The sequence below is a fragment of the Oncorhynchus clarkii genome, chromosome 19 (genome assembly GCF_045791955.1).
Source record: "Oncorhynchus clarkii lewisi isolate Uvic-CL-2024 chromosome 19, UVic_Ocla_1.0, whole genome shotgun sequence".
In the NCBI taxonomy this organism is placed as follows: domain Eukaryota; kingdom Metazoa; phylum Chordata; class Actinopteri; order Salmoniformes; family Salmonidae; genus Oncorhynchus; species Oncorhynchus clarkii.
The window spans coordinates 43,863,315-43,935,403 of NC_092165.1; the positions used below are offsets into that span (position 1 = coordinate 43,863,315).

Genomic DNA, 72,089 nt, shown 5'->3' on the forward strand with positions numbered 1-72,089 from the left:
ACTGGGCAGCTCGCAGCTGTGAGCACAATTGGTTAGGCAATGGCAGCCATCTCCTCCTCCTCATTCTTATGCTATGATGTCTAAATAAGTCCATTGCACAGACGTTGAAGATGGGTTCTGTTCCCAGCTGCTGGACACATCAGGCCTGCTGGGGTTTAGCAGTGCAGAGAGAGGCAAAGAGCCAATCTACTACCTTGTTGTCATCAGAACTTGGCTCTGCTGGCCCTGCAACTCGTGCAATTTTTTAGATGAGATGGCAGCCATCCAAGCCTGGAGTAAATCAGCACTGTCCGTCAGTCAACAACAGCCAGCACAGAGAGGAGGGGAAGGAGGAAGTGTGCATATGAGAGAGAGGATGAGGGAAGGGAGGGGGACCATGAAAAAATTTGTGGAAAAGTATGAGTGGGGGAGGGAAGGCAAGCGAGATCGAGGGCTTGGTCTGTTTTTGTGAAACCTGAGCTGGGAAAAATGTCTCTGAGTTTAACACTTTCCCAAAATGTTTTGCAGTTGTTACTGTTAGGAGGGATCCATTGCGTGAGCCAACACACGCAGGCACAGAACCGTACACACGTACATGCAGAGCCTCATACACACCCCTGGTGTGCTTGTTTTTCTCTGTCCCTGCCCCATCCCTCACCACACTTATGTTATCAAGGTGAGGCACACACACACTAACAAGGCAGCCTGACGTCTCTGGCCTGCCGTCCAGCCAACTGTCTCCAGAAAAACTGTCTCCACCCACTGAACCGGACCGGCTTCTGCCAGGAGACTCTATCAGCTCTTTATCTGCAGCCTCCCTGCCTCGCTGTCTCTCAGCAAGGGGCTGTCTGGAAACTGGGCATGAGCAAATGCTGCTCTCATTACTGAACACCTCATGCAGAGTGAACACAGAGGGTTGAGACTGGTGTGTCCTCAGGAAACCACAGTGACTGCCTTATTTTATTCTGAAAGGAGCCTTTTCCTGCCAATTAATTCTCAACAATACCCCGCCTTGTTTATGTCCTGTATATTGTATATTGCTTGAGCCTCCTCGAGTGATGTTCCAAAGCATGGATTATCAGACACATGAAACAACAGCTGCCTGCAGTGGGAAGGTTTACAGTTTGAATCCTTTAATTAGGGTTTAAATGTAATAAGATAAGCATAAAAAGATAACATGTAAAAAGTAGCCCACAGAACAATGGGCAGCAGGAGACAAAAATGGCAAGTTCACTAGGTTTATGTGCTTTACTTGGAGGATTTTAAATCCCTCCCCTTGACCGCAGGATACTGCTAGTGTTTGTGAGTCAGAGATTGTGTGTGTGTGTGTTTTGGGTGTAACTATCCTTGTTGGGGCTAGAACAAGGACAATTCTGACAAGTGGTAACTGAAGGAAATAGGCTATTTTAGGCTTAGGGGTTAGGTTTAGGGTTAGGGTTAGGGTTACAACTAGAGTTTAAGGGATCATTTGGGATTTTGGCAATAGCCCTTTATCTACTTCCCCAGAGTCAGATTAACTTGTGGATACCATTTCTAATGTCTCTGTGTCCAGTATGAAGGAAGTTAGAGACATTTTCTTGCGTTAATGCTAACTAGCATTAGCGCAATGACTCGAAGTCTATGTTACAGTATCTGCTAGCATGCTATCAGATACCATAGACTTCCAGTCATTGCGTTAACGCTAGTTAGCAATTGCACTAGAGCTAGTAAGCAACTTCCTTTAAAGTGTACACAGAGATATAAAATTGGTATCTACAAGTTAATCTTACTCTGGGGAAGTAAAGGGCCTCATTGCCAAAATCCTGAAATATCTCTTGGTATATAATCTCTATGGTTAGAATTACGGTTGGAGTTAGGGGTTAGGGTTAGGACATAGGGTTTTGGGGATAAGGTCAGGGTTAAGGTTAGGGTTTAGCGAAAATAGAATTCTGAATGGGAATCAATTGTTTGGTCCCCACAAGGATAGTTAAACAAACATGTGTGCATGTGCATGTGTGCTTTTATCTGTGTGTGTATGTGTGCCAAGAGTGTGTGAGTGTGCGTGCATATGTATGTGTGTGCTTGTCCTTCTGCTTGCGTGTGCTTCACAGCTGTGCGGCTTTTAGTGACTGGCGCTCAGCAAAGGACTGGGCTCTGCCGGGTTTCTCTTGGTTAACAGAAGAGAACTTACAGTGCTGCACAGTGATTGCACAACTTATTTTCTAAAGAAAATGTACAGAGACGGCTGCAGAATAAAATAAAAACCAATGGAGAAACACAATACAGAATATGGACAGAGTCAAAGAGATTAACTCTCACTGTCCCAAATCACATGAATTTAACAACACTTGCAGCCCCCTTCTCATTGACTTATGCATGCCAGTGTCTTAAGTCTCAGTCTCTATGCATGAATTAAATGCATCTTTGCCTTACTTATACCACAATAGTACATCACTTTCATAACCTTGTATACTAATTGGGAAGGGGTTGAACTGAAGTGAATTCATGTTTCATGCACAGATATAAAAATCCCACACTGTATTAAAATCCCACAAACACATTGTCTTCAATTGCAGAAAATAAAATAAGAAATAATTGTCCTTTCAGTATTGACCTAGAGTCAACAGATCCATCTGCTGATAGTTGTGATTTGCTGTGATTTGATAGCAGAGCAGGGCTGAGGGCTAGAAGGCTGGGAGGCTTGAGTTGAGGCTTGGGATGGCGGCAGGTAGCTTAGCGGTTAAGCGGTTAAGCGTGTTGGGCCAGTAAGCGAAAGATCGCTGGTTCTAATTCCCGAACTGACTAGGTAAAAAATCAGTTGATGTGCTTTTGAGCAAAGAACTTAACCCTCATTGCTCTGGATAAGAGCATGTGCTAAATGACTAAAACATACAACTGGATGGGAATGGGGACTGGATGCTGGAGGGCTTGGGGACTAGAGGGCTGGTGAGTCTGTGCTAGAGCTGGACGATAAACTGAAAATGATCTATTCTCCCTCGGGAAACTGAAAAGTTTTGACATGGATCCTCAGATCCTCAAAAAAGTTCTAGAGCTGGACCATCGAGAGCATCCTGACTGGTTGCATCACTGCCTGGTATGGCAACTGCTCGGCCTCCGACCGCAAGGCACTACAGAAGGTAGTGCAAATGGCCCAGTACATCACTGGGGCCAACCTTCCTGCCATCCAGGTCCTCTATACCAGGCGGTGTCAGAGGAAGGCCCTAAAAATTGTCAACGACTCCAGCCACCCTAGTCAAAGACTGTTCTCTCTGCTACCACATGGCAAGCGGTACCTGAGCGCCAAGTCTAGGTCCAAAAGGCTTCTAAACAGCTTCTACCCCCAAGCCATAAGACTCCAGAACAGCTAATCAAATGGCTTCCCAGACTTTTTGCGTTGCCCCTCCTCCCCCTCTCTTACACCGCTGATACTCTCTGTTGTTATCATCTATGCATAGTCTCTTTAATAACTCTACCTTCATATAAACTCAGCAAAAACAGTAACGTCCCTTTTCAGGACCCTGTCTTTCAAAGAGAGTTTGTAAAAATACAAATAACTTCACAGATCTTCATTGTAAAGGGTTTAAACAGTGGTTCAATGAACCATAAACAATTAATGAACAAATACCTGTGGAACGGTCGTTAAGACACTAACAGCTTACAGACGGTAGGCAATTAAGGTCACAGTGATGAAAACTTAGGACACTAAAGAGGCCTTTCTACTGACTCTGAAAAACACCAAAAGAAAGATGCCCAGGGTCCCTGCTCATTTGCGTGAACGTGCCTTAGGCATGCTGCAAGGAGGAATGAAACCTGCAGATGTGGCTAGGGCTACAGGGAGACAGGACGGACAGCTTATCATCCTCGCAGTGGCACACCACGTCTAACAACACCTGAACAGGATTGGTACATCCAAACACCACACCTGCAGGACAGGTACAGGATGGCAACAACAACTGCCCGAGTTACACCAGGAACGCACAATGCCTCCATCAGTGCTCAGACTGTCCGCAATCGGCTGAGAGAGGCTGGACTGAAGGCTTGTAGGCCTGTTGTAAGGCAGCTCCTCACCAGACATCACCGGCAACAACGTCACCTATGCGGACAAACCCACATCTCTGGACCAGACAGGACTGGCAAAAAGTGCTCTTCACTGACGAGCCGCGGTTTTGTCTCAACAGGGGTGATGGTCGGATGCGCGTCTGTCATCTAAGGAATGAGCGTTACACCAAGGCCTGTACTCTGGAGTGGGATCGATTTGGAGGTGGAGGGTACGTCATGGTCTGGGGTGGTGTGTCACAGCATCATCGGACTAAGCTTGTTGTTATTGCATGCAATCTCAACGTTATGCGTTACAGGGAAGAAATTCTCCTCCGTCATGTGGTACCCTTCCTGCAGGCTCATCCTGACATGACCCTCCAGCATGACAATGCCACCAGCCATACTGCTCATTCTGTGCGTGATTTCCTGCAAGACAGGAACGTCAGTGTTGCCAGCGAAGATGCCAGCGACGAGGCCAGTGAAGAGCCCTGGATCGGAGGGTGAGGGCTAGGGCCATTCCCTCAGAAATGTCCAGGAACTTGCAGGTACCTTGGTGGAAGAGTGGGGTAACATCTCACAGCAAGAACTGGCAAATCTGGTGCAGTCCATGAGGAGGAGATGCACTGCAGTACTTAATGCAGCTGGTGGCCACTCCAGATACTGACTGTTACTTTTGATTTTGACCCCCCCTTTTGTTCAGGGATACATTATTCAATTTCTGTTAGTCACATGTCTGTGGAACTTGTTCAGTTTATGTCTCAGTTGTTGAATCTTGTTATGTTCATACAAATATTTACACATGTTAAGTTTGCTGAAAATAAAAGCAGTTGACAGTGAGAGGACGTTTATTTTTTTTTGTCACGTTATTATTTTACTGCTGCTCTTTAATTACTTGTTACTTTTATTTACTTATTCTTATCCATATTTTTTTTCAACTGCATTGTTGTTTAGGGGCTCGTAAGTAAGCATTTCACTATAAGGTGAAATGTGACTAATAAAATTTGATTTGATTAGTTTAAACCATATTCCAGCCAGTTTCTATTCCACAAGTTACCACCGGCTAAATCTTTGACGTTAAAATGCCCATTTACTCTGTTCCATCTGATTGCGCAATCCACTGTCTCATCAGCCCAGCCAGGCAATTTTTCTATTAGACTAACATTTAATTTTCAAAAGCGGAGATTTGTATAAACCTTGCTGTCTGTCTCCGACATTTGCAATATTGTTTCAATATTCAAATTCGATCTCCAGCTGTCCCATGGTAATGAACGTGTTGGGAGTCTGGATGAGACAGATAGGCACGCAGCCTTTCTCAGCCAGTTGAAATCATAATTCAGCATAATGTTTTATGATGTATACAAAGAACTATCAATAGAACTATCAACAGGTCAAATTAAATGAAGTGCAGCTATTTTGCTGTCTTTTCATCTTCATTTTGAAGTGATTGTGTTAGCTGTGTTGTGGGCTAGCTCCTCTGAATAATAGTGTCCTGATGAGAAAGCACATTTCTACGCCAGGCGAAATTGAGCATTATTAGGTCATTGTTATGGATGTATCCAAATGGTCACTACAAAACAGCAAAAGCAAACCTAAATGCAGCTACTTTGCTGTTATTCTGGCTGCACTGTTTGACGTTACTGTAATTTAGCCATAGTTGGCTAGATAGCAAGCAAGGGGCAAGAAAATTGCCATCCAGTATGGCAATCGAACATTTAGAAAGAACCACTGGGTCCATAGATACAGAACCAAAGGACTGAACTGGGTCGTGTCTCTGGCAACCGAACCGATAGAACGAATGACCAGCCGGCTTGGGTAGCAACCCTTGGTCTGTGTCAGGACTATTTATTGTGGAAGGAGGAAATAGTATGAATAAATTAATACAAGTAAAGTTTCAATGAAAATACAGTGGCTTGCAAAAGTATTCACCCCCTTGGCATGTTTCCTATTTTGTTGCATTACAACCTGGAATTAAAATAGGTTTTTGGGGGGGTTGTATCATTTGACTAACACAACATGCCTACCACTTTAAAGATGCAAAATATTTTTTATTGTGAGACAAACAAGAAATAACACAAAAAAAACTGAAAACTTGAGCGTGGATAACTATTCATAACTATTCCACCTTTGGCAGCAATTTCAGCTGCAAGTATCTTAGGGTATGTCTCTATAAGCTTGGCACATCTAGCCACTGGGAGTTTTGCCCATTCTTCAAGGAAAAACTGCTCCAGCTCCTTCAAGTCAGATGGGTTCCACTGGTGTACAGCAATCTTTAAGTCATACCACAGATTCTCAATTGAATTGAGGTCTGGGCTCTGATTAGGCCATTCCAAGACATTTAACTGTTTCCCATTAAACCACTCAAGTGTTGCTTTAGCAGTATGCTTAGGGTCATTATCCTGCTGGAAGGTGAACCTCCGTCCCAGTCTCAAATCTCTGGAAGACTTAAACAGGTTTCCCTAAAAAATATCCCTTTATTTAGTGCCATCCATCATTCCTTCAATTCTGACCAGTTTCCCAGTCCCTGAAAAACATACTCACAGCATGATGCTGATGGTTTTCTCGGGGTGATGAGAGGTGTTCGGTTTGTGCCAGACAGCGTTTAACTTGATGGCCAAAAAGCTACATTTTAGTCTCATCTGCCCATTTTCTTCCATTTTTTTCCTTCGTTCATATGTTTGGGGAGTCTCCCACATGCCTTTTGGCGAACACCAAACGTGTTTGCTTATTTTTGTCTTTATTAAGCAATGGCTTTTTTTCTGGCCACTCTTCCGTAAAGCCCAGCTCTGTGGAATATATGGCTTAAAGTGGTCCTATGGACAGATACTCCAATCTTCGCTGTGGAACTTTGCAGCTCCTTCAGGGTTATCTTTGGTCTCTTTGTTGCCTCTCTGATTAATGCCCTCCTTGCCTGGTCCGTGAGTTTTGGTGGGCGGCCCTTTCTTGGCAGGTTTGTTGTTGAGCCAAATTCTTTAAAAAAAATTAGAATGGTGCTCAGTGGGATGTTCAAAGTTTCTGATATTTTTTTTTTAACCCAACCCTGATCTGTACTTCTCCACAACTTTGTCCCTGACCTGTTTGGAGAGCACCTTGGTCTTCATGGTACCACTTGCTTGGTGGTGCCCCTTGCTTAGTGGTGTTGCAGACTCTGGGGCCTATATATACTGGGATCATGAGACAGATCATGTGACAATTAGATTGCACAGAGGTGGACTTTATTTAACAAATTATGTGATTTATGAAGGTAATTTGTTGCACCAGATCTTATTTAGGGGCTTCATAGCAAAGGGGGTGAAAACATATACACACACCACTTTTACGTTTTTACCTTTTTTTTTAAACAAGTTATTTTTTTTTCATTTCACTTCACCAATTTGGACTATTTTTGTGTATGTCCATCACATGAAATCCAAATAAAAATATATTTAAATTACAGATTGTAATGCAACAAAATAGGAAATATGCCAAGGGAGTGTAACGCTCGTCTGAAGAAGTAGACCAAGGTGCAGCATGGTAAGTGTTCATGATCTTTAATAAGTAGACAACGATAGTAGACAACGATAGACAGCTGCCTCTGATTGGGAACCACACTCAGCCAAAACCAAAGAAATACAACTCATAGAATGCCCACCCCACATCACACTCTGACCTCACCAAATAGAGAAATAAAACTACTCTCTAAGGTCAGGGCGTGACAGGGGGATGAATACTTTTGCAAGGCACTGTATGTAAATCATTATTTGAATATGTTCGTAACCTGTTGTGTAAAAGTGATAATTCCCTCGAAGCCGGTGTTTTGAGGATATATTGGTATGGATTTTCAGGCATTATCACTGAAATAAACATATTGTTCTATTTATAGTTTTGTGATAATTCATTACATTTATCGTGATATGGATTTTTGTTCATATCGCCCAGCAATGAGTCTGTGCCGACTGGGAGGTTAGCTGTGTTGGAGGGGGCTCTGTTGCCCCCAGCGTACCCAGTACAACTTAGCTCAGCCTATGCACTCTGGCTTTGTTGACTTAGCTGGTGTTCCCATGACAACTGTAGACTTTCCTGGAGCCAGATGTGTACAGAGAAGAGTAGAGAATGTGAGAATACTTCAGTGTTTGTGTTCGCTATGACATGGCTGAGGTTGTTCTTTGATATGTAGACTATTGCCTTTCTGCAGAAGTAGCATGGAAATAACTCTGGCATAACGTGTCAAGCAACAGGATGGTGTTACTATTCACTGTCAATGGACTATTATAAACTCTTAGTAATAATGTTCATTTGGTGGATCACTGCCTCTTACTCAAACAACAACACAACAGTACTTCAGGTAGTGAGTCAGAGGCCATGGGCACCTCCAGTATTATTTTAGCCAAAGCACAGACAAGACAATTAAAGGCAAAAACAAACAATGCCAAAATACACAATGCTATCTAAAGAACCATCTTAAACAAAATAGAAAAGTGCTGTAATCATGAGGTTGGTTTATCTCCATTTTAATATGTCTTCTCAGACAGCACTAGTCCCCTGCCATCAACTTCATCTGGCATGCAATCAGGAGAGCCACAGAGTTGTTTTGGTGCTGTCACTCAGTCAGGAGGTACCTCCCAACCCCCCCTTGTTCTCGTCCTAGCCCCCCTCTTTACAGCCCACTTTGCAGATCCATTCAGACTAGGAGGGATGTCTTTACAGAAGCACAATATCAACAAACAGAACAAAGAAAAACTGGAAAATGTTACACATAAACTTGGAACATATACATCTACAGAAAACTCTGTCCTTTTTTCACAACAGCCAGACAGGGTGCCTCATTGCCTGGCAGAGAATACAAACAATTGATGTACTAACAAACCGACCTATCCATGTAGCCTATCCAGCTCTATATGGTCTGCTTTGTCCCTGATAATAGGGTAAAATTGCTATTGTCAATGAGTAATTCATGTCATAGTAGACACATTAAAATGAGCTGTAGTCACTAGTTGCTCCCCCAGTAAATGTCTGTCTGAAATTATAGGTTCATGAAATGAGTGTGCTGCTCATAGGTGATAATTTAGTAATTACCTATGTGTTTGGGTGAGATGGTGTGAGATGAGATGGTGTTGGGTGAGAGTACAGTCCTGGGGGGGATTCTGTGGCTGGGTGGGACACAGGGGGTGATGAGGTGCCTGTCAGCGCTAATTTGCTGTTATTCTCCAGCTCATAGCTACTTTATTCACTTAATGATACCGTGCCTATCTGATGCCTTTAGCACAACTGTCAGCCTCTACAGAGAGAAAACCGAACTTAACAGTACTAGGCAGAAGCCAGACCGAATGACATGTAGAGATTGACTCTGTGCTGGTTTTGTTGTGTTCATCAGCTGAGCACAATCAGTCTTCTTTTCTCGGTTCTCTTGTGAGCCGCCCCACTCAGCCAAAGGCTCCAGTCACGGAGGCTGCACTGCATCGATTGGCTTTGCAGACATAAACAAGAGCTGCACTTGCAAGTGACCCATGGGCCTGACCCCAGAGATAGACGCTCCCTGTAATGGGTGTCTCTTTCAGCGGGCGGTCCGTGGAACAGAGAAGCCATTGTTTGTGCCAGGAACAGCCAAGATTCAAGCCCACAAAAGTGCTGAGCCAAGAGGAGCAGGCTAGAGAGCCAGGGAACTATGGGCCCTTCCTCCTCCTCCTGCTGCAAGGCAGAGCCTCAGCCTTCCACTCCCTGAGGGAGAGTTAACCCAGGAGAGGATTGCCACCTCCCCCCTCAGAGCAGAGCCATGCTAACAAAGCAATCATTGCACTGATAACACCTGGTCTGGCTGCTTCACTTGTTTTGGTCACACATCTTTTATCACTTTTATCTTTTCTTAGTCTCTTGTTGCTTTTTGGAGGATTTGAAGAGATTTGAAGAGATACTTTAAATGACAAACCTATAGTAGCTAGAAGTGAGAACCCACCACATCCTCTGATGCACACAGGCCTGGGAGTTCTCCTGCTGGAAGTGGCCAAACAGGTGAGTCGGGTGTCAGTGAGGTGTGAAATCTTACTTGGCAGCCATGACAATACGCTTGCCACACGTCAGACCTGGGGGAGGTAACTTTACACACAGCACGCCACAGGATATACTGGGCCGAGGAGGCGCACTGGAGGTCTGGAGCGTAGAGCTGGCACCACCCCTCCTGTTAACTAGTCTATTCAACTCAGCCTGAGCTGAAGAGCAAAATAACACTGGGTTTTACTGCAATTTGTTGTAATGATGATCCCTTGTAAGATATGGTGCAAAGAAATTGACATAAACCTCACATATTGAATGTGAGGTTTATTTTATGTTGTGGTACTTGTGTATGTCATGTAAAACAACACCTTTATCGCACAAGAATTCACAAGTGATTATATAGTCATTATAAACACCATGTTAGGAACCACACACTGATATTCCACCACTGTTATGCATAAGGGACATTCATGCATATATTTGTCATCAGCAGTATATCAAGCCCCCTGGTCTGACAGTCCCAGTAGTACTGTAAGTCATCTGCAGGTATGGCAGCCGTGGCTCTGACCTTTGTAGAAGTGACAGTAATGCAGAGTGAGGGGACTTCATGGACACATCCTCCTAACCAAGGCTCTGCTGGAGACCAGGGCACAGGTCGTCTGTAGTAGCTACTCATCCTCAGTATTACCAATGCCCTGCTAGACAGGCCTGTGTGTGTGTGTGTGTGTGTGTGTGTGTGTGTGTGTGTGTGTGTGTGTGTGTGTGTGTGTGTGTGTGTGTGTGTGTGTGTGTGTGTGTGTGTGTGTGTGTGTGTGTGTGTGTGTGTGTGTGTGTGTGTGTGTGTGTGTGTGTGTGTGTGTTGTTACAGTACTGCTAGTTAGACAGTCATGAGTGTAGGCTGAAGGCCCCATCGCTCCCAATAAATGAATGAGCACTCAGCAGGAATGGATGTGACGGGCACTCCCACTGACAAACACCTGGCTAACTTCTAATGGCTGGCTGGCAATCCTCAGCTGCTTGGCTAGTTTTAAGTGGCTTCATTTCACAATGATGCTTATAATAAATGGACAACTTGATGTTGGATGTTGGAGGGAAGAGAATAATAACTTCTACCTCAGCACTATAGTACTTGCATCGAAGCAAAGAATTTATCAAGTAACCACACAGTTGAAGTCGGAAGTTTACAAACACTTTAGCCAAATACATTTAAACTCAGTTTTTCACAATTCCTGACATTTAATCCTAGTCAGTATTCCCTGTTTTAGGTCAGTTAGGATCACCACTTTAAAAAATAATTTCTGGGCACCATGGTGTCTTGTTTCTCTTTCAAAGACTATGCAGGTTATTGCATTGTCTATGGTCTGCTATACTACAGACACACAGCTAGTTCAGCACATGACAGATTTGAAAGAACGAACCAGAGTACACTGTACAATATCACAGGGATTGCTCAGGGACGCATCAGATCTACAGACAAAACGTACTTTCCAGTTCATGTTGATTACAAAAGGATGCTAAAGTAGACAAAAAGGATTGAATCCATAACCAATGACCGGTGACAAAAAAAATGTTTGGCAAATTATCTGCAGGGTACTGATCCAGCTCCAAAGCACTGACCAGAAAATGGTCATACTGTAGTTATGTACAGTTCAAGTCAGAAGTTCACATACACCTTAGCCAAATACATATCTCACCTGTCACCCCCAAAACCAATTCTTCCTTTGGCCGCCTTTCCTTCCAGTTCTCTGCTGCCAATGACTGGAACGAACTGCAAAAATCACTGAAGCTGGAGACTCATATCTCCCTCACTAGCTTTAAGCACAGCTGTCAGAGCAGCTCACAGATCACTGCACCTGTATTTAGCCCATCTGTAAATAGCCCATCCAACTACCTCATCCCCCATACTGTATTTATTTATTTATCTTGCTCCTTTGCACCCCAGTATCTTTACTTGCACATTCATCTTCTGCACATCTACGATTCCAGTGTTTAATTGCTATATTGTAATTACTTCTCCACCATGGCCTATTTATTGCCTTACCTCCCTTATCTTACTTCATTTGCACACACTGTATATATACTTTTTTTCGACTGTAATATTGACTTTATGTTTGTTTATTCCATGTGTAACTCTGTGTTGTATGTGTCAAACTGCTTTGCTTTATCTTGGCAAGGTCACAGTTGTAAATGATAACTTATTCTCAACTAGCCTACCTGGTTAAATAAAGGTGAAAAAAAAACAAAAAAACATTTAAACTCAGTTTTCACAATTCCTGACATTTAACCACAGTAAAAATTCTCTGTCTTTGGTCAGTTAGGATCACCACTTTATTTTAAGAATGTGAAATGTCAGAATAATAGTAGAGAGAATTATTTATTTGTCACATTCGTCAAAACGAGGAGACCAAGGCGCAGCATGAGATTAATACATTCTTCCTTATTTAAACGAAGAACACTAAACAAATTAACAAAATAACAAAACGAACATGAAGCTATAAACACGAGTGCTGACATTCAACTACACATAGACAATAACCCACAAAATACCCAAGGAATATGGCTACTTAAATATGGTCCCCAATCAGAGACAACGATAAACAGCTGCCTCTGATTGGGAACCAATCTAGGCAACCAAAGACATATAAACACCTAGACATACAAAAACCCCTGGACATACAAAAATCCCTAGACAATACAAAAACTACACATACCACCCTCGTCACACCCTGACCCAACCAAAATAATAAAGAAAACAAAGATAACTAAGGTCAGGGCGTGACATTATTTCGGCTTGGATTTCTTTCATCACATTCCCAGTGGATCAGAAGTTTACATACACTCAATTAGTATTTGGTAGCATTGCCTTTAAATTGTTTAACTTATGTCAAACGTTTCGGGTAGCCTTCCACAAGCTTCCCACAATAAGTTGGGTGAACATCGGCCCATTCCTCCTGGTCAGAGCTGGTGTAACTGGGTCAGGTTTGTAGGCCTCCTTGCTGGTACATGTTTTTTTGAGTACTGCCAACAGATTTTCTATAGAATTGAGGTCAGGGCTTTGTGATGACCACTCCAATACCTTAACTTTGCTGTCCTTAAGCCATTTTGCCACAACTTTGGAAGTATGATTGGGGTCATTGTCCATTTGGAAGACCCATTTGCGACCAAGCTTTAACTTCCTGACTGATGTCTTGAGATGTTGCTTCAATATATCCACATAATTCTCCTCTTCATGATGCCATCTATTTTGTGAAGTGCACCAATCCCTCCTGCAGCAAATCACCCCCACAACATGATGCTGCAACCCCATGCTTCACGGTTGGGATGGTGTTCTTCGGCTTGCAAGCATCCCCAAGTCGGTTAGGACATCTACTTTGTGCATAACACAAGTCATTTTTCCAACAATTGTTTACAGACAGATTATTTCACTTATAATTCACTCTATCACAATTCCAGTGGGTCAGAAGTTTACATACACTAACTTGATTTTGAAAATAATGTAATGGCTTTGAGTCAATTGGAGGTGTACCTGTGGATGTATTTCAAGGCCTACCTTCAAACTCAGTGCCTCTTTGCTTGACATCATGGGAAAATCTAAAGAAATCCGCCAAGACCTCAGAAAATTTTTTGTAGACCTCCACAAGGCTGGTTCATCCTTCGGAGCAATTTCCAAATGCCTGAAGGTACCACGTTCATCTGTACAAACAATATTGCGCAAGTATAAACACCATGGTACAACGCAGCCGTCATACCGCTCAGGAAGGAGATGCATTCTGTGTTGCAAAAAGCGCAAATCAATCCCAGGACAACAGCAAACAACCCTGTGTAGATGCTGGAGGAAACAGGTACAACAGTATCTATATCCACAGTCAAATGAGTCCATTATAGACATAACATGAAAGGCTGCTCAGCAAGGAAGAAGCCACTGCTCCAAAACCACCATAAAAAGCCATACTACGGTTTGCAACTGCACATGGGGACAAAGATCATACTTTTTGGATAAATGTCCTCTGGTCTGATGAAACAATAATAGAACTGTTTGGCCATAATGACCATCGTTATGTTTAGAGGAAAAAGGGGAGGCTTGCAAGCCGAAGAACACCATCCCAACTGTGAAGCACGGGGGTGGCAGCATCATGTTGTGGGGGTGCTTTGCTGCAGGAGGGATTGGTGCACTTCACAAAATAGATGGCATCTTGAAGAGGAAAATTCTGTGAATATATTGAAGCAACATCTCAAGACATCAGTCAGGAAGTTTAAGCTTGGTCGCAAATGGGTCTTCCAAATGGACAATGACCCCAAGCATACTTCCAAAGTTGTGGCAAAATGGCTTAAGGACAACAAAGTCAAGGTATTGGAGTGGCCATCACAAAGCCCTGACCTCAATCCCATAGAAAATGTGTGGGCAGAACTGAAAAAGCGTGTGCGAGCAAGGAGGCCTACACACCTGACTCAGTTACACCAGCTCTGTCAGGGGGAATGGGCCAAAATTCACACAACTTATTTTGGGAAGCTTGTGGAAAGCTACCTGAAATGTTTGACCCAAGTTAAACAATTTAAAGGCAATGCTACCAAATACTAATTGAGTGTATGTGAACTTCTGACCCACTGGGATTGTGATGAAAGAAATAAAAGCTAAAATACATAATTATTCTGACATTTCACATTCTTAAAACAAAGTGGTGATCCTAACTGACCTAAGACAGATACGTTTTACTGTGAGTAAATGTCAGGAATTGTGAAAAACTGAGTTTAAATGTGTTTGGCTACGGTATACAGTGGGGAGAACAAGTATTTGATACACTGCTGATTTTGCAGGTTTTCCTACTTACAAAGCATGTAGAGGTCTGTAATTTTTTATCATAGGTACACTTCAACTGTGAGAGACAGAATCTAAAACAAAAATCCAGAAAATCACATTGTATGATTTTTAAGTAATTCATTTGCATTTTATTGCATTATATAAGTATTTGATCATCTACCAACCTGTAAGAATTCTGACTCTCACAGACCTGTTACACTTTCTTTAAGAAGCCCTCCTGTTCTCCACTCATTTACCTGTATTAACTGCACCTGTTTGAACTCGTTACCTGTATAAAAGACACCTGTCCACACACTCAATCAAACAGACTCCAACCTCTCCACAATGGCCAAGACCAGAGAGCTGTGTAAGGACATCAGGGGTAAAATTGTAGACCTGCACAAGGCTGGGATGGGCTACAGGACAATAGGCTAGCAGCTTGGTGAGAAGGCAACAACTGTTGGCGCAATTATTAGAAAATGGAAGAAGTTCAAGATGACAGTCAATCATCCTCAGTCTGGGGCTCCATGCAAGATCTCACCTCGTGGGGCATCAATGATCATAAGGAAGGTGAGGGATCCGCCCAGAACTACACGGCAGGACCTGGTCAATGACCTGAAGAGAGCTGGGACCACAGTCTCAAAGAAAACCAGTAGTAACACACTACACCGTCATGGATTAAAATCCTGCAGCGCACGCAAGGTCCCCCTGCTCAAGCCAGCGCATGTCCAGGCCCGTCTGAAGTTTGCCAACAATGACCATCTGGATGATCCAGAGGAGGAATGGGAGAAGGTCATGTGGTCTGATGAGACAAAAATAGAGCTTTTTGGTCTAAACTCCACTCGCCGTGTTTGGAGGAAGAAGGATGAGTACAACCCCAAGAACACCATCCCAACCGTGAAGCATGGAGGTGGAAACATCATTCTTTGGGGATGCTTTTCTGCAAAGGGGACAGGACGACTGCACCGTATTGAGGCGAGGATGGATGGGGTCATGTATCGCGAGATCTGTTAGCAACCTCCTTCCCTCAGTAAGAGCATTGAAGATGGGTCGTGGCTGGGTCTTCCAGCATGACAACGACCCGAAACACACAGCCAGGGAAACTAAGGAGTGGCATCTCAAGGTCCTGGAGTGGCCTCGCCAGTCTCCAGACCTGAACCCAATAGAAAATCTTTGGAGGGAGCTGAAAGTCTGTATTGCCCAGCGCCAGCCCCGAAACCTGAACGATCTGGAGAAGGTCTGCATGGAGGAGTGGGCCAAAATCCCTGCTGCAGTGTGTGCAAACCTGGTCAAGAACTACAGGAAACGTATGATCTCTGTAATTGCAAACAAAGGTTTCTGTACCAAATATTAAGTTCTGCTTTTCTGATGTATCAAATACTTATGTCATGCAATAAAATGCAAATTAATTACTTAAAAATCATACAATGTGATTTTCTGGATTTTTGTTTGTTTTAGATTCTGTCTCTCACAGTTGAAGTGTACCTATGATAAAAATGACAGACCTCTTCATGCTTTGTATGTAGGAAAACCTGCAAAATCGGCAGTGTATCAAATACTTGTTCTCCCCACTGTATGTAAACTTCCGACTTCAACTGTAAGTGTATGTAAACTTCTGAATTCAACTGTAACATGTAGTTTTACCAGGGGACCTTTTTTGGGGAGAAAACAATTGAAGCCATTTACACTTTCAATATAATTTTATTGAAAAAAAAGTACCAATAAAACAGAACAAGTAATTCAGAAAAAGATTTGTTGAGCAAAGCTCTTATATGTACAGCATATTGCACTACATAACAATTTGTCCTTACTTCCATAATGTATCAACAAAAATAAAACACAAAAAAAGAAATGAGTGCACAGTACAGTCTTGAAAACACACAGTCAATGTTCACAAAAATGCTACATTTTCACTGGGTCTCTTTTCTTGGGAGTACAGAGAGTGTGTGATAATCAAGACTTAGTTGAAACTGAGCAGTTAAAGGCATTTTCCAGGTGTCAGTAATACATGTACAGTTCATCGGTTCCTAAAAAATGACAATGTTTCTTGGTTATGATTTAACCTCAGAGATTATATGGAGCACAACACTAAAATAAATTTTTCCGTTTTGACGGTATCGTTGAAAACATGTTGACACCAGAACCAGTCAAAAAAGGAATGTTTCAAGCTCATTTATATACAAAAAAGCCCTTGATCTCACTGGACTTGTTAAAAAGATCGAACAGGTATTAAAACGATTTAAAAGCCTCAAAACTGTCCCTATAAAAGCTGACCCTTTCATATGAAAAGACATTAAAAAAGTTAGGAAAGACAATGAGTAAGAAATGGTCTCATAAAAAAGGTACATTTAAAGAAAGTGGACAAAATAAATCAAGACACTGACGGTTTTTCCATAATATACAAAACTCACTGTATAGAGTTCCTGTAGCTTTGCACAGTGCTGAGATATGGCAAGTATATGTCTATCTCCAGTACACAGCTTCAGAACCCCCTCTGAAAAATCATTTCTGGGCACCATGGCGGCTTTTTTCTCTTTCAAATAAATCAAAGACTGTTCTATGCATCGTCAATGGTCTGCTATACTACAGACACACAGCTAGTTCAGCACATGACAGATTTGAAAGAACGAACCAGAGTACACTGTACTGCTCAGGTACGCATCAGATCTACAGACACAAAGTACTTTCCAGTGCATGTTTATTACAGAAGAATGCTAAAGTAGACAAAAATGATTGAACCCATAACCAATGCCCAGTGACAAAAAAAATGTTTTGGCAAATTATCTGCATGGTACTGATCCAGCTCCAAAGCATTGACCAGACAATGGTCATACTGTAGTTATGTACAGTTGAAGTCGGAAGTTTACAGACACTTTAGCCAAACACATTTAAACTCAGTTTTTCACAATTCCTGACATTTATTCAGAGTAAAAATTCCCTGTTTTAGGTCAGTTAGGATCACCACTTTATTTTTTTTAAATTTGAAAAGTCAGAATAATAGTAGAGAGAATGATGTATTTCAGCTTTTATTTCTTTCATCACATTCCCAGTGGGTCAGAAGTTTACATACACTCAATTAGTATTTGGTAGCATTGCCTTTAAATTGTTTAACTTGGGTCAAACGTTTCGGGTAGCCTTCCACAAGCTTCCCACAATAAGTTGGGTGAATTTTGGCCCATTCCTCCTGACAGAACTGGTGTAACTGAGTCAGGATTGTAAGGCCTCCTTGCTCGCACACGCTTTTTCAGTTCTGCCCACAATTTTTCTAAAGGATTGAGGTCAGGGCTTTGCGATGGCCACTCCAATACCTTGACTTTGTTGTCCTTAAGCCATTTTGCCACAACTTTGGAAGTATGATTGGGGTCATTGTCCATTTGGAAGACCCATTTGCGACCAAGCTTTAACTTCCTGACTGATGTCTCTAGATGTTGCTTCAATATATCCACATAATTTTCCTCTTCATGATGCCATCTACTTTGTGAAGTGCACCAGTCGCTCCTGCAGCAAAGCACCCCACAACATGATGCTGCCACCCCCGTGCTTCACAGTTGGATTGGTGTTTCTTCTGCTTGCCAGCCTCCCCCTTTTTCCTCCAAACATAATAATGGTCACTATGACCAAACAGTTCTATTATTGTTTCATCAGACCAGAGGACATTTCTCCAAAAAGTACGATCTTTGTCCACATGTGCAGTTGCAAACCGTAGTCTTGCTTTTTATTGCGGTTTAGGAGCAGTGGCTTCTTCCTTGCTGAGCGGCCTTTCAGGTTATGTCAATATAGAATACGTTTTACTGTGGATATAGATACTTTTGTACCTGTTTCCTTTGCAAAGGTCCTTTGCTGTTGTTCTGGGATTGATTTGCACTTTTCGCACCAAAGTACATTAATCTCTAGGCGACTGAACACGTATCCTTTCTGAGTGGTATGACAGGTGCGTGGTCCCATGGTGTTCATACTTGCGTAATATTGTTTGTACAGATGAACGTGGTACCTTCAGGCGTTTGGAAATTGCTCCCAAGGATGAACCAGACTTGTGGAGGTCTACAATTTCTTTCTGAGGTCTTGGCTGATTTCTTTAGATTTTCCCATGATGACCAGCAAAGACGCACTGAGTTTGAAGGTAGGCCTTGAATATGTCCACAGGTACACCTCCAATTGACTCAAATGATGTCAATTAGCCTATCAGAAGCTTCTAAAGCCATTAATTTTTTTTTGAATTTTCCAAGCTGTTTAAAGGCATAGTCAACTTAGTGTATGTAAACTTCTGACCCACTGGAATTGTGATACAGTAAATTATAAGTGAAATAATAATAATAACAAGACATTTGTAGAGCGGTTGAAAAATGAGTTTCAATGACTCCAACCTAAGTGTATGTAAACTTCCGACTTCAACTGTAGCTAAACTGATCTGTGATCTTTCCAGAATGAACACTGAGATTCTACTGCTATCTGCTGAATGGCTAACGTGACATGGTTGATTCATATAAATGCCTTAACCGATTGGGCCCATTTCTGGAGATGACTACCCTCAGGGAAAACACAGCGCAGATAACCATCGTTCTATACAGTCAAACAAACAAATTATATACACATTTTAAAAAAACGAAAGGAAGAGAAATTGCACACAAAATCCATACGGTAGCAAAGGGTGAATATACAAAAAATAAATAAAAAATAAAACAACGGAGAACAACGCTAAAAGTCCTAAAGGAAATGGATGAGCAGTACACATAGATGTAGGCTACAGTAGAGCGAGAGAAGCGAGTTTAGGGACGGTTTAAGGGCTACAGTGAGACAGGAGGCTACGGTGACTGGCTCAGCATTCAGGATCTGCAGGAAACAACAACAACAAACAACAACAACAGCGATGTTCAGCTCATCTCTCACTGCCCCACATGGTTCTAAATTAGTCCCTGCCTCAACAGACAAAGCAATCATCTGACCAGTCTGTCTAAAGTATACCTTTATATCTATGGTTATGTATCTAATATATTTCAACTGATGCAGACAACAGAATTGGACCAAACCACTCCATTCCTTTGTCATCCTACTCTACATGGGAAACTGTTATTTGTTTTTCCCTGGCACTGAAACATACAGGTAACTGCCAAAATAATGGAAACACTTGAGTAAATGAGGGATGCAAAGTATATTTAAATCAGGTATTTCCACACAGGTGTGGTTCCTGAGTTAATAAAGGAATTAATATCCCATTACGCTAAAGGGATATGTTTAAAAAGGTTGGGCAGGTCATTATTTTGGCTACCATGGCTATGCCCCCATAGGATGACAATGTCCCCATCCACAGGACACGAGTGGCCACTGAATGGCTTGATGAGCATGAAAATGATGTAAACCATATGAAATGGCCGTCACTGTCACCAGATCTCAACCCAATTGAACACTTATGGGAGATTCTGGAGGGGCGCCTGAGACAGCGTTTTCCACCACCATCAACAAAACACCATATTATTCCAACAACTTGTAGAATCTATGCCAAGGGGCATTGAAGCTGTTCTGGCTCGTGGTGGCCCAACACCACCCTATGAAGACACTTTATATGGGTGTTTCCTTGATTTTGGCAGTTACCTGTTTCTCCAGCATTCTAAATTATGGGTTGAAAGAAAGCACTGATTATACAGACAGAAGATGACACAGAAGATGGCTGTAGGACCAAATTACCAAGAGTTGTGTCTGAAATTACAGCCTCATGTATACTTCTCCTTCAAAATGGGCAAAAAGTAAAGTACTGTAGGACCAAACATAACCGTATTAACAGGAGTTGTGTCTGAAATTACAGCCTCATGATATATACTGCTACTTCAAAATGGACAAAAAGTGAAGTAAAAAGGCAATAAAATGTACAACAAACAGCATCTTCAAGAATACAGCAGTGTCTTCAAAAAGATTTCAATAGTAATTACAGTCTTGCATACTACCAGTTCATTTCTAATCTCAGACACGTTCTCTTGTCAATTGGATTATCAGTGGTGATTTCTATTCAAAAGTTACACCACAGGATCTGAGGACAAAGAACTAATACAAGATCACTCCACAGGTTAAAAAATATATATATAAAAGCCCATGCAAGAATCCTGAGAGGAGGGAAGATGTTTCACATGTTTGTTTTGGTGTCCAGAATACAAGTGCATCTCTGACAGTGGGTTAGAGAGCACATCGATTGGAGGGCTAAAAAAACTTGGAATTTCAATGAGGCATTCATTTAACCAGCATCACTTGTACCTCAGATGTTTTATTCTAATGATAACAGGCCATATTCAGTCACTTCCTGGGAAGATACAGCTTAGTCATGTGAATGAAAACATTGTAATGTTACCATTGCAAATCAGATACAGTTAAAAACCATTAAATGACAGAGGTTGGCTTTGTAACCGAATCTACTCCTGACTGATGTACTATAGTGCAAACAGTGTGGATACATAGCTCCACTTGAAGGGCCTGGTAGTCTTAAAACAAAAAAATGATCAGCACAATCTCTCTTACAATGTCTGGGGTCCAGTTCGGGGATTTATGAAATTAGTAAAAGATAACTATGAAAAACTATGATTGAAAACCTGGTGTTCTCTCTGAGTAACTCGTGGGATCCACTTTTGCTTTGGAAGTTGTATCATGGCTGCGGGTAGATGTTTTGGGAGTGCTGTTGAAGGGGAGTGGGGGTCCTAAAGAGTATTTTTCTCTGCTAATACAGCAGTAATAAAGGCCTAGTTCACAAATGTTATGAGAAAATGTTATATATATATACACTTTTTTATCAGGGTGTGCTGCAGCACCCCTATTTCCCGCGGCTATGTACTGTATCTACCTTCACACCACAAAGTGGCATTTACCACATCGGAAGCCACTGGATGTTTCATTATTTTTGGTGACAATGGGAAAACAATTATTGAAATCAAAACAATAAAAGTGACTGGAAGAGCAAAGAATAATCAACATGTAATATAACAGTATACACAACCCCATTGAGGAGAAGGTTGAGGTGAAAAATGCTTTGTTCTGAGAGACTGCATCTTTGGAAATTAGTAAGTTATCAAGTTTGACCAATTATTTCCTGGCAACTTCAGAAAAGAAAACCCTATGAACCACTCTTCTTTCCCTTCTTCAGATCCCTCCATCTCTTTATTTCTTCTGCTTGGTTCTTGTCAACAGTCATTGGGTTGTGGTAGAAGACATTGACAAGGCATTCCCGGGACCATGGAGGTCATTCAAGATGTACACATACGGAAGTGCAAACAAATTCAACAGGAATAATGTACTGTACAAAATACTACATCAAACAATTACCAAAATAAGGACATCGTCCAGTAGAGGAATCTCGTGAAACAACATGGCATCTTCTTGGAAAAAAACAACCTCGTAAAAAATGGTTGTCTCCGTCCCGCGGGGACCTTTTCTCTTTTGTAATTTTCCCCCAACAGACCCGTGTTAAATTTGACAGTGCCATTTGGAGTCCAGTTCCTGTGGGAGAGGGGTAGTCTGGGCTGGGCTGGTCCTCTCCATCACCTCCACCCTGCTCTCCCCCCTCCAGCGATGGCCTCCTGCTCAAACAGCAGGGTGAGCAGAGCCGAGGCCAGGCGCCACCACAAGGGCCTCATGTTCCTTTGGTTTCGGTGATACTGCAACAAAACAAGGGAGAAAAACAACCGAGTCAGAACAGCATAAGGACAGGGAACTGGCCTAGTCAATTAAAAAATGTCATCATTCCTTTACCAGGGTCTTCAGTTGGAGCTGTGGATGTGTGTTGGTGTGTGATGGGTGGTGATAGTGATTGAGAGAGATCAACATGGTGAATTGAGGAGGGATAGGTCATAACCAGACACCGGAATGGCTATGATATTCTGACAACAGTCTGTGTGTGTGTCCAGCACTACTTATTAATGCAGGTTCTTTGTGTGCAGGATTGAGAACCCTAACCCCAGCCAATGTAACACTAACTTCCACCCCACCCCATGCCACAGACACATTCATTGCACAGCAAGTCTATGGAAACAGAATCAACAGCACATCAGGAGCAGCCTCCCTCTCCCCCTCAGGCTGGAGAGCCAACTGGATGGTGTGTGATTTGGAGGATAACGCTATCTCTGCCATAGAGGAGTAGATAAGATAATTGCACTACATAGGACTAGAGAGCACTTGAGGAGGGGCGTGGATCCACAGGAACATCTCAGTACGAGAGCTGAGCTTAGCTCCACAGACGAAACACAGACACTACCGGACCTGATAACACCACAACTATTTCAGATACACGTCACACATCAACAAAGAGCAACAATAGGCTGGATAAAAAGATTTGACCAAAAAAAAGCTTAGCACATTGCCAGTGTCAGACAACATTCTCCCGTTGTAAACCAATTCCACCAAAGCGTGACTGCCGAGTTGACTTGTTTCTTAACATGACATCTGATGCAGCATCTGTGTGCAAGCCCAGAAATCAACCTGTTTACAACTAGCCTGCACTTTGCAATGTGATAAGACCCAGGTTTCCACTAGCCCCCATACAGTGAGATGAACTTTGCAGAGCGTTGCATAAGCTGGTGCCAGTTTCAAACAGGCTCATGCACTTTCCACACCCGCTTTTGTAAAAGGAAGAAATACATTATTGTGTAGCCATCGGATATTTTAGGTACTACTGGGAATATTGATAGCACTAGTTGTGATATAGCATTTATCAAAAGTTAAGCTGGGGATATTTTGATAATTGCATAATAACGATGAAGTCTGCTTCATAAATATACATTATCCAAAGCACAAATTGAACTATACTGAACAAAAATATAAACGCAACATGTAAAGTGTTGGTCCCATGTTTCATGGGCTGAAGTAAAATATCCCCAAAATGTTCCATACGGACACAAAGCGTATTTCTCTCAAATGTTGTGCACAAATTTGTTTACATCCCTGTTAGTGAGCGTTTCTCTTTTGACAAGATAATCCATCCACCTGACAGGTGTGGCATATCAATAAGCTGATTAAACAGCATGATCATTACACAGGTGCACCTTTTGCTGGGGACAATAAAAGGCCACTCTTAAAATGTGCAGTTTTGTCACACAACACAATACCACAGATGTCTCTAGTTGAGGGAGCGTGCAATAGGCATGCTGACTGCAGGAATGTCCACCAGAACGTTTGCCAGATAATTGAATGTTCCTTTCTCTAATTTGGCAGTACTTCCAACCGGCCTCATAACCACAGACCATGTGTAACCACGCCTACCCAGGACCTCCACATCCGGCTTCTTCACCTGCGGGATCATCTGAGACCAGCCACCCAGACAACTGATTAAACTGTGGTTTTGCACAACCAAAGAATTTCTGGACAAACTGTCAGAAACCTTTTCAGGGAAGCTCATCTGCGTGCTTGTCGTCCTCACCAGGTTCTTGACCTGACTGCAGTTCCGCGTCGTAACCTACTTCAGTGGGTAAATGCTCACCTTCGATGGTCACTGGCACGCTGGAGAAGTGTCCTCTTCACAGATGAATCCCGGTTTCAACTGTACTGGACAGATGGCAGACAGCGTGTATGGCGTCGTGTGGGCGAACGGTTTGCTGATGTCAATGTTGTGAACAGAATGCCCCATGGTGGCGGTACGGTTATGGAATGGGAAGGCAAAAGCTACGAGCAACGAACACAATTGCATTTTATCAATAGCAATTTGAATGCACCGAGATACCGTGATGAGATCCTGAGGTCCATTGTCGTGCCATTCATTCACCACCATCACATCATGTTTCAGCATGATAATTCACGGCACCATGTCGCAAGGATTTGTACACAATTTCTGGAAGCTGAAAATGTCCCATTTCTTCCATGGCCTGCATACACACCAGACATCACCCATTGAGCATGTTTGGGATGCTCTGGATTGACGTGTACGACAACGTGTTCCAGTTCCCGCCAATATTTAGCCACTTCGCGCAGCCATTGAAGTGGAGTAAGACAACATTCCACAGGCCACAACCAACCGCCTGAACTCTAATCAAAGGAGATGTGATGCATGGCATGAGGCAATTTCTGGTCACACCATATACTGACTGGTTTTCTGATCCATGCCCCTACCTTTTTTTTTAAAGGTATCTGTGACCAACAGATGCATATCTGTATTCTCTGTCATTGATTAGGGCCTAATGAATTTACTTCAATTGACTGATTTCCTTATATGAACTTTAACTCAGTAAAATCTTTAAAATTGTAGCATGTTGCGTTTATATTTTTGTTCAGTTTGGTTCACCTAGAGACACAGCGCTAACAACAGCTAGGGTAGCAGCACTTATTAAAGTTGTGCCTTTACATCTAATTACAACTAGAAAGCACATAAACAAGCCCATCAATCTGTCTGTGATTACACCTGAACTGGCCAACTCTGACAGAGGGTGAAGCCTATTATAGGCAATTGTGACAGTCAGTAATGCTGTATGTACGCCTGGTTTGAATCCCCGAGCCGGAAAGGTGGAAAAATCTGCCATTCTGCCCTTGAGCAACGACAACTGCCCCCTGGGCGCTGATGACGTGCATGTCGATTAAGGCAGCCCCCCCACACCTCTTTTATTCAGATGGGTTGGGTTAAATGAGGAAGACACATTTCAGTTGATGCATTCAGTTGTACAACTGACTAGGTTAACACAATATATTTGATCAACAAACACTGCTACGCCACACAATAACATTAATGTGAGGTCGACCGATTATGATTTTTCAACACCAATACCGATTATTGGAGGACCAAAAAAAGCAGATACCGATTAAATCGACCGATTGTTTTTATTTATTTGTAATAATGACAATTACAACAATACTGAATGAACACTTATTTTAACTTAATATAATACATCAATAAAATCAATTTAGCCTCAAATAAATAATGAAACATGTTCAATTTGGTTTAAATAACGCGAAAACAAAGTGTTGGAGAAGAAAGTAAAAGTGCAATATTTGCCATGTAAAAAAGCTAACGTTTAAGTTCCTTGCTCAGAACATGAGAACATATGAAAGCTGGTGGTTCCTTTTAACAGGAGACTTCAATATTCCCAGGTAAGACATTTTAGGTGGTAGTTATTATAGGAATTATAGGACTATTTCTCTCTATACGATTTGTATTTCATATACCTTTGACTATTGGATGTTCTTATAGGCACTTTAGTATTGCCAGTGTAACAGTATACAGTATAACAGCTTCCATCACTCTCCTACCTGGGCTCGAACCAGGAACACATCGGCAACAGCCACCATCAAAGCAGCGTTACCCATGCAGAGCAAGGGGAACAACTACTTCAAGTCTCAGAGAGAGTCACGTTTGAAACGCTATTAGCTAGCCATTTCACATCAGTTACACCAGCCTAATCTCGGGAGTTGATAGGTTTGAAGTCATAAACAGCGCAATGCTTGAGATGCTGGCAAAACGCACAAAAATGCTGTTTGAATGAATGCTTACAAGCCTGCACGTGCCTACCACCGCTCAGTCAGACTGCTCTATCAAATCATAGACTTAATTATAACATAACACACAGAAATAAGAGCCTTGGGTCATTAATATGGTCGAATCCGGAAACTATCATTTCGTAAACAAAACGTTTATTCTTTCAGTGAAATACGGAACTGTTCCGTATTTTATCTAACGGGTGGCATCTCTAAGTCTAAATATTGCTGTTACATTGCACAACTTTCAATGTTATGTCATAATTACGTAAAAATCTGGCAAATTAGTTTGCAATGAGCCAGGCGGCCCAAACTGTTGCACATACGCTGTAACAGACTGCGTGTAATGAACGTAAGAGAAGTGACACAATTTCACCTGGTTAATATTGCCTGCTAACCTGGATTTCTTTTAGCTAAATATGCAGGTTTAAAAATATATACTTCTGTGTATTGATTTTAAGAAAGACATTGATGTTTATGGTTAGGTACACGTTGGAGCAACGACAGTCCTTTTTCGCGAATGCGCACCGATTATATACAACGCAGGACATGCTAGATAAACTAGTAATATCATCAACCATGTGTAGTAGTTATAACTAGTGATTATGATTGATTGATTGTTTTTTATAAGATAAGTTTAATGCTAGCTAGCAACTTACGTTGGCTTCTTACAGCATTCGCGTAACAGGCAGTCTCCTCGTGAGGCAGGTGGTTAGAGCTTAGGACTAGTTAACCGTAAGGTTGCAAGATTGAATCCCTGAGCTGACAAGGTAAAAATCTGTCATTCTGCCCCTGAACAAGGCAGTTAACCCACCGTTCCTAGGCCATCATTGAAAATAAGAATGTGTTCTTAACTGACTTGCCTCGTTAAATAAAGGTGTAAAAAAAAAAAACAAGGCAAAAATCGGCGTCCAAAAATACAGATTTCCGATTGTTGTGAAAACTTGAAATCGGCCCTAATTAATCGGCCATTCTGATTATGAATGTGTACATTCTCACAGCCATAATGTCCTGTAAAAACGGCAGCAGTGACCTTGTCTCCTCCTCTGGTTCCTCCACCCTGCTCAGCACAGAGAGGGTGACAAGGTGTGGGCCCACCCTGTAGCTCCCTCATTGGTCATGAGTCACACTACCAACTGTCTAAAATGACTCAGTCAGGGTCTAAATTTAGCCAGTGATAGAGAACAGACACTTGCCAGACTTTTTTTAACGCATTTTATTTAACCTTTAACTAGGCAAATCAGTTAAGAAAAATTCTTCTTTACAATGACGGCCTACAAGAAGGCAAAAGGCCTCCTGCGGGGACGGGGGCTGGGATTAAAAATAAAATATAAAATAAAATATAAATAACAACTTAGAATGGCAGCAACACATGACAACACAACATGGTAGCAGCACCAAACATGGTACAAACGTTATTGGGGACAGACAACAGCACAAACGGCAAGAAGGTAGAGACAACAATACATCACGCGAAGCAGACACAACTGTCAGTAAGTGTCCATGATTGAGTCTTTGAATGAAGAGATGGAGATAAAACTGTCCAGTTTAAGTGTTTGTTGCAGCTCATTCCAGTCGCTAGCTACAGCGAACTGAAAAGATGAGCGACCCAGGGATGTGTGTGCTTTGGGGACCTTTAACAGAATGTGACTGGCAGAACGGGTGTTGTTTGTGTCAGATAGGGGGGAGTGAGGCCTAAAAGGGTTTTATAAATAAGCATCAAGCAGTGGGTCTTACGACGGGTATACGGAGATGACCAGTTTACAGGGGAGTATTGAGTGCAGTGATGTGTCCTATAAGGATCATTGAAGGCAAATCTGATGGCCGAATGGTAAATGACATTTAGCCTCTGGAGAGCACCCTTACCTGCCAAACTATAAATTACGTCTACGTAATCTACCATGGGTAGGATGGTCATCTGAATCAGGGTTAGTTTGGCAGCTGGGGTGAAAGAGGAGCGATTACGATAGAGGACACCACTAGATTTAACCTTAGCCTGCAGCTTGTGCTGAGAGAAGGACAATGTACCTTCTAGCCATACTCCCAATTACTTGTATAAGGTGACTACTTCAAGCTCTAAACCCTCAGAGGTAGTAATCACACCTGTGGGGAGAGGAGCATTCTTCTTACCAAATCACATGACCTTTGTTTTGGAGGTGTTCAGAACAAGGTTAGGGGCAAAGAAAGCTTGTTGGACACTAATAAAGCTTTGCTGTAGAGTGTTGAACACAAAATCCAGAGAGGGGCCAGCTGAGTATAAGACTGAATCATCTGCATATAAATGGATGAGAGAGCTTCCTATTGCCTGAGCTATGTTGTTGATGTAAATTGAGAAGAGCGTGGGGCCTAGGATCGAGCCTTGGGGTACTCCCTTGGTGACAGGCAGTGGCTGAGACACTGCACTCTTTGAGAGAGGTAGTTAGCAAACCAGGCCAAAGACCCCTCAGCGACACCAATACTCCTTAGCCGGCCCACAATAATGGAATGGTCTGCCGTATCAAAAGCATTGGCCAAGTCAATAAAAATAGCAGCACAACATTGCTTGGCAATGGTAATGGTGACATCATTGAGGACCATTAAGGTTGCAGTGACACATCCATAACCTGAGCGGAAACCACATACCAGAGAGAATACTATAGACATCAAGAAAGCCAGTCAGTGTGTTCAACACTTTTGATAAACAGGGCAACATAGAAATAGGCCTATAACAGTTAGGATCAGCTTGATATCCCCTTTGAAATAAAGGACGCACCGTGGTTACCTTCCAAGTAATGGGAACTTCCCCAGAAAGGAGAGACAGGTTAAAAAGGTCAGAGATAGGCTTGGCGATGATAGGGGCAGCAACCTTAAAGAAGAAAGGGTCTAAACCATCTGACCCAGATGGTTTTTGGGGTCAGGTTTAATCAGCTCCTTTAGCACCTTGGACACTGCAGGGAGAACATTTGTAGCAGGGCAGGGGGAAAAGAGGGAGGAGCATCGGGGCTAGTCGCATTGGAAGGGGTGGGAGATGAGGAAATGTTGGACGGGCAAGGAGGCATGGCAGAGTCAAATAGGAATCCGGACTTAATGAAGTGGTGATTAAACAGCTCAGCCATGTGCTCTTTGTCAGTAACAACCACATCATCTACATTAAGGGACATGGGCAGCTGTGAGAAGGAGGGTTTTTTCTCCAGGTCTTTAACATTTTTCCAGAACTTCTTGGGGTTAGACCCACAGTGAGAGAACTGCTCCTTAAAGTAACTAACTTTGGCCTTCCGGAAATCCTGAGTGCTCTTATTTCTCATTTGCCTGAACGAGAGCCAGTCAGCCTGAGTATGCGTGTGCCAAGCATCATCACTTTAACATAAGCCTGATGTGTTTTGTCAGAGCCTCATGATGCAGGCAACCTGTCTGTCTGTCAGCCCAATGGCTCACACAAGCATTAGCTTATCAGCTACACAGACAGGCAGCGACCAGGGGCCAGAGACTCACAGCTCAGGACAGGAGTGCAGCCAAGAGGCAGAAGTGGACAGGAATACAGACATGCACATCTCAACAACCACAAGCACCCCCCCCCCCCCCCCCCCCGTGTGCTGTAAAGAAAATAGAGTGCCCTTATAGAACAGTGAGAAGATAAGGAAAAGAAACACACACACACACACACACACACCCTAGGGACATTCAATGCTTACGCTTTCAACACTCATCGAAAGCACCAGGAGTCTTTAGAAAAACACACTATTGTAACTCAACTCTGCTCCTCGCCCCCATGCAGACTGTGGCAGTCTTCCTGTCATTGTGTCTGTCATTACTGTCATGTCAGCCTACTCTGCTCTGGGGACCTCTGCTCCGTCCCCTCCAGCCTTCTCATACGGAGGAGCAATTTATCTGTCAGCACCAATGCTCCTCTTATACTCTTAAGCACCTTAAGCCCTTCCCCTGGCACGATGGTAGGATGATATGGAAATGGGAGGGTGTTGAGCCATAATACACAGTATGCCATGTCTCTTCATTTATGAGTCAATCAAAGAGATGAATGTCAAACTGTGTTTGAAAGCCTGCTGATGCCCTACATAATTGCAATAACCCAACAAGAGGGAGAAATGGAAGGATGGCGAGAGAGACATATCAACATTGAAAAGTGGCAGTCCAAGTGAGTCTGAAAGATGAGATCACACTCACACACACACTCCGTCTCATGCATGCATGCACACACACACACACAGCGTGTTCGTAAACAAGCAAAAAAAGAAAACGTACTCTGTCAACTGTGTTTATTTTCAGCAAACTTAACATGTGTAAATATTTGTATGAACATAACAAGATTCAACAACAGACATAAACTGAACAAGTTCCACAGACATGTGACTAACAGAAATTGAATAATGTATCCCTGAACAAAAGGGGGGGGGGTCAAAATCAAAAGTAACAGTCAGTATCTGGAGAGGCCACCAGCTGCATTAAGTACTGCAGTGCATCTCCTCCTCATGGACTGCACCAGATTTGCCAGTTCTTGCTGTGAGATGTTACCGCACTCTTCCACCAACTCACCTGCAAGTTCCTGGACATTTCTGGGGGGGGGGGGGATGGCCCTAGCCCTAGCCCTCACCCTCCGATCCAACAGGTCCCAGACCTGTGCTCAATGGGATTGAGATCCAAGGCTCTTCGCTGGCCATGGCAGAACACTGACATTCCTGTCTTGCCGGAAATCACGCACAGAACGAGCAGTATGGCTGGTGGCATTGTCATGCTGGAGGGTCATGTCAGGATGAGCCTGCAGGAAGGGTACCACATGAGGGTGGAGGATGTCTTCCATGTAACGCACAGCGTTGAGATTGCCTGCAATGACAACAAGCTCAGTCTGATGATGCTGTGACACACTGCCCAAAACCATGATGGACCCTCCACGCCCAAAACCATGATGGACCCTCCACCTCCAAATCGATCCCACTCCAGAGTACAGGCCTTGGTGTAACGCTCATTCCTTAGACGATAGACGCGCATCCGACCATCACCCCTGTTGAGACAAAACCGCGACTCGTCAGTGAAGAGCACTTTTTGCCAGTCCTGTCTGGTCCAGAGACGGTGGGTTTGTGCACATAGGTGACGTTGTTGCCGGTGATGTCTGGTGAGGACCTGCCTTACAACAGGCCTACAAGCCCTCAGTCCAGCATCTCTCAGCCTGTTGTGGACAGTCTGAGCATTGATGGAGGGATTGTGCGTTCCTAGTGTAACTCGGGCAGTTGTTGTTGCCATCCTGTACCTGTCCCGCAGGTGTGATGTTTGGATGTACCGATCCTGTGCAGGTGTTGTTACACGTGGTCTGCCACTGAGGACGATCAGCTGTCCATCCTGTCTTCCTGTAGCTCTGTCTTAGGCATCTCACAGTACAGACATTGCAATTTATTGCCCTGGCCACATCTGCAGTCCTCATGCTTCCTTGCAGCATGCCTAAGGCACGCATACGCAGATGAGTCAGTTGTAAGACCTCTTTAGTGTCCTAAGTTTTCATAACTGTGACCTTCCGCCTGTAAGCTGGTAGTGTCTTTTTTTAATATATTTTTTTCTACCCCTGTTTTTTCCCCAATTACGTGATATCCAATTGTTAGTAGCTACTATCTTGTCTCATCGCTACAACTCCCGTACGGGCTCGGGAGAGACGAAGGTTGAAAGTCATGCGTCCTTCGATACACAACCCAACCAAGCCGCACTGTTTCTTAACACAGCGCGCATCCAACCCGGAAGCCAGCCGCACCAATGTGTCGGAGGAAACACCGTGCACCTGGCAACCTTGGTTAGCGTGCACTGCGCCCGGCCCGCCACAGGAGTCTCTGGTGCGCGATGAGACAAGGATATCCCTACCGGCAAAATTCTCTTTAACCCGGATGACGCTAGGCCAATTGTGCGTCGCCCCACAGAACTCCCGGTCGCGGCCGGTTACGACAGAGCCTGGGCGCGAACCCAGAGTCTCTGGTGGCACAGCTGCAGTACAGCGCCCTTAACCACTGTGCCACCCGGGAGGCCCATTAGCTGGTAGTGTCTTAATGACCGTTCCACAGGTGCATGTTCATTAATTGTTTATGGTTCATTGAACAAGCATAGGAAACAGTGTTAAAAACCCTTTACAATGAAAATCTGTGAAGTTATTTGGATTTTTATGAATTATCTTTGAAAGACAGGGTCCTGTCTTTCTGAGTTTATGTGGGTGCGTGCATACATGCAGCACGGAAATGAGTGTACCTACCTCACTGCTGAAGACTTATATACACAACAAAATCACAGCGCCAGGAATAGCAGACATGGGCTAAACTTGAGATCACGCATACAAACCACACGGATCTGTTTTGGGTTAGTCTGTACAAGAATCACTCAACAGCAGCCAGACAGGCCAAGAGAAACTCTCAGAGACTCAGGCCTATATAACTCCCTGGGCTGAGTGGGCTCTGCACACAAGAACAATAATTCTGTCCACTCGAATGACAAGAGAGTAAATCAAGAACTTTAAGAACTGAAATAACACCTAACTGTTGCTTACTATGTAGGTAATCAAAGTCAATATTCCAGATCCACTATTCTCTGGGATTCGGAAATCTAAAAAAACAATGCCTCACGTGGTTGTTTTTTTCCTTAGCCTCTCTGGGGCAGGGGGCAGTATTTTGAAGTTTGGATGACAAACGTGCCCAAAGTAAACTGCCTGTTACTCAGGCCCAGAAGCTAGGATATGCATAAAATTGGTAGTATTGCATAGAAAACTCTCAGTTTCTAAAACTGTTAAAATATTGTCTGTGGGTATAACGGAACTGATTTTGCAGGTGAAACCCCGAGGACAATCCATCCAGGAATATTTATTTTTTGGTCATTTGACTTTCCTATGGTTTTCTATGCGAAAGTCTCAACTAGGACTCGGGTTGCAGTTCCTACGGCTTCCGCTAGATGTCAACAGTCTTTAGACATGGTTTCAGGCTTGTATTTTGAAAAACGACAAAGACAAAGACCTTTTGGTTAGTGGACACTGATTACATGAAGTGCTGGTTTGCGTGCGTGACAGTGTGCGCTTCCTTCGTTGTTTTTCCTTTCTATTGAATACACAATTGTCCAGTTGAAATATTGATTATTTAGATAATTTAGGATTCATTATAAACATGACATGTTTTGACAAACTTTACCAGTACTATTAGGATGTATTCGTCTGCATGTTTTGACCGCCTTTGAGCCAGTGGATTACTGAACAAATCGCGCCAACCAAACAGAGGTTTTGGGATATAAAGAGGGACTTTATCGAACAAAACGACCATTCATTGTGTAACTGGGGACCTTTGGATTGCAAAAAGATGAAGATCTTCAAAGGTAAGTGCTTTATTTTATCGCTATTTTTGTGTTTTGTGACACCTGTGCAGGTTATGAATTTATATTAATGCAGGAAGTACGTGAGGCGCTGTCCTCAGACAATCAAATGCTATGCTTTCGCCGTAAAGCCTATTGTAAATTGGACCACGTGCTTCGATTACCAAGATGCTAAGCTAAAGAATCATCTATGACACTTGTATTATTATGAATTTTTTATATTAGCCATTTGTATTTTGAATTTGGCGCTCTGCAATTTCACCGGATGTTGGCCAGGTGGGAAGCTACCGTCCCACCTGCCCGGGAGAGGTTAATTGCTGAGGTTAGCAGTGTGTGAGCCCTATCGCTCTGTAGCTTCAGGATATGACATCACATTGTTCTCATACTAACTGATGTTACTTGTTGTGTTTACCCAGTGAGAAACGAGAGAGAGAGAGCGAGAGAGCGACACTTCCCTTATACCCTGCCCTGGCCTGTGTCTGCTGAGGCTAAGCTGTGTGTCAGTCAGTGTATCATAGCCCTAGTGTAATAACTCCTGCCTGCAATGTCCTGTGTCATATCAGATGAGTCACAGTGCACTGTGGCTGCAGGACAGAAGTCTGTGGTATTAATAAAATCTCAGCGTGAGTGTGGGAGAAAAAATGCATTCTGTTTCCATGAATCATCCTTGAGATGTTTCTACATCTTTATTGGTGTCTACCTGTGGTCATATTCAAATTGTTTGGACATGATTTGGAAAGGCACACCTGTCTATATAAGGTCCCACAGTTGACAGTGCATGTCAGAACACAAACCAAGCAATGAGGTTGAAGGAATTGGCCGTAGAGCTCAGAGACAGAATTGTGTCGCAGTACAGATCTGGGGAAGGGTACCAAAAAATGTCTGCAGTACTGAAGGTCCCCAAGAACACAGTGGCTTCCATCAATCTTAAATGGAAGCATTTTGGAACCACCAGAGCTGGCCGCCCAGCCAAAATGAGCAACCGGTGGAAAAGGGCCTTGGCCGATGTTCACTCTGACAGAGCTCCACAGTTCCTCTGTGGAAATGGGAGAACCTTCCAGAAGGACAACCATCTCTGCAGCACTCCACCAATCAGCCAGATGGAAGCCACTCCTCAGTAAAAGGCACATTACAGCCCGCTTGGAGTTTGCCAAAAGGCATCTAAAAGACTCTCAGACGATGAGACACAAGATTCTCTGGTCTGATGAAACCAAGATGGAACTCTTTGACCTGAATGCCAAGCGCCATGTCTGGAGGAATCCTGGCATCATCCCTACGGTGAAGCATGGTGGTGGCAGGATCATGCTGTGTGGATGTTTTTCAGCGGCAGTGACTGGGAGACTAGTCAGGATCGAGGGAAAGATGAACGGAGCAAAGTACAGAGAAATCCTTGATGAAAACCTGCTCTCAGGACCTCAGACTGGAGCGAAGTTTCACCTTCCAACAGGACAACGACCCATAAGAAAGATCCAAGACAATGACGGAGTGGCTTCGGGACAAGTCTCTGAAAGTCATTGAGTGGCCCAGGCCGAGCCCGGACTTGAACCCAATCAAACATCTCTGGAAAGACCAGAAAAATCGCTGTGCAGCGACACTCATGTTGGATACATGACAAAGCTTGAGTGGATCTGCAGATTAGAATGAGAGAAACTCCCCAAATACAGGTGTGCCAAGCTTGTGTAGCGTCATACCCAAGACTCGAGGTTGTAATCGCTGCCAAAGGTGCTTTAATAAAGTACTGAGTAAAGGGTCTGAATACTTATGTATACGTAAATGTGCACAAAGTTCTAAAAACCTGTTTTTGCTTCGTCATTATGGGTATTGTGTGTAGATTGAATACTTTCAGAATGCACTGTAGCTCAAACACACTGGTAGGATTGTCAAATGTTTGCCTGCCTTAGCACCTCTGAACAGTGTCGGCAGTCAATCTATTTTGTGTTCACACAGCAAAGACCTTGAAGTCGTCATCCACAGCCTTGTTAAAATACTCCAAACCAGATGGTGGCAGTAGCATTGTTTGAAAAGTGCATGTCTGTGAGTGTTGCTTAATTTATGGTTTAGATTCCAATGAAATCTAGATATCTATGTTAAATATTGCCATTTTGTAGAAATCCCAGATGGCCACAGCTAGATAACTACCTAGCAAGATGATGAAGAAACTACTTAATTCCCTCTCCATAATCTCATACTGCCAGTGCCGGCCCATAGCCAATTTTTTTGCTAGCTACCTAATGTTAGCATATTCGCTAGCTAGCACAATATAGCTTTCTAGCTAGCTAAGGACACTGCACTAACTTGGCAGCTAACACAGGCAGCTGTTTCACAGACACTAATCCATTGTGATTTAAAGGTGCACTACAGAGAAATCACTCAGCCATTTCCTGGTTGCTAAAATTTGAATAGTTCACCTAATTTCAGTAGTGACAAAACAAGCAAGTATAGTGTAGAGATCCTTGTGCCATCTAAACTGCTGTGAAATATATTTTCCATAACCAAAAATGTATTTTCACAAAACTTGTGGTGGTGTACAAGACTGGGAAGCATAGGCATAGTGCACATAGAACCGATCTACCCCTTCTTAGACTTGTTTTCCATAAAAATGACAGATCTATGTGAATTTTTGGGTCCCCCAAAAAGTTACATATTGCAGCTTTAATTATGTCAATACTAACTACAGTGTTAGCTAGTTTGGAGGAAGTATTTAGTGTTGTGTGCATTGTATTGCATCTGTGTACTTAACTAGTTACCATCCCATAGCCTATATTGCATATGAAGTATGACTGGCTCATGACATTTAACCATGAATGTACAGAAAAAAAATGTTATTTTTTCCTTTTTGTTGTCACTCCTGATGGCTCCCCCACGTGAGGGTTCGTGCTCTCTGATTGGCTCAAAGTCAAGTAGTTGGCCACTGACGAGCATTGCGATTCTACAAATAGAAATGGCAAGTTCGTTGCTACTGGGGCGGAATGCAGCAGGTACCGCTTTTGTTCTAGCAAGTGAAGGAATGACCTCCCACTGTGGTAAGTACCTAGTCAGCAGTCTATCGGCAGTGAGATTCTCTGTGTGTTTCATGCTTTAGACTCAAGAGGTCCATGCAATTCATGAAAGAGATTAAGGAAATGCAAGACGGTTTTCTTAAGATGGTCAGACTCCCTAACCACAGCTGTTCACCTGGGCTCACGCGCCAAGCTTCGGGTTACAATATTAGTTTTCATTTTAGTTATTTAGCCGACGCTCTTATCCAGAGCGACTTACAATTAGTGCATTCATCTTAAGATAGCTGGGTGAGACAATCATATCATAATCGTAGCAAGTACAACATGTTTACCTAGTCCGGTCACTTCAGCATAGTCTCTGTGTGAGAATGTGTTGAGTGTGTCTTTGACTCTGTGTTTTCCTTTCCCTCTAAATGTGCCATTGGTGCTCTGCAGAAAGAAACACTCAATGATCCACGGTTCTACCACCAATACAACCTAACCTATAGTATGTCAAGAGAGAATAGTCTTAACTACTTCAATGCAGCCAGTACATGAACTAAAAGTGTCACCCCGACCATAGTATAGTGTTTGGTGTGGACTCCTCCATGCCCCCTGTGGCACCGTGGCAGCATAGGGAGGAAATGGGGTGAGAAAGGCAGAGAGAAATAAACAGGAAGCTGAGGCCGGGAGGGAAGGGGTGAGTGTGGGAAAAGGCTGCCCTGGTTAAGCTACGTCTTGGGGGGGTAGAATGAGAGGTCAGAACACTGGGCTAATGCATGCTCACTGACTAGCCAAAACAAACACGGGACACTGAGACATGACCACAATGGATGCCCGTAAAGAAGCCACTGCTGCTGCTGCTCAGTCTCTCTCTCAGCAGACCTCTGAGTACAGTAGGCCTGCTCAGTGGACTTTAGCTGTGCTGTGCAGTCAGTCACGGTGGGTATTCTCACCACTTGAAGGTGTTCTTGGTGGAACTGGTCTCCGATGAGTTGGAGTTTCTGTCCAATGCAGACCTCTATGCTGTGTGCTGGCAGCTGGGGCTGCCGATTGAGTCGCTCCATCCCCCCTCGCTCTCCCAGAGGCCCCTGGTCACCAACACGCTCAAACTGCGCTGGGAAGTGCAATCGAAAGCCTGCGTTGCCTGTGGGAAAAAAGCCATAGATACTGGTCAGGTCAATATCTTAATGTTCATTGAGAGTGCCATATGCTCTGCAACTCATAACAACGCCAAAGTTCAGATACAGTAATCTTTTCCATTACCAGTGCTATCTTTAGTGTGACAGGACAGAGAGGGCATCACTGACAGACAGCTATCCTTGGTGTTCTAGTAAAGGGTCAGTTATACAGGTATGGCCTGTTGTCACATCAGGGCCAGGCTAAATCACCTAATGGCGCCATCTGAATGGGAAAGCAGCTGGGTACACTACACACAGGTAATAAAAGCTGCTGTGGCTGGGACTATCAGGCGCCAAGAGCGGAGTACAGCAGAGCTCCACTCTTATCTATTCCACACACTGTGTTTGCGTGGGTGTGTGTTAACATAGTGTGTGTGGCCGTACCGTAGAAGAGTAGTCTGGGCTCCTGGGCCACCCCGCAGGGCAGCATATTATTGGGCAGTGGCAGGACAGAGCTGGGTGTCTGGGTTCCCCTGTCCTCGTACTTTATCTCCCTGAAGGCTGTGCGCCAGCAGTGGGAGTCTGGCTCAAACACATCATCCTCCTCATCGTCCATACGGCGGCGATCTGCCAAGACCTGCCTAGGGGGAGAAGAGAGAAATTGAGAGGAAGTTGGGCCTATTGCTCTGCTAAGACTTCCTTTGACTACTGTTTTGATAAATTGAGATCATTACCTTCAAATCAATGTGGATTCTAAACATGTCTGTCTCTGTACTAATGAGATGACCTCAGGCAGGACCTCAGGCAGAGTACATTTAACATTTAATTATCATTAAAGACAACTTTCTAATCCATAATAACTACCCTTCCATAAATAAAACCCACGCTGGCTGATCCAGACAGAGCAGACCCAGGTCAGTGGGGGATATCTATGTGGAACAGAAAACTAGCAGAGATCTGCTCAGTCTGTGGTTGTGAAGCACACTGCTGATTTAGACAAATCGTTCAGCTCATCACAGTCATCAAACCACACAATTGGCTGTGGCTAAGAGACTTGTTGGCTAAATGTACCTAAATCGGGGGTTTGGTTGAGCGAGAGGCAGTCTCCATCTCTCTCCGATCTCAACCCAGCAGACCTGTGGCTAGCTTGGTCCCTCATACAGTCCAAAGGATTGAGACTACAGCATGCAGAGTAGCCTAGACAACAAATTATTTGCATATCTGACTAATAGGTTTATATGGCAAAACTGAAGCTTGGTCTCTAAAGACTTGCTTATAATAAATAGTTCATGACAGTTGTAAAAAACAACAAAAAAGTTAAGATTCTGTACAACATTGCTTCAAGATCACACTTAAGGATCCCCCCAGTACTTCCAGTGTTTCAGGCCCTAGGCTAGCAGAGAAAATAATCTTGGTTAACCCAGAACTAAAGTATTGTGTAATCGGTCAGATGCTCGATTAAGTTCTGGGTTCATGTGTTGAGAAGAGATCGGAAACTAGACTAGCGGCCAAATATCCCTTCCTCTTCCGAAATTCAAAAGATGCTAACACCTGTGAAAATGTGATTTGTCCAAAGCACCGGAACTAATACTGTCCAATCTCTAGATAACAAAGTGGATAAAATTAGGGCACAAGTTGCCTTTCAGAGAGACAGAGATTGTAACATTCTCTCTTTCACGGAAACATGGCTCACTTGGGATATGTTGTCAGAGTCGGTACAGCCACCCGGTTTCTTCACGCATTGTGCCGACAGAAACAAACATCTCTCTGGTAAAAATAAGGGCGGGGGTGTATGCCTTATGATTAACGACTCATGGTGTAATCACAACAACATACAGGAACTAAAGTCCTTTTGTTCACCCAACCTATAATTCCTTACAATCAAATATTGACTGCATTATCTTCCAAGAGAATTCCCTTTGATTATAGTCACAGCCGTGTATATCCCCCCCAAGCAGATCCCTCGTCGTCCCTGAAAGAACTTCACCGGACTCTATGTAAACTGGAAACCATACATCCTGAGGCTGCATTTATTGTAGATGGGGATTTTGAGGACAATACAGTGCCATTGACATGGCCCGCTACCAAAGCCTACGGGCTCTCCTTCTCCATGGCCAACGTGAGTAAAACATTTAAAAGTGTTAACCCTCGCAAGGCTGCCGGCCCAGACGGCATCCCTAGCCGCGTCCTCAGAGCATGCGCAGACCAGCTGGCTGGTGTGTTTATGGACATATTCAACCAATCCCTGTCATCCTGAAGTGCCTTGAGAGACTAGTCAAGGACCATATCACCTCCACCCTACCTGATACCCTAGACCAACTCCAATTTGCTTACCGCCCCAAATGGTCCACAGACGACGCAATCGCCATCACACTGCACACTGCCCTATCCCATCTGGACAAGAGGAATACCTATGTGAGAATGCTGTTCATTGACTACAGCTCAGAATTTAACACCATAGTACCCTCCAAACTCGTCATTAAGCTTGAGACCCTGGATCTCGACCCCGCCATGTGCAACTGGATCCTGGACTTTGACTGGCCGCCACCAGCTGATGAAGGTAGGAAACAACATCTCCACCACGCTGATCCTCAACACTGGGGCCCCACAAGGGTGAGTTCTCAGCCCTCTACTGTACTCCCTGTTCACCCATGACTGTGTGGCCATGCACGCTTTCAACTCAATCATCAAGTTTGCAGACGACACTACAGTGGTAAGCTTGATTACCAACAACGACGAGACGGCCTACAGGGAGGAGGTGAGGGCAGGGTGTGGGGTCAGGAAAATAACCTCTCACTCAACGTCAACAAAACAGAGGAGATGATCGTGGACTTCAGGAAACAGCAGAGGGAACACCCCCCCCCCCCCCCTTCTCATCAACAGGACAGTAGTGGAGAAGGTGGAAAGTCTTAAGTTCCTCTGTGTACGCATCACGGACACACTGAAATGGTCCACCCACACAGTTAGCATGGCGAAGAAGGCACAACAGCGGCTTGTCATCTAAAACACTCATACTTTGATAGATGCACAATCGAGAGCATCCTGTCGGGCTGTATCACCACCTGGTACTGCAATTGCACTGCCCTCAACCACAAGGCTCACCAGAGGGTGGTGCGGTCTGCACAACGCATCACCGGGAGCAAACTACCTGCCCTCCAGGACACCTACAGCACACAATGTCACAGGAAGGCCAAAAAGATCATCAAGGACAACAACCACCCGAGCCACTGCCTGTTCACCCCGCTATCATCCAGAAGGCGAGGTCAGTACAGGTGCATCAAATCTGGGACCGAGAGACTGAAAAACAGCTTCTATCTCAAGGCCATCAGACTTTTAAACAGCCATCACTAACATAGAGAGGCTGCTGCCAACATACATACTCAAATCTCTGGCCACTTATTAAATAAACTGATGTAATAAAAGTATCACTTGGTAACTTGAAATAAAACCACTTTAAGAATGTTTACATATCCTACATTACTCATCTCATATGTATATACTGTATTCTACACCATCTACTGCATCTTGCCTCTGCCACACGCCATCGCTCATCCATATATTTATATGTACAGTACATATTCTTGTTCATCCCTTTACATTTGTGTGTATAAGGTAGTTGCTGTGAATTTGTTGGATTAATTGTTAGGTTTTACTGCATAGTCGGAACTAGAAGCACAAGCATTTCACTACACTTGCATCAACATCTGCTAACCATGTGTATGTGGCCAATAAAATTGGATTTGATTTGATTTGCTCCACGCATGACAGCTCTACTGTACCATTTATGCTTACGTAGTCTGTCCACAAGAGATTAGCAGACAACAATCTCCCTGCTTGGTTAATTCACAGCATTGCAACCTTCAGCAATATGGGGGTCAAACGAGTTATGAAAATACTTCTGAAATGTAAGTAACCTTGTGAACCCTTTCAGAACTCTCCATCAAGCCTTTAAGGCAGGGTTAGGCTACTAACACACCACTTCCAAATGAGAGTGCAACAAATGGGTAATGACAGCCTTGGAGGAAGAGAGACAGAGCCACTCTCCTTTTCTCTCCTTGGATTTGTCAACATGCCAACTTCTGAGGACACTTTTTAATTTATTCACCCAAAGAGATTTGCCTCAGTCTCTTTAGTGCCTATTATTCTGGGGTTTGCTATGCCACGCTGTATGCATTCACAATAAGCCCTATGTGGAAAACCACTTAGTGCTTTGTTCTGGCAAACAAGACAAGAACATGGAAGTTGCAAGAAAATACAGTGTATTCAGAAAGTTCAGACCCCTTGACTTTTTCCACATTGCATCAATCTACACACAATACTCCATAATGACAAAGCAAATACAGGTTTAGACATTTTTGAAAATGTATAAAAAAAATAAAAAAAACTGAAATATCACATTTACATAAGTTCAGACCCTTTACTCAGTACTTTGTTGAAGTATATTTGGCAGCAATTACAGTCTTGAGTCTTCTTGGGTATGACGCTGCAAGCTTTGCACAGATTTTGGAGCAGGTTTTCATCAAGGATCTCTCTGTATTTTGCTCCTCTCATCTTTCCCTCAATCCTGACTAGTCTCTCAGTCCCTGCCGTTGAAAAACATCCCAACAGCATGACTCTGCCACCACCATGCTTTACCGTAGGAATGGTGCCAGGTTTCCTCCAAACGCATTCAGGCAATAAGAGTTCCATCTTGGTTTAATTTGACCAGAGAATCTTGTTTCTCATGGTCTGAGATTCCTCCAGGTGCCTTTTGGCACACTCCAAGTGGGCTGTCATGTGCCTTCTACTGAGGAGTGGCTTCCATCTGGCCACTCTACCGTAAAGGCCTGATTGGTGGAGTGCTGCAGAGATGGTTGTCCTTCTGATAAGATTCTCCCATCTCCACAGAGGAACCCTGGAGCTCTGTCAGAGTGACCATCTTGGTCACCTCCCTGACCAAGTGCCTTCTCCCAGATTGTTCAGTTTGGCCAGGCGGCCAGCTCTAGGAATAGTCTTGGTGGTTCAAAACTTCTTCCATTTAAGAATGATGGAGACCACTGTGTTCTTGGGGACCTTCAATGCAGCAGACATTTTTTGGTACCCCTCCCCAGATCTGTGCCTCGACACAATCCTGTCTCGGAGTTCTACGGACAATTCCTTCGACTTCATGGCTTGGGTTTTGTTCTGACATGCACTGTCAACTGGGCGACCTTATATAGACAGGTTTGTGCCTTTCCAAATCATGTCAAATCAGTTGAATTTACCACAGGTGGACCACAATCAAGTTGTAGAAACATCTCAAGGATGATCAATGGAAACAGGATGACTTAAACTCAATTTCGAGTCTCATAGCAAAGGGTCTGAATACTTATGTAAATAAGGTATCTGTTTTTTGTTTGTAATACATTTGCAAAATAAATTGAAAACCTGTTTTTGCTTTGTCATTATGGGGTATTATGTGTAGATTGATGAGAGTAAAAAAATTATTGTATACATTTTAGAACAAGGCTGTAACATAACAAAATGTGGAAAATATATACTTAAGTTATTTCTCTTACTACTTCCATTCAGTTCTCTGCCACAGACCAAAGTCTGCCCTTTTAAGAGTGTGTCAGCCAGTGGCTCCCCCTACTGTATTGGGTTCATGGACTTACAAATAGCCTACTATCACTTAATACAACTCCAAACACCACCTTCACAGATACTGACAACACACTCACATCAGCTCAACTTAACATTCACACCCATACACAGCACTAATGTCATAAACAACACATAGTTGAACGTTATACTCAGAGTCATGTACACACCACAAAGAATACTCTCCATCACAAAGAAGACCCTACACCACAAAGAAGACCATCACCCCCCAAAAAACACTACACACATACAGTGTACATACACACTCACAGAGACACACATGCAGCCCCCTGTAATAATTATCTACCCCCATCACACTATTTGGAAATCTGACAGTGACAACTAGTTCTTTATCTGTGTCCCTGCATATAGTTATTTGGGAAAGTGAGGTTTTGGATAAGGAGTGTGGTCAAGACGGGTGGGTCAGGCAAAGGACACTAAAACCATTCAGGTAACTGACATTATATGGGCTATACTACCTCAGAGACACTAAACTGTGAGATATGACAATGACAACCGTCTCTCTCAACTAATTTATTGTGCGGCCGCAGATAATCTTTATTCTCTTCTTTATCGTAACGCGCTCGGATTATTTCAGAACAACCTGTAATAGCTGTTTTATTAAACTTGCTTATTCCTTTGTTTATAAGCCATGCACGTTAATAATCAAAGTTGAACGAATTACATAGTCGACAATATAGATGTGCTCTTTTCCAGTGTGAGTCCCTGGTTAAATTGCGTGTTTGTTTAGAGTTTAAGTAAACCAACCAGAAGCTGGAAATGCCGACACCGTGCCGACAGACGGTAGCTCTACAGAGATCGCAGCGCGAAAAGTAAAACAGCATACAAGGTTGGCTACGATTGTTGTCATAATACAACACCCAACAACTACTGTCAAGACAAAAGTTAGTAAAATATTCATCCGATGGCATATCGGTGAGAAATAGCCACATAATGGTCGGTAAAGTCACTTTATCCCAGTGGCTATACAGGGATGTTGTGAGAGACAATGTAGCGGCTCAATGATGACACACAATGTCCACGATTTTACAGCACAGGCAGGTCTTTCAAACTATGCAGACCAGCAAAACAACAAGGTAAAAACAACAGGTTAATGACAGTGTTCAATCTTATTTGATACATTAAGACTCGGAACTCACCCCAAGATAGTCCTTAGTGTATAGAAAAATGAAAAGGGTATATTTTCACTGTAAACCCAAATGGATTTAGTCCGTACTCAGTATCACCCCACGCAAACTTTTATTCTGTGTGAGACAAATAGCAACAAGCTGATTTCATTTCACAGTCGTCAGCTAGAAAATCACCCGCCCTCAAACAGGGCGTGAACACAGAAAAAAATAGGCTAAATTGAAGTGGTCTTAAAGAAGCATCAGTACGTTAGGCCATTTTTATTGTTTTATAACGTGACTCGTGTATGTTCCTTTAAGATATTTTTAGCGTTTTGTTCTCATAACCAATCAGAGTGTTTGTTTTGATCCCGCCTTCAAAATAGTGTATTCAGACACGTGGACGGGAAATTCCCTTGTGCACGAGACAGCTTCGGTTTTGAAATTCCCTCGTGCACGAAACTGTTTCGGTTTATTGATTATTCTTAGCTGATTGAGCTGCTATCAATGAAAGTAAGAACAAGTGAGCACAAAGGGTTTATAGACTACTACTGTATTACTGTATAATCTGTATAATAAGAGTAATGTCAGTAGTATTATGAGTGACAAAAAACATTGAATGTTATAGGTTACACTATGCCCACTCAATAGTTTTGCAATGACCAGAGTCCAGGGCTGCCAACTTTTGAAAGCTTGGAGTGATCTTTTCTATGTGAATTTCATTGCCCCCTATCAAACTTTATTTGTCACCTGCGCCGAATACAACATGTGTAGACCTTACCGTGAAATGCTTACTTACAAGCCCTTAACCAAAAGTGCAGTTAAAGAAAGAGTTAAGAAAATATTTATCAAACTAAAGTAAAGAACTATAAACACTTACACCATAAAATAACAATAACGAGGCAATATACATGGGGTACCAGTACTAAATCAATGTGTGGGGGTACAGGTTAGTCAAGGTCATTTTTACATGCAGGTAGGGGTGAGGTGACTATGAATAGATGATAAACAGTGAGTAGCAGCAGTGTAAAAAAACTATTGGAGGGGGTGCCAATGTAAATAATCAGGTTGCCATTTGATTAACTGTTCAGCAGTCTTAAGGCTTGGGGGTAGAAGCTGTTAAGGAGCCTTTTGGTCCTAGACGTGGCACTCCGGTACCGCTTGATGTGCGGTAGCAGAGAAAACAGTCTATGACTTGGGGCTTTCCTCTGACACCGCCTACTATATAGGTCCTGGATGGCAGGAAGCTTGGCCCCAGTGATGTACTGGGTCGTACGCACTACCCTCTGTAGAGCCTTACAGTCAGATGCTCTCGATGGTTCAGCAGTAGAACCTTTTGAGGATTTTTGGGACCCATGCCAAATATTTTCAGTCTCCTGAGGGTGAAAAGGTGTTGTCATGCCCTCTTCACGACTGTCTTGGTGTGTTTGGACCATGATAGTTAGTTGGTGATGTGGACAACAACAAACTTGAAACTCTAGACCCACTCCACTACAGCCCTGTCGATGTTAATGGGGCCCTGTTTGGCCCACCTTTTCCTATAGTCCTCGATCAGCTCCTTTGCCTTGCTCACATTGAGGGAAAAGTTGTTGTCTCTGACCTCCTCCCTATAGGCTGTCTCATTGTTGTCGGTGAACAGGCTTACTCACTGTTGTGTCGTCAGCAAACTTAATGGTGGTGTTGGAGTCGTGTTTGGTCACGCAGTCGTAGGTGAACAGGGAGTACAAGAGGGGACTACGGAAACACCCCTGAGGGGCCCCAGTGTTGAGGATCAGCATAGCAGACGTGTTGTTGCCTACCCTTACCACCTGGGGGCGGCCCGTCAGGAAGTCCAGGATCAAATTGCAGAGGGAGGTGTTTAGTCCCAGGGTCCTTAGCTTAGTGATGAGCTTTGTGGGCACTATGGTGTTGAATGTTGAGCTGTAGTCAATGAACAGCATTCTCAGTTAGGTGTTCCTCTTGTCCTGGTTGGAGATTGCATCATCTGTGGATCTGTTGGGCGGTATGCGAAATGGAGTGGGTCTAGGGTATCCGGGAGGATGCTGTTGATGTTAGCCATAACCAGCCTTTGAAATCACTTCATGGCTACAGACATGAGCGCTACAGGCGGTAATCATTTAGGCAGGTTACCTTCGCTTCCTTGGGCACAGGGACTATGGTGGTCTGCTTGAAACATGTAGGTATTACAAACTCAGTCAGGGATAGGTTGAAAATGTCAGTGAAGACACTTGCCAGTTGGACCGCGCATGCTCTGAGTACATGTCCTGGTAATCCATCTGGCCCCCGGCTTTGTGAATGTTGACCTGTTTAAAGGTCTTGCTTACATTGGCTACCGAGGTTGTGATCACACTTTCATCCAGAACAGCTGGTGCTCTCATGCATGCTTCAGTGTTGCTTGCCTCGAAGCGAGCATAAAAGGCATTTAGCTCGTCTGGTAGGCTCGCGTCACTGGGCAGCTCGTGGCTGGGTTTCCCTTTGTAGTCTGTAACAGTTTTCAAGCCCTGCCACATCCGACGAGCGTCAGAGCCAGTGTAGTAGGATTCAATCTTAATCCTGTATTGAAGTTTTGCTTGTTTGATGGTCCGTCTGAGGGCATAGCGGGATTTCTTATAAGCGTCCGGATTAGGGTCCCGCTCCTTGAAAGCAGCAGCTCTAGCTTCTAGCTCTATGATGATGTTGCCTGTAATCCATGGTTTCTGGTTGGGATATGGACGTACGGTCACTGTGGGTTCGACTTCGTCAATGCACTTATTGATGAAGCTGCTGGCTGAGGTGGTATACTCCTCAATGCCATTTGATGAATCCCAGAACATATTCCAGTTTGTGCTAGCGAAACAGTCCTGTAGTGTAGCATCTGCGTCATCTTTAAAAAATATATATATATATTTCACCTTTATTTAACCAGGTAGGCTAGTTGAGAACAAGTTCTCATTTACAACTGCGACCTGGCCAAGATAAAGCATAGCAGTGTGAACAGACAACAACACAGAGTTACACATGGAGTAAACAATAAACAAGTCAATAACACAGTAGAGAAAAAAGAAAAAAAAGAGTCTATATACAGTGTGTGCAAAAGGCATGAGGAGGTAGGCGAATAATTACAATTTAGCAGATTAACACTGGAGTGATAAATTATCAGATGGTCATGTGCAGGTAGATATACTGGTGTGCAAAAGAGCAGAAAAGTAAATAAATAAAAACAGTATGGGGATGAGGTAGGTAAATTGGGTGGGCTATTTACCGATGGACTATGTACAGCTGCAGCGATCGGTTAGCTGCTCAGATAGCAAATGTTTAAAGTTGGTGAGGGAGATAAAAGTCTCCAACTTCAACGATTTTTGCAATTCGTTCCAGTCACAGGCAGCAGAGAACTGGAAGGAAAGGCGGCCAAATGAGGTGTTGGCTTTAGGGATGATCAGTGAGATACACCTGCTTGAGCGCGTGCTACGGGTGGTTGTTGCCATCGTGACCAGTGAACTGAGATAAAGTGGAGCTTTACCTAGCATGGACTTGTAGATGACCTGGAGCCAGTGGGTATGGCAACGAATATGTAGTGAGGGCCAGCCGACTAGAGCATACAGGTCGCAGTGGTGGGTGGTATAAGGTGCTTTAGTAACTGCATTCAGTTTGCTGAGTAGAGTATTGGAAGCTATTTTGTAGATGACATCGCCGAAGTCGAGGATCGGTAGGATAGTCAGTTTTACTAGGGTAAGTTTGGAGGCGTGAGTGAAGGAGGCTTTGTTGCGAAATAGAAAGCCGATTCTAGATTTGATTTTGGATTGGAGATGTTTGATATGAGTCTGGAAGGAGAGTTTACAGTCTAGCCAGACACCTAGGTACTTATAGATGTCCACATATTCTAGATCGGAACCATCCAGGGTGGTGATGCTAGTCGGGCGTGCGGGTGCAGGCAGCGAACGGTTGAAAAGCATGCATTTGGTTTTACTAGCGTTTAAGAGCAGTTGGAGGCCATGGAAGGAGTGTTGGATGGCATTGAAGCTCGTTTGGAGGTTAGATAGCACAGTGTCCAAGGAAGGGCAAGAAGTATACAGAATGGTGTCGTCTGCGAAGAGGTGGATCAGGGAATCGCCCGCAGCAAGAGCAACATCATTGATATATACAGAGAAAAGAGTCGGCCCGAGAATTGAACCCTGTGGCACCCCCATAGAGACTGCCAGAGGACCGGACAACATGCCCTCCGATTTGACACACTGAACTCTGTCTGTAAAGTAGTTGGTGAAGCAGGCAAGGCAGCCATTAGAAAAACCGAGGCTACTGAGTCTGCCGATAAGAATATGGTGATTGACAGAGTCGAAAGCCTTGGTCAGGTCGATGAAGACGGCTGCACAGTACTGTCTTTTATCGAAGGCAGTTATGATATCTTTTAGTACCTTGAGCGTGGCTGAGGTGCACCGTGACCGGCTCGGAAAGCAGATTGCACAGCGGAGAAGGTACGGTGGGATTCGAGATGGTCAGTGATCTGTTTGTTGACTTGGCTTTCGAAGACCTTAGATAGGCAGGGCAGGATGGATATAGGTCTGTAACAGTTTGGGTCCAGGCTGTCTCCCCCTTTGAAGAGGGGGATGGCTGCGGCAGCTTTCCAGTCCTTGGGGATCTCAGACGATATGAAAGAGAGGTTGAACAGGCTGGTAATAGGGGTTGCGACAATGGCGGCGGAAGGCACTGCCAGCCGTTGAGAAATGCATGTTGAAGTTTTCGGTTATCATGGATTTATCGGTGGTGACCGTGTTACCTAGCCTCAGTGCAGTGGGCAGCTGGGAGGAGGTGCTCTTGTTCTCCATGGACTTTACAGTGTCCCAGAACTTTTTGGAGTTGGAGCTACAGGATGCAAATTTCTGCTTGAAAAAAAAAAGCAAAGTTAAAGTTAGTAGCCCTGGGCTAGTAGGAGCGTCTTCTCCGACGGAGGCCGGATGAAGGCACAGCGGATGGAGTATTCATCGGCAGACCAGTCGTGGTGGTGCGGCGGGGCGCCGCGTCGACAGAGAATCCAAGCCAGATGGCGAAAGAGGTATTGTGGAATTTAGTTTGCTAGCCGGGAGATGTGCCTGGCTCACGGCTAACTGGTGCTAGCTTCGTGGCAGTGGCGTTAGCCACTTTATCCAATCGGTAGCAGCGGTGATCCGGTGCCAAGGTCCAGAGTTTACAGCAAGGATCCGGTAGAGTATTGGGCTCTAGCCGTGTATGAGTGGGGTTCGGGTGACCAGCTGAGTAGGCCTGTAGGTGGGCCTCAGGGATAGCTTCGGTACTGGGTACCAAGGTGAGTGCAAGCTAGCTGTGAGCTAGCTAGCTGCAAGCTGTGAGCTAGCTGTGAAGATCAGAAGTAGTGGTCCAGGGATTACGGCAGGAATCCGGCGTTGTTGTGGAGAGACAGTCCGATACTGGTAGACTAGCGAGTATTATCCAGGCTAAAAACAGGCCTGGTATCTCTGCAGAAGGTAAAAGCCGCTAGCAGTGGCTAACAATGACTAAATAGGTTGTAGCTAATTAGCTGGTTAGCTTCTGGAGGTTCTTGAATGTGTTCTAAAATTTAAAATAATAGCGATTCCGTATCACATTGGGTGAGGCAGGTTACCGAAGGTATAATCGAATTAAAAATCGAAAAGAGATTGAAAATAAATTGAAATATATATATATATGTATATATATTATACAAAAAATATGAAAAATACAAAAGTACACGAGAGGACAAACAAACACGTCTTCACTGCTACGCCATCTTGGTATCCATCTGACCACTTCCGTATTGAGCAAGTCACTGGTACTTCCTGCTTTAGTTTTTGCTTGTAAGCAGATATCAGGAGGAGAGAATTATGGTCAGATTTGCCAAATGGAGGGTGGTAGAGAGCTTTGTATGCATCTCTGTGTGTGGATTAAAGGTAGTCTAGAGTTTTTGTCCCCTCTGGTTGCACATGTGACATGCTGGTAGAAATTAGATAAAACTGATATAAGTTTTCCTGCATTAAAGTCCCCGGCCACTAGGAGCACCACTTCTGGATGATTAAAGCTAATTTCCTGCAATTCTAGGTATTTTGACATGGCTTAGGCCTATGACCAGTGTGGAAGAGTGTAAAATAAAGGTGTATTCAGGTGTATTCAGGATGCTTTGAACATTAAATGGACACTCAAAATTCGATGACTTTTTTACTTTGACATTTTTGGAGGATGACATTTAAAGTATACAGTCATATTTTGTCATTTGGGTGAACTCCATTTAAGATTGGGCTAGAAGAAAATCCTGCATGCTCTCCAGGAGGGTTTGCCACCCATAGTCTATGTTTCCCAAGTGCTGGGTGTTTGAAAGTGTTGTTGTTGTAACAATTCATTTCTCAATCACCTTCGAGAAACATAAAGTGCCTTTAGAAAGTACACAGACCCTTTAAATTTCTCCACATTTCGTTAGGTTACAGCCGTATTCTAAAATGTATTAAATTATTTTTTTCCTCAACAATCTACACACAATACACCATAAAGACAAAGCAAAAAATGTTTTTAGAAAATGTTTCAAATTTATAAATAAAAATAAAAAAACAGAAATATCACATTTACATATGTATTCAGACCCTTTACTCAGTACTTTGTTGAAGCACCTTTCGAGTCTTCGATGGGATGACCCTACAAGCTTGGCACACCTGTATTTGGGGAGTTTCTACCATTCTTCTCTGCATCTCATCTCAAGTTCTGTCAGGTTGGATGGGGAGGGTTGCTGCACAGCTATTTTCAGGTCTCATTGTCCTGTTGGAAGGTGAACCTTCGCCCCAGTCTGAGGTCATGAGCGCTCTGGAGGAGGTTTTCATCAAGGATCTCTCGGTACTTTGCTCCGTTCATCTTTCCCTCTATCATGACTAGTCTCCCAGTCCCTGCCTCTGAAAAACATCCCCACAGCATGATGCTAACACCACCATGCTTCACCGTAGGGATGGTGCCAGGTTTCCTCCAGACATAACGCTTGGCATTCAGGCCAAAGAGTTCCATCTTGGTTTCATCAGACCAGAGAATCTTGTTTCTCATGGTCTGAAGGTATTTTAGGTGCCTTTTGGCAAATTCCAAGCGGGATGTCATGTGCCTTTTACTGAGGAGTGGCTTTCATCTGGCCGCTGTACCTTAAGGGCCTGATTGGTGGAGTAATGCAGAGATGGTTGTCCTTCTGGAAGGTTCTCACATCTCCACAGAGGAACCCTGGAACTCTGTCAGAGTGACCATCAGGTTTTTGATCACCTCCCTGACCAAAGCCCTTCTCCCCCAATTGTTCAGTTTGTCCAGGCGGTCAGCTCTAGGAAGAGTCTTGGTGGTTCTTAACTTCTTCCATTTACGAGTGATGGAGGCAACTATGTTCTTGGGGTCCTTCAATGCTGCAAACATTTTTTGGTACCCCTCCCCAGATCTGTGCCTCAACACAATCTTGTCTCGGAGCTCTACAGACAATTCCTTCGACCTCATGGCTTGGTTTTTGCTCTGACAATTGAATTTGCCACAGGTGGACTTAAATCTATTTGTAGAAACATCTCAAGGATTATAAATGAAAACCGGATGCACCTGAGCTCAATTTCAAGGTTCATAGCAACGGGTCTGAATACTTATGTAAATGAGGTATTTCTGTTTTTTATCTGTAATAAATTTGCAAAAATGTCTAAAAACCTGTTTTCGCTTTGTCATTATGGGGTATTGTTTGTAGATTGCTGACGATTTTTATGCATTTAATCCATTTTAGAATAAGGCTGTAACAAGAATAAGGCTGTAAATTTTTTTAGAAAAAGTCAAGGGGTCTGAATACTTTCCGAAGGCACTGTATAATGAATATCAATATTCAGGTGGTTTGTGACTACTAGTTAAAGAACCTTGCCATCATTGTACTCTACATAGACAAAAGATGATGCGTTTGAGTTGTGAGTCCCCCTACCATCTCTGCCTACCCCCCACCATCATGTGCACAATACTAAAATGTCAAAAACTTGATTACTGGAGCATTTAATAGCCAATGTTAATTTGTATGGTTTATTAAAAGCTGTACATGATTGGTTGCAATAATACATAGCCTCATATAATTCCTTTTCAAAAGACACAAATTGTCCAAACAGATTCTGATTTGTCTGTTTGACAAAATTATTTTCATAGTTCCAAATCAGGTCACCCTACAAAACCTCCCAACTAAAACATACTGTTTAGGTCTGTCTGCTGCCTTTTCGTTGTCACATCCTAAAAAGTGCTACATGGGCAATCTGGCGTCTGTATTGGTCGTGTTCATCATTTATGGTAATACGGCCTCTGCAGAAATCAGGGCATTCATACTTCTTGTACATCGCGGAGCAGTGGAGAGCTGTTGAGCAGAACTCTGATGAAGGATGCTGATGAAGGACAGCAAGGAGTCATCATGTCAGATAGTCCTGAGTTATGGTCCTAGGGCTCAGGTCCTCCGAGAGAGAGAAAGAAAGAGAGAAAGAGAGAATTAGAGAGAGCATACTTAAATTCACACAGGACACTGTGGCCCCATCTGATGATACCCCCGGACAGGGCCAAACAGGAAGGATATAACCCCACCCACTTTGCCAAAGCACAGCCCCCACACCACTAGAGGGATATCTTCAACCACCAACTTACCATCCTGAAACAAGGCCGAGTATAGCCCACAAAGATCTCCGCCACGCCACAACCCAAGGGGGGGCGCCAACCTAGACAGGAAGATCACATCAGTGACTCAACCCACTCAAGTGACGCACCCCTCCTAGGGACGGCATGAAAGAGCACCAGTAAGCCAGTGACTCAGCCCCTGTAATAGGGTTAGAGGCAGAGAATCCCAGTGGAAAGAGGGGAACCGGCCAGGCAGAGGCAGCAAGGGCGGTTCGTTGCTCCAGAGCCTTTCCGTTCACCTTCACACTCCTGGGCCAGACTACACTCAATCATATGACCCACTGAAGAGATGAGTCTTCAGTAAAGACTTAAAGGTTGAGACCGAGTTTGCGTCTCTCACATGGGTAGGCAGACCATTCCATAACAATGGAGCTCTATAGGAGAAAGCCCTGCCACCAGCTGTTTGCTTAGAAATTCTATGTACAATTAGGAGGCCTGCGTCTTGTGAAGGTATGTACGTGTAGGTATGTACGGCAGGACCAAATCAGAGAGATAGGTAGGAGTAAGCCCATGTAATGCTTTGTAGGTTAGCAGTAAAACCTCAAAAAATCAGCCCTTGCCTTGACAGGAAGCCAGTGTAGGGAGGCTAACACTGGAGTAATATGATCAACATTTTTCGTTCTAGTCAGGATTCTAGCAGCCGTATTTAGCACTAACTGAAGTTTATTTGGTGCTTTATCTGGGTAGCCGGAAAGTAGAGCATTGCAGTAGTCTAACCTAGAAGTAACAAAAGCATGGATTAATTTTTCTGCATCATTTTTGGACAGAAAGTTTTGGATTTTTGCAATGTTACATAGATGGAAAAAAGCTGTCCTTGAAACAGTCTTGATATGTTCGTCAAAAGAGAGATCAGGGTCCAGAGTAACGCCGAGGTCCTTCACAGTTTTATTTGAGACGACTGAACAACCATTAAGATGAATTGTCAGATTCAACAGAAGATCTCATGACAAAGGGGTAAAAAATATATAATAATATTACAAAATCTATAATTAACTTTGACGTGTTTGCAGAGCACATTTTAGTTGAGCAATTTTACATCTAGCTAAGATGTTTGGTGCAGTATTTCTCAATGAAAAAATGTGCATGAAAATTAGTAGTCTGTCGTTGAATGACAACAAAGATTTTATTGAAGACTCCCTACTGTTGACCAATCACTGACGAAGGGGTGTAGACTTCAGCTACCGACTTCGGCTTGCCTCCAGAAAGAAATGTGTGTGCCCGGACAGTCCAAAAGTCCAAAATAAACAAAAACATAAAAAAATGCTGTCATAATATATACAGAAACTCTTCCATATTGTTTTCTTCTGGGAAGCATGCGGACGCCTTTAGTGTTTGGGGCCCTACATGCAGCACTAGTCTGCGTATAGGCAGAGACGGCACTGCCTCCCTCCCTTATGAAATCAGCAGAGAGATAATAATGTCTTTAATTTATTTCACACATAAACTATGGTTGTTTAATATGATCATATTACCCAAATGCCTGCCATTGAATTTGGCAATGCTTTTAGAGTTCCCATCTCTCTAACAGAACTCGCTGGGACTGGAATCCTGACAAAACATATCAGGCCAGCCTGTCATGTTACCTTTATTTGACATCCATTATTATGGCCAATTTTGATGCAGTGCGCATTGAGTCCTGGGCTCAGCTCAGTTTGCAGGGCTGACCAGGGCAGGGCTGACCAGGGCAGAGCTGACCAGGGCAGGTGCTGGTTGTTATGATCTGCTTCCCCTCCTCCCCTCAGGGGTATCACTGATCAATAAACACTTGGACAGCTGGGGCAGAGCGTGACCCTGAATTCTCTCATAGAACAAGACAATCACCCTGCCCCCAACTCCTCTAGCTCCCAACTCTATCAACTGTGATGTCCCAGGAAGGGGGCTGTGTGAGAAGTCGCGGTTCGCTCTGTCCACTTTGAATGAGTTGGACTTTCTGCCTGGTCTTTGTCCCTCCTGCAGTGTATTCAGGGAGGTGGAGATGTTCCGTGGAAAAGAGGTTGGCTTTTTTCCCAGTGTGATATTTAAGCAATAAGGCTTGGGAGGGTGTGGTATATGACCAATATACCACGGCTAAGGGCGGTTCTTAAACACAATGCAACACGGAGTGCCTGGATACAGCCCTTAGAGGTGGTATATTGGCAATGTACCACAATCCCCTGAGGTGCCTTATTGCTATTATAAACTGGTTACCAACGCAATTGGAGCAGGAAAAATACATGTTTTGACGTACCCATGGTATACGGTCTGATATGCCACGGCTTTCATCCAATCAGCATTCAGGGCTCGAACCACCCAGTTTATAATGGAATTTGATCACTCTTGCATGAGCGACCACTGAAAAAAAACAAAGCTGAGAGGAGATGAAGCTTTGATGATGGCAACATGCTTCGTGCATCAACAAAACAAAACAGGAGTTTTCAATGAATCACTTTCAAGTTGATTAAGAGCAAAAATAATCTAGTACATACACATGTAGTAATTGCGACATAATAGGTCATCATTGGCCCCTGCCAAACCAGTGGAAGTAGAATATTGTCCCATAAGAAAACATAAACACACAGGGGTTTAAAACTGTCATTTTATTCTTGCCTGCCCATTGTCATTTGAGAAGTAACCTTTTGACAGTGCAGCTGTCATGAAGTGTTTATGCCGGCACCTTTCCAATTGAGTCAGCAAACTCTCTTTGAGGGAAATGAGTCATGCCTTACAAACGGTTAATTTCATTTCTTTGAATGTCTTGTTCTCTGGAAACCAAACAGCACTCTATTTGACAGCTTTGACAACAGTTCTGTATTATGTCAGATCCTTAAATAGCCTCTTGTTTTTGTCTACAACACCATGTAATTTTAGGAAGCAGAGTGGCTTAGTCTGCTATTACATTTTATAGCCTGTGTTTATACTTTTGTTGCCAGATGAAGTGTTTATATTTTTGCCTGGGATTAATTTGATTTATTTTCTAAAGCTGATGTATAAACAGAGAAATATGATTATGTTGGTCCACAGAAGGCCTGAGCTTAACCCAGAGTCGTGCTCTCTGTCTTGAACCCCAGAGGCAGGGACAACTCCACCCAGAGTTAATGCTGAGTTTGCTGGCCCTCTGCCAGTTCATCAAGCTCACAAGGCTCACGAGGCGGTCACCAATATTTATCTCCTCACTCTGAGGTGATGGATAAATATCTGCATTTACATCAATGGTTAATCTCATGGTTTAAGTCCTCTGTTAACCAGTTCAATGGAGAAAAGTAAAATAAAATGTTGGATGATTAAACAAGTAGTAATGAATGATAATAGGGTTGTATGCCATTCAGTGTGATGTATCAGACATGAAGAGCAGTCAGGTTCATTTTGTCCCCAAGCTACTCCCAAGAGGCTATACATGCCTATACATATAGGCATTTTGCTTTAATAGAGCTGCATCTCTCCGGCTACGCTATCTAGGAGCATAAATATTGCAGTCAACAAAACATTTTAAATCTCTAGTGGCACCTGTTTATGGGCATATTTCCTTCACAATCTATATTTTGTCTGTTTATTGATACAAGCTATGTTGCATAAAGGCTTTCTATGAATGATTATGAAAATACTGTCATCAACTGTGAATGGGGGGGGGGGGAATAAACAAGATTCCATTGAAGACTCAGAAGCCTTGAGAGGCAAAGCCAGCATCACTTTCTGACAGCTCTCTGTAAAAGACTGAGAAGAGCAGACACACACACACACACACACACAATCAAATGCTCCACTTCCTCAACAACTTCAAAAACCCATCGTACCTTATCTATTTATCTATCTCTCACTCTCTCACACACAGATTCCGTTGCGCACCAAAACATGTCCAGCATGTGCATCCTGCCTAGAAAATGGACATGTTCCATAGCAACTGCATCTGCATGGCCAGCCAGTTAGAAGAGGCAAGTAAGGTAAACTGACCCAATGGCAGAGATCACATTCAAGAAACCCTGGTAACCGAGGGGGCTTTCCACTTGTCCTCAGAGGCTGTTCCCCCAGTGACTTGCCCTTGTGTCATTGGCGCTAGGAAACACCCAGAGCTCTCTGTCCTTTCTCTAAGTGCACACCACACGTTTTTACTCTGCCATCCCCCTTATTTCAGGATTCCTCCAAGAATTCATCAAAACAGGTAGGGTTTGTGCTAAGGGGTGTCTCACGACTGCGTGACAGGGTCAAGAACACTCAATGTCGACAATTTAAGATGAGGTGTGAAGGACGGGAGGCTCAAGCTTGAAGGACCTGGAGCAGAATCAGGGACAACATAACAAGAGAGCAGTATGGTGCACACGCAAACACACACACACACACACACACACACTGCTCTGCATAAGCCTTCTGCTGGATCAGTCTGTTGTCATACCATCAAAGTGATCTGTTGTTTTTGTTGAGAGCTGAATGACCGGCAGACATTTAAATGCAACATCTAAAGCTTTATTACAGTTACTGTGATTTCACATGCCAAAGGTTTAATAAAAACCTGTGATAAGGATTTTCAAAGATCATATTGCTTTGTAATGCACCACTATTATTATTCCAACTCACTGCTGCTTTTAGTTAGGCCCGTGGCATCATACCAGACATACTGTATCAGAAAATCGGATATCAAATGTTACAGCCCAGCAAAATGATTGTTAGCCTATAGTCATGGTATTTATTTCCAGGTTGGTTTTCTTTAGCTGGAGACAGAAATGACAAGGTGCTTGTCTGTCTGCACTGCAGCCCTTTGCAGGTGTTCTCAGGTGAAGACAGGTTGAATAATGTAACAGGCAGTGGGGGGTAGGGGGTAATGTGTGTCTGACCCCAGCCTCTTCAGACAGAGCGAAAGGGAAATCATGAAGGTGAGGAGGACGGACTGCCTGGTTATGAAGCAATGACACATGATCTGGCCTGGTAACTGAGAGGCCAGACACAAACGGACAGCTTTTCACTCTGTCAGGTAAACATACATCCATCCCTAGCTCTTCGCAGCACTTGTTTTATACAAAGGGCCTTGTTCTGTTTTGGAGGTCATTCTTTCCCAGTTTGAGTCTTGTCCCCTAAAGTGTCAATGCCAGACCCTGTCCCACCCACGTCAAAACCATCACACTGCCTTGCTGTGGGTGTCTACGGTTTGTAGGAGCTGTTGAGATATGTAACATCTTTAGCCTCAATTGCAATCTAAGCTACTGCGGTATCTTGGTATGTTCTATGTTTGCACTTTTAAGCCGCTAATATAATCCCGGTAGAGTCTATGAGATCACCGGAGTCACTTAGTGTGCAGCCCTTTGTCAATGTCTTTACTAATGTACTGCATATCAGTCAATCAGAGTGGAAATCATTTCAGTGGCTTTGACCTAAGATTTGACCTAAGATCTGTCAGTGTCCATCAGAAGTCCTGCTCATGATTATGAATGCCGTCCAACAGAAGACCTTAACATGGATTTCTATATTGTTTTGGAGAATTATGTGACATTGTTATGATCTTCCTGTTGACATCCAAACTATTAGATCTGGCTTATTAGCCTCTTCAATCGGGTCAAATCAACCTCAGGAGAGAATCCATGATACACAAAACAGCTTGACTCAAACCAGACAGGACAGCAACAACACACAGTTATTGTCAGACACGCTCTATGTTACTTGAAAATAGAGCCATCCAACTGGGCACACACTGGTTGAATCAACGTTTCCACGTTGTTTCAATGAAATGATTGATTTCTGTGCCAAGTATGTTAGGTCTGTTGCTATGTGCATCTTGTATTTCTCAGCCATTACAAACATCTACATTTCTGGCTGCTTTACAACAGGGATTCCCTGAGGAGCGAAGAGAAGAATGAAGTAGCATCTCTGACTGCTACTCTTAAACCTTCCCTGACCTGCCCACCATCAGAACGCCATTGTGACTGCAGGAACATGTCCTCTTCCTTTCATCTCGGCTCTGTAGGACATATTTAAGACCCATTAAAATCCAAAGATTCTCCTAACTCGGGTGATGCCAGAATCAATTGGAATGCCTTCTCTATCTCCCAAACAGTTGATAGAGTTTTCAGATATTGGGGCCATTGGTTACCCAGTGTGTGGAGAGTGATTGAATAATGGCTTAGTGAGACCCTGAGTGGTGTGTGGAGCTGTTGTGATCTGCTTAGTCCTGTGAAGATCTGAGAAGATCTGAGACATACACACACATAGTCGTCTGGCGTCTGCACGCACACACACACATAGAGGATGACTGTGGGAGAGTTGACCTGTCACCCTGCCTTAACAAAGACACCCTGTCCGATGTGAGGCACACATTAAAGTAATTCCCCCACAAGGCGGGCATGTCCAAACAGCTGTGGACATGACTGTCTCTCTGAAGTGAGGGAGTAGAGGGAAGACAGCCCAGTGGTGGCCATGGTGGAGGAGAGGATGGAACAGTGGATGAACAGCATGGAGACCACTCCCTGTGAATGAGTCAATCTGACACTAGGCTTATAACAATACAAAGAGCCCTCAAACTAACAAAGGCTGTTCTCTCACACATCTCCACCAATAATAAGGCGTCATACTGCTCTTAGGAACCTTTGATATTCTGATATTTCTCTCCAGTTTTTTTTCATTTTGTTATTATTACTTTATTATTTTTTTACAAACCTCACTCATAACATCAGTTGCCAGAGGCAGTTTTACTAAAATCTGTTAATGATCAAACAAAACATCTCAAATATGACTTGACAGTCAATGGGCAGTACAGACCTACTATATACAAAATATGTCCATTTGAATTTACAGTAGAGACAGAGACAGGCCAGCGCCATGGTCCTGTAAGTAGATCAGTGTTTGTTTATAGGAGGTTAATTACCTGTGTCTGTCTGAAAGTGGGCCCATGTGGAGGTCCAGGTAAAGTCAAGAGCCTCTGTATGGAAAAGGATCGTTGATGGCATCTGTCATCAGTTCCTAATTCTACCGCCTGGGCTGTGTGGATCTAGTTTCTGCTACTAAACACCTAGGATTCATATTTAATCACACTTCATTATCTCACACAATGTAGGAAGCAGACAGACCCTTACCTGACACCAGACATGGTCAACACCCACACTGAAAAAGAAAATCACACCATCCCCTGCCAACAGAAATAGCACACACACACACACACACTTTTTTACTATTCCACCAGACAGAAGTCTCAAAAGTACAGCCAAAAGTGACTCAAGCCTTTGATGTGTAGAAGTCCACAAAGTTTTTGCTTTCTCAGCAAGTTAGTTATTTTATCCCAGATACCCTGGCCTCATAGTTTCTGGTTCAAAGAGCAGAAGAATATAATCAAGCTTAATCTTTTATCCACACAACAACAGCGGCCGGTTTTGTTGGTTGGTTATCAGGTTAGAGTCAGCATGATGTCATTCACGCTCAGGGTAAGTAGTCTAATATTGGGACATAAAATGTGATTTTGGTCAGGCCACCTTGGGCTTGATGGGCCCTATTATAAGTAGAGTATCTGGCAAAATATGGCAATGCAAAGGATTTAAATCCCATTTAATCTTCAGTTTTTAGGACTACATGCTGGCGATACTTATTTTACCATCACAAAACAATAGGATGATTAAATAGGTCTTGTTTGTGTATAAGAGCATCTGCATGTGTGTGTGCACATCTGCACTCGTGTGGGCTTTTGTGTAAATGTGTGTGAGTGTTGGTGCACACATACAGGGTGATCAGTGAGAGTTAGCTGAGGGCCACCTGGAGAGCTCCAGTATAATCTGCCAAAACCTCAGTGACATGCTTCAGCAGGCCCTTTCAAGCCCCGGTCCCAGCAATTTGTACTTACACCGGCCTGGATAATTATCCTCCGCTTGTCATTCCAGCTCTAGGACTCCAGCCAGCAGTAACTTTAGCCACTCCTGAAAGATGCAGGAGATACAGTATTAACAAAAAACTCCAATATCTCCTTTCTTCAAGCTGTGACTTGAAGAACAATTAGACCTGATCTTATTAGGCTGATTTCTCTGTTTATGAGGTAAATCAGTTCAACCAGGAGAAATAATTGATTGAATGAGAGTGCATTTTCTAAACATGCTTTTTGAGCTATTCATAGAATGGCTTACATTTTCAATCACCCAAACGGCTGGCATACTCAGCCCCTGTAATGCACAAGGATGATGCCATGGATATGACATGGATATTTAAATAAATTCCTGTGTGTCAATTGAAATAGTTTAATAGAAAAACACATAGACAATATATATTGCTTGAGGTAATACCCTAATACAGTTTTCATTTTTACCAATTTGACCAGTTTTTCCAGTCATTGAATGTTGTCCCGGTCACATTGGTGCCATCTATTATAAAACATATGGAAATCTGCGTAGTCGTTGTCCACTGCTTTATGTCGTCTTTTAGGCTCAGCATACAAGTGTAGGATCTTAATTTGATCACCCTGTTGTTGCAGGAAATGTCCGTGCGTGGTGGACGCACGGCTCTCGACCTTCGCCTCTCCCCAGTCCGTACGGGAGTTGCAGCGATGAGAAAAGACTGTAACTACCAATTGGATACCATGAAAAAGGGATAAATGTAAAAAATTTAAAAAAAACATGTCCATTATTTATAATTCACATTTCCTGTTGCTGCAGGATTATTTTCCTGCTCTGAGAAACTGGTCAAATTAAGATCTGTCATCTGAAGTTGGTATCAGCCCAAAAATAGCAGTAGAAGTGTAAACAACACATTTAAGAGTAATTTGACCCTGAGTAGGGACAGGTAATCAGAGAGTGACCTCAGACACAGCCAGCTCCCATTTCTCCTCATCGCCACAAACAGGCAACAGTCACACCAACAGAGAAAGTCTTCATCAAGATCTCATAAACACACACGCAGACACACATGCAGGCACATACACACAATGATATAAAATACCTTGTCATCTTCAATGTGATCTTAGCCTCTTCATTATTAATCTCTATCAGTTTCAAATAATGGTTATCATTATCGGGGCCAAAATCTAAATGAGCTGGTGAGGAAAACATGGTGAGATACTGTAATGGAATACGCTTGAGGTGTCACAAGGTTTAAAGCTGAATTATTCATTGAAGAGGAGCACCAGAGATAGAAAATCAAGCCTGATCTGATACACTGCCAACTGAAATATTAGCTGGTGGACAACATCATATATCAGTACATGAATGCTTTTTTATGTATATTCCATTAAAAATGTACACCAACGCCAAGAAGAGCTCCCCACCACCCCCAGGTCCCCAGACAGCCCCGAGATGCACAGTTCTCTGGGTGCATTGACCTCATACACTAGGTCTGCTGTGTGTGTGTGTGTTTCTGCGCGTGCCTGTGTGTGTATATGTATGTATGTGTGTGTGGTTGCAGGGGTGGGGTCACTCCGTCCACTGGGTTTAGAGGCCCGCCCAGCAGACTGTTGGCATGGTAGATGGGAGGGAGGGTGTAGTGACCTCTAACCTGGGTTACGTGAACCCCCTCGTGGGTAATGATGAAGTCAGATTCACTAATAGACAGAAAACAAAAGTGCTGTCAGTCATTCTGGACTGGACATCAGCAACAGCAACACAGGAGAATTCCACTTGGCCAGGCAGGCTCTGAGCACATGGCCCCAAGTCTGCACTTATGTGATATTGATAATGGAAAAATGCGTGGCTTTTACAGTAATGATTATGACTTTAAGTGTTGTCGAAGGAAAATGGACTATATATTGCCATGTGTGTTTTTACACAGGTACTTAGATACCATTATGTGTTCATATGAATTGGATATGCACATCGTAATTCTTGTCATCCCACTGCAAGTGCTTTCATCAATTGGAAGTTTTGCTGTATCACAATTAAAGAAAAATCCTGGAATCAAATCAACAACTACTGATGAGATTTTCATGAGATGAATGTACTAATATATATGGACCCACTGTGCACAGACGTCAATTCAACGTCGATTCCACGTTGGTTCAAAGTAATTTTGTTGAAATGACATGGGAACAACGTTGATTCAACCATGGGGTGCCCAGTAGTGAGTATGTGAGAGCATGTGGAACGTGTGTGACGTCTTCCACATCAATATGGAATATAGAATTAGCCTAAACTCTTTCCCACTCCTCGTGTGTATGGTAACCTGTATAGCATGGTTCCCTAACTGGCAGCCCGTTGGCAGTTTCATTTGGCCCCCCAAGACTTTTCCAAAGTATTCCCACGCATAATTTAGAGACACGTGATTGTATACAAATGTAATCAAGATTAGAAATGATGTTTTAGTCAAATAGTATATCTGTTCGGGCTTCTTGTGGCCAATTTGCAGTCTACAAATGATTTGTAATTATGTTCCGGCGCCTGACCAGCCGCTCTTGATAGAATCGGCCTGCAGCTGAATCTAGTTGATCTCTGCTATAAGGCTATACATTAACCTCTGGGCATCATTGAAGGTTTGTGATGTTATGGTATGTATCGTGCATAATCCTTTGATGATAAAGTACATTACTGCACTAATACTGTATACTGTATAGATGTCCATAATTGTTTGGCACATGGATCAAGGCCATACATAAAAATAACTACTACCAGGAAGGAAAAACATTACTTAATGGATATATTTTGTTTATTTGAGGAAAAAAAATATAATCAGTGAACCATATTTTTATTTAACCTTTAACCTTAAACTAGGCAAGCCATAATCAGCGTTTTAATGAAGTCATCATCCAGAGACATGTGCAGTTAGGGTATGTGATCATGCACATAACAGGGAAAATGCCATGTTAACTTTAAAAAAGCTCCAAAGTAATGACTTATTTTGGTGGATTCCCCTTCAGCAGCATGCTTTGCTGTTTAACTCATCCTATGCTTGGAGGTCAGGTGATGTCATTTCCATGCCTGTGGGTTCTTTGTTTATCCTTCTGAACTTTTCACCCATACCAGCAGCATTGGAAAACAGGACGGACCAAAGACAGAAGAGATTGATAAATAGGATAGAAAGAGAATATTTGACCAGTGCTTTACCACATTCCTGGTGTATGAAGTGACCTGGTGTCGACCGCCCTGAGAGGAATCCCTTTGATGACAGTTCTATGTGCTCTACGATCAATAGTGGCGGTAGGTTGTTAAAAAAAACATCAAAGCATGATAGTGCTGCCTGATGAGTTGGATCAGTAGTACATGTCTATTATTAATAGAGAGGGACAGTCGCTCCTCTCAGAGAAAGTAGGACAACATTTAGTTGAGAACATTGAACCAACACAATTAATCTCCTATAGACACAGTTGCACATTTTATATTTTCTGCACATCAATTGTAGTGGTATGCTCCATATTACTTTACAGACAAACATAATACAGTAAGCAGCAGGTGTAATAAGCACTGTAGGATCTGTAACATCCTTTGAGAACAAATCCATCCACAAGCGCCTTGTTAGACCAATTCTGTGGAAAGGCCATATATATAACCATGATACAATCTGCGTTCATGGTAGCCTTGGGCTTGAACCTGTGCAGCGCACCCCTGGATGCTCCCCACATCTGTCACATACAGCTGTGGATGTATGTATGGATCCCCCACTGTGTACCTTAACTGTCGACCTTTCCCCATAGACAACCAGCTTTGCCTTTGATGCTTGGATTGCATTGTGTCAGGTGGCCAACAAAGTCATGCTTAATAGTTTTGATTTCTGTAGTGCTGCTCAGTTTTGAAATCGATATATTTTGATTTATCTTCTCAAAACATAATTTATTAATATCAATGTATGCTATAATCAAGCAGAAAAGAGGGGTTGGGAGTGCACTTACAACCTCTCATGAGCATGGGTGTCAGTCAGAGAAGGTATGGAGTCCACATCATATGCATCTCTGCTGCTGGAATGTTAAATATTCATGCGTAAAACCTCTACAACATATGGATTAACCTAAATATTTGATGATGGGAGGCCAGATGGCAAACTAACTTCTCTTTACTGTGCCAATTACCTTCACAATAATAACGTCACTCCAATCCTCTCAATTTGCCCTTTCACTTTTCCCATAGGCAATAGCTCTCCACTGTAGCTATGGCAGGGAACACATGAACACAGGCATAGCAGATCTACTGCTAATGAGCTAGACACCGTTTCTGGGTCACTCTTCCTTGAGAAGTTCAAGTGAAAGCAGCTTTATTGATTTATCAAACAAGGCAAATATCGGAAGGGTTCTTGTGTTTGTAATCCCACCACCCCTACCCCCCACCTCAGCTAGCTCTGAGCGCTGTGTGCTGAACAGGCTCAGCGGTGGTCACCTTTCTTTGTTTTCATCTAACTGGTCAGATCAATTAGAATCTAAAACCTTTGTTTTCTTACCTTCTGTGAGGATACCAACATTATCGCCGTGACCTTTCCCTTCCAAAAAATGTATCCCCATCCTTCAAAGGAATTTAACCATATCAAATGAAATGTTATTTGTCACATGCATCGAACACGTTACCTTCACCTTACCGTGAAATGCTTACTTACAAGCCCTTAACCAACAATGCAGTTTTAAGAAAATAGAGATAAGAAATGATTTGCTAAATAATAAAAAATAATAAATAGTAACACAATAAAATAGCAATAACGAGGCAATGTACAGGGGGTACCGGTTACAAGTCAATGTGCGGGGGTACAGCTTAGCCGAGGTAATTTGTACATGTAGGTAGGGGTAAAGAGATTATGCATAGATAATAAATAGCGAGTAGCAGCAGTGTAAAAACAAAGGGGAGGGGGGTCAATGTAAATAATCTGGTGGCCATTTTATTACTGAGGGTAGTAGCTGACAATATTGCCACTCCAAAAGTCAGTAGATTGATTGGGAAATGAAAACAAGACAAGACAAGTGGAATTATGAAAAATGGAGCGGCAATGGCTAGAAAGCCGGTGACGTCGATCGCCGAAAGCCTCCCGAACATGAAGAGGAGTCGACTTCGGCGGAAGTCGTGGCAATATGGTGATTTGTGCTTGTGCACATAGGCCTATTTACATTTCCCGACCTCCCCCAATAGAATGAATCCCGTCCAAATAGGGTAGATATGTCAATATTTAAAGGCTCTTATATTTAGCTAATACATTATGGTTTAATATGCATAAGTTTCTAACATAGCCTACTAGTGATTTGTAGTTTATCTGTCTTCAGCCAAAATCATTTTAGGTGCACGGTTGTGGGTGGGAATTTCCCATTGCGAGTGTGCGGACTCCTGTACAGTTCTGCGCATCCCCGAAACACTTGCGTGATACGGGAATTTCTTGGAATGTAAATTCCCAATTATTATTTTTTATTTATTTGTATTTAACCTTTATTTAACTAGGAAAGCCAGTTAAGAAGAAAATTCTTATTTACAATGACGGCCTACCAAAAGGCAAAAGGCCTCCCGTGGGGACGGGGGCTGAGGTGAAAAAGAACAACAATATAAATATAGGACAAAACACACATCATGACAAGAGAGACAACCCAACACTACATGAAGAGAGACCTAAAACTACAACATATCAAGGCAGCAACACATGACAACACAGCATGGTAGCAACACAACATGACAACAACATGGTTGCAACACATCATGGTAGCAGCACATAACATGGTACAAACATTATATGGCACAGACAACAGCACAAAGGGCAAGAAGGTAGAGACAACAATACACCACGCAAAGCAGCCACATCTGAATTATGCATAAATACGTTTCTGGAAATGTTCAACTGCCACAGGCGGGTGCCTCTCTACCTCATATGTTGGAAGAGAAGCCCAGTGAAAATACTATTTGTGTCTCCTTAATTATCCTATTTTGAGGTTGGTAACATTTATAGTAGATTCTTCTAGAGATTGTTGAATTGAGTTAACTTTTACACAAATGTAACACTTTTGCGTTCTCTCTGACAGACAGATTTACCTCGCAGCACAATGTGTCTATGCAATATCAAAAAGCACAAACTTGTCACCGGGTGTTATAGTTGTACTCCAAGATTGTTGTACTATTATGAGACTGTGAGGTGAGCGTATCTCTTAGGTTTACCTGAGAACACAGGGGACACAATCTTGGAGAACCATGCAAAGAAATGTCCGTGTAACGCTAGGTCTATTACTCCTGTATTACTCCTGGTCCTTGGAATATAAAGTGCATACATGGCTCTATACATGTTTCATGTTATATATTTCATGTTATATATTTCATGTTATATATTTGAGTCTAGAAGAGTAGAACGAAAACAGACTTTGAATTCCACCGACCTGGTCTAGATTTTCTGCTATAGCCCCCATCGTTCCATTAATCACCGATTGCTGTACTTTGTTGGAACACTAATTGCCTCTGGATCAGAACTGCAATGACTGTTTTACTGAAAATAACAGTAATCATAAGCTTGTTACACGTTTAGGCAAAAATGATGTCTCCTACTCTAGTCCACATGCCTGTAGCTCTATGCACTGACAGCATCACATGCAAAACTTGTAGACTATCTTGTTTCATTATAATGACCTTAGGGTAGGTATTTGTGGGTGATACATCGAGTTCATGTAGACAAAGTGGAGCCTTTCAACCAGGTGGATGACATTCTACTATTATTTTCACAATAGTCCAATAATACCAATAATCTCAGTAATTTCACAAGATATCAAAAACTGTTTGGGGGAACTACAATCAAGTTAAGTGATAAATGTCAAAGGTTGGAATTCCCCGTTACTAGTTCTCATTCTGGGGTTGGTGGGGAAAGGTTCTGATTTGATATGAATAGGAATGACTTGAGGCTGATGCATTTGTTTACTGTGTTATATTGGTTCTAGATGCATGGTCCAGAGTGCTTGCAGAGGATGAGAGAGACATTTGGAGAGGAGTTAATGTGGACATATACATGTCCACACACAAAGTGGTCCATTATCGGAGGTTTATGGGATGTGCGCAAGGCCGAACACTGCTAGACAGACACATGGCCACAAATATCCAGAAACCAGAAGTTTTCAGACTTGTGAACTGGAGTGTTTGACCTGTAAATGTGCCTTTTCGTGCAGTGATATAATAATTTAGAATCATCCTACAGAGGTTCTTCCAGGTCAGATCTATTTTTTTTACATGATCGCAAAGAGCATATTGTAAGATTTCTAAAGCACCTACAAGCATGGGCTCTTTCAAAATATAACTTTTTTGTTATATGAAAGGGGTTCGACATGTTCCGTGACACTCAAGTTGTAATCTTTCTATAAAATATACAAGTGTTGACTGTGATCAGGGCACGGGAATGTAAGTGTATCTTGTCTGTTTAATGAACTAAATGGCAAACTTTATGATTTAATTTGCATTTGACAACCATGTAGCCTATAGGCTGCACAGACCAGTAACATAACTCAACTCAAAATTTGCTGTTCTATTATTTAAAAAATACAATTTATTAGTCTTATAATGTTTCTTAGGACCAGCCTAAACAAATGAATAATGGATTTCTTTGTGATGGTGTATATTCAATGGCTTTAATAAAACGGACGTCCACCCACATCAGCCTACCCCTGCTCATACTCGTCAACTGTGCCAGCATGCGCACAGGAGGTATAAAAGGCTTATGTGGTAAAAATTGGACTTTGAAATTGGGGCGTATAAACATTGCCCGATTTTTATTTCATGCAACACACCGTAAATCCTGTGTGAAAAGTGTAGAACTAAGTAGTATGTAAAGCAGGACGTTAAAGCATGGGGCTATGTAGGGGATCTCCCTGCTCCAGGCTAATAAGTCATTGTGTCCTTTCACAGGCTAATGTGCTGACAGTGGGATTCAAAAGGAGCCTCAGCCACCTGCAGATGGGCCAGGGCCAGGGAGGATGACATCACCTTGGACAAAAGGACCGTTCTGAACTCAAGCTGTGAGGCTTTGATTATGGTAATTCACCACCAGGGTTGGCTGACCACTGCATACAGTGACCTATGGTAGGAAGGAATGTCATAAAACCTATTTTAATCAAGAAGCCCACTTTAAACCCCATAGGAACTGACCCATTAACCCCTTACAATGTAAAAAATAAAAAATAAATTAAACAAATTATTATTAAGTAACTGCTTCCACAGCCTTTTTTTTGTTTACTCAACTTTTCAGTCCAAGTGTTAACTGAACAAAATAAAAAAAAATTGCCCAAACTTAGCTCCAACTTGAGACTTTTACAAAACTTCTGTCAATTTAAAATGTGTTTGCCCAACATGTCTCACATGTTCATTCAACTATAAATTATTTTTTGGGCATCTTAACTAAAAAAGGCTGTGCAACTGGTCACACACACACAAACATTGCTTTTAACATACAATATTTTCATTTTATATACATATTTGACAGACTTTTAGTTTAATTTAATTGATTTGAGTTTTTTCTGTATTGTTGTCTAATGTTGGTGGGGCATATGACTATTTTATAATGTTACTCCTTAATGACTATGATAAAAAATAAAAAAAATGGAAATTAAAAGATTAGAATGCTGTGAACCAAAAGGTTGTGAGATCAAATCCCAAATCACATGCTAAATATGAATTACTGTATAAGTGAACATGCACAATGTAATCATGTATGTCAATGTGTGTCAAATATGTACAGTGCATGCCATGGCATGATGCTGCCACAACTATGCTTCACGGTAGGGATGGTGTTAGACAGGTGATGAGCTATGCCTGGTTTTCTCCAGATATAGCGCTTTGCAATCAGGCCAAAGAGTAACATTTTTGTCTCATCAGACCACAGAATATTTTGCCTTATGCACCCAGTCTTTCACCTGTCTTTTTGCATACTACAGGTGTGCTGTCATGTGCCTTTTTCTCAGGAGTGGCTTCCGTCTTTCCACTCTACCATAAAGCCCAGATTGGTGAAGTGCTGTAGAGACTGTTGTCCTTCTGAAAGGTTCTTCCATCTCAGCCAAGGAACTCTGTAGTCCTGTCAGAGTGGTCATTGGGTTCTTGGTCACCTCCCTGACCAATGTCCTTGCATAGTTGCTCAGTTTAGTCGGACGACCAGCTCTAGGCAGATTCTGGGTAGTTCCAATTTCCCAATAATGGAGACAACTGTGCTCTTGGAAACTTTCAACACTCTTGAAATTGTTTTATACCCTTCCCCAGATTTATGCCTCATCACAATTATATCTCTGAGAATGTCTTTCTAAATCATATCTAACCAATTGAATTGGCCACTGGTGAACTTGTAGTGACCTTTCACGGATGATCAAAGGAAATTGGACACCCCTAAGCTCAATTTGGAGTGTCATAGCAAAGGGGTGTGAATACTTAAGCAAATGAGATATTTCTGTATTTAATTTTCAAGAAATTTGCTTATCATTTTTAAAAACATGTTTCCACTTTGTCATTATTAGGTATTGTTTGTAGATGGTGAGAAAGGGTGAGAAAAAGTATCTATGAAATCCATTTTGAATTCAGGCTGTAACACAACAAAATGTGGAATAAGTCAAGAGTAATAAGTAAGTTGAAAACAGTGTGCGTAACTACAATAGTTTCACAGCCTTTTGTTTGTTTTAGGTAAGATGCCCAAATAATAATTTCTAGTTGAATGACCATATGAGACAATTTGAGAAAACACATAATTGACTAAATGTTTACCTATGTTTTCTCATGTTGTAGCTAAGTTTGGGCCAACTAAACATTTTAAGATCAGGTAACAACATTGAGTAAACAAAAAAAGGCTGTGGAACCACTTATTTAATAATATTCATTTGAAACAACTAGTTGTTGTTTTTTACAGTGTACGTGTTTTATCTAGAGTTGTATCTACATTATTTGACCGAGATTTTTTACATGCATAATGAATGTACTTATAATTTAGTTACTACAGTATAAATTATTCATTTATTTGACAGTGTTTACTAGTTTGTCCTCAATATGTAAAAGCCTGCCTTTCAATGTCCTTCACTGTTTGCAATGCATATGTCACAAAACAGCTGCACCAAATAACTACTGTATGTGTCACCTCCCATGTTACATAGCCTTCTCACACCTATTACACCTGGCTCTGTCCAAACACTTGAGAGGATCGGAGCTGCCATCCTGGACAGGGTGCATACTGCATGCAGTAGGACTACCAGCATCACCTGTCTCTTGAGACTGTGCCAGCCAGGGATGCCCAGGCAAGCACCAGTCAGAAAGAAAATAAATCAACCCATTGGCAGTCATTCAGACAAAGCACAGATAGACAGCTCCCCAACCCTGGAGGATATTTCCCAGTGTTGCCTACCACAAACTGGTGACATTCCCCACTGACAGCGATCCTCATTAACAGATTACACAACACAAAAAGTAATGAACCATTTACATAATTCAACAATGAACTACAATGTAAGCTACAAGTCCTACCATATCTATTGAAATTTAAGAGCCCACAAATATTTCCTCGATACCACTCATAGTGTAACTCCTGTGAGACAGATGCATGATGAAATCCTCAGTTCATAATGTAAGAGGAACTAGGGGTGTTAGCAGCAGTGAGATCATTATTCAGCACCTCTCTTCATTTACACCACTGACTCACCCCGGGGCTATGCAATAGACAAATAATAAAATAAAATGTTATTTGTCACATGCGCCGAATACAACCTTACAGTGAAATGCTTAATTACAAGCCCTTAACCAACAATGTGCGGGGGCACCGGTTAGTCAAGGTAATTGAGGTAAATTGTACATGTAGGTAGAGGTAAAGTGACTATGCATGGATAATAAACAGACAGTAGCAGCAGAGTAAAAATGGGGGTTGGGGTGGGGACAATGCAAATAGCCCGGGTTGTCACTGGTGTGGAGAGAAGTAAGCAGGAGGCAGTCACAGGTTTAGAACTACTGAATTTATTTAAGCACCATAGAACAAAGCGGGATGAAACCCAAACGCTGTTGTGCTCAAAATATATGTTCATATACAAAAAGGAACAGGGCGAACCCAAAGTGCAAAATATAAAGTACTCAGGAAAGAGTAGGAGAGATTCCTCTCAGGAAAACAAGGAACATTTACAACGACCAACAAAGACAAATGGCAGAGGGAGTATATATACAGTGATAGAATGGGGATTGGAACCAGGTGTGTGTAATGATGATGTGACACGTCCGGGGTTGATGAGTGAAGGGCGTTTGCCAGCAGTAGGATCGGCAGCAGC

General features: G+C 42.9%; 1 protein-coding gene across 2 annotated transcripts; it reads right to left on the reverse strand.

Annotated features, from left to right (window-relative positions):
* Positions 1–16,491: 16,491 nt before the first annotated feature.
* Positions 16,492–44,506, reverse strand: LOC139375255 (bcl-2-modifying factor-like). Of its 2 annotated transcripts, XM_071116870.1 has the most exons (5): positions 44,396–44,504; positions 38,061–38,257; positions 37,452–37,642; positions 36,849–36,945; positions 21,522–22,395 (listed from the first exon to the last, which is right to left on the reverse strand). In XM_071116870.1, the coding sequence occupies exons 2-5, from the start codon at positions 38,230–38,232 to the stop codon at positions 22,322–22,324; spliced, it is 534 nt and encodes a 177-aa protein (XP_070972971.1). In that variant the 5' UTR covers positions 38,233–38,257; positions 44,396–44,504; the 3' UTR covers positions 21,522–22,321. The 2 variants fall into 2 exon arrangements, with proteins under 2 accessions (XP_070972972.1, XP_070972971.1); XM_071116871.1 differs by lacking the exon at positions 36,849–36,945 and having other exon boundaries at positions 16,492–22,395; positions 44,396–44,506.
* Between the last annotated feature and the right edge of the window lie 27,583 nt (positions 44,507–72,089).

Excerpts from the sequence above, each read along its gene's own strand:
- LOC139375255 (XM_071116870.1), bottom strand. The coding sequence starts at position 38,232 with ATGGACGATGAGGAGGATGATGTGTTTGAGCCAGACTCCCACTGCTGG. Across the intron at positions 37,643-38,060 it reads GCCCAGACTACTCTTCTACG|GCAACGCAGGCTTTCGATTG; the intron begins GTACGGCCACAC and ends TTTTTCCCACAG. Across the intron at positions 36,946-37,451 it reads ACCAAGAACACCTTCAAGTG|AGCACCAATGGCACATTTAG; the intron begins GTGAGAATACCC and ends TTCTTTCTGCAG.